This window comes from Spermophilus citellus, assembly GCF_964194105.1.
Source record: "Spermophilus citellus genome assembly, chromosome: 10".
NCBI lineage: Eukaryota > Metazoa > Chordata > Mammalia > Rodentia > Sciuridae > Spermophilus > Spermophilus citellus.
The window spans coordinates 86,096,545-86,159,307 of NC_138197.1; the positions used below are offsets into that span (position 1 = coordinate 86,096,545).

At 38.4% G+C, this 62,763-nt stretch overlaps 1 protein-coding gene and 1 pseudogene across 3 annotated transcripts; one reads left to right on the top strand and one right to left on the bottom strand.

Annotated features, from left to right (window-relative positions):
* Window positions 1-26,044: 26,044 nt before the first annotated feature.
* On the bottom strand, window positions 26,045-27,764 carry LOC308658282 (OCIA domain-containing protein 1-like; annotated as a pseudogene). Its single transcript has 3 exons — window positions 27,761-27,764; window positions 26,855-26,984; window positions 26,045-26,692 (listed from the first exon to the last, which is right to left on the bottom strand). The product of its transcript is annotated as an OCIA domain-containing protein 1-like (transcript).
* Window positions 27,765-29,222: 1,458 nt separating this feature from the next.
* HELB (DNA helicase B) lies at window positions 29,223-56,620 on the top strand. Of its 2 annotated transcripts, none has more exons than XM_081310130.1 (13): window positions 29,223-29,454; window positions 31,387-31,794; window positions 33,371-33,540; window positions 36,661-37,533; window positions 39,016-39,196; window positions 40,337-40,478; window positions 43,515-43,669; window positions 45,728-45,809; window positions 46,190-46,249; window positions 47,393-47,621; window positions 48,662-48,805; window positions 49,927-50,421; window positions 55,395-56,620. In XM_081310130.1, the coding sequence occupies exons 1-13, from the start codon at window positions 29,274-29,276 to the stop codon at window positions 55,497-55,499; spliced, it is 3,225 nt and encodes a 1,074-aa protein (XP_081166256.1). In that variant the 5' UTR covers window positions 29,223-29,273; the 3' UTR covers window positions 55,500-56,620. The 2 variants fall into 2 exon arrangements, with proteins under 2 accessions (XP_081166256.1, XP_081166257.1); XM_081310131.1 differs by having other exon boundaries at window positions 33,395-33,540.
* Window positions 56,621-62,763: the final 6,143 nt, after the last annotated feature.

Sequence of the window (62,763 nt, forward strand, 5' to 3'; positions counted from 1 at the left end):
TATTTTTGGTCAGCAACTAGTAATAATGCTTCTGTTCCATTGTCCTTTATTATTTTTATCTTCCTCCCTGGCGACTGCAGCTATCAGATGGATTTGTCTGGTGTCCCCTGAGGTAGCTGTAACAGCACAAATGAAAAAGCAATCTAAGTCAAAAAATCAGACAAGCTGAAATACAGAACAGAGAACAGATCATGGTGCACAACTAAGGGCATTTTATAATTAAATATTGGTTGATCTTGGTCAAAAACATCTTTTAAAAGTTAAACTTAAAATTCATCCTTACAAATCAGGACTTCAAGGAGTTGCCTACAGTTAAGTGAGAAGATCTTTGGGGAGATAAATTTTCCACCATGAAGTATGGACTCTCCAGACTTGTGCTCCACCATCCATTTTTAGCCTACATAAAATTTTTAACTTGCTGAATTTAGTAGACTCTGGGCTGTCATTATCGGCTGGAAATAAAACTTAAAACAGTGCAGAGAGTGTGACTGAATACAATGCTTTTCTGTAGCAGGTAGAGATGGAGCCTATGCAACACTGCTAATGGGATCCACAGTAATGCATTAATTACAAAGGGAAATAGCAAAGTATACACCAGGGTAAAATACCAGTACTAATGAGTTCTATCTGGAGGGACTGTTTTGTGGACATAACTAAGTTACACAGTGTGTAAATATGACAAAAACACTTCCAAGGCTAATCCAGCAAAAAAAAAAAAAAAAAAAAAAAGTAAATGCCAGGTTTTTAAGAGCATAACATACCCACAAATTTTGTTCTTTTATACCAAATTAAAGTATTAGTGCTATTTTGTGTTTCTTGGAAGGGAAATTCCATACCAGTTGTACCATCACTGCAGAGACTTCAGTAAGAGAGAAGGTTAGGAAATTTAATTTATATACAGTGTGAAATGGAACCATTCTAAACAGCATGTTCAGGTACAAATTATCTCTGGTTGTCATAATCTTCTGGGTTCCATTATTCACTAATGATAATTTCATGTCATTCTGAAATTGTACAGCCTAATTATCGTGCAATTGTCAAACCATTAAATGCTGAATCTTATGACATTTCTTTTTCTTTTGTGATGATAACTCAGGATTTTCAAAAAGAGCTGCACTGATAGCCAAGGGTAAATATTAATCTATGACCTTTTATTGTTTTTATTTTGTGTACCCTGGAGGAAAAATTTAAGATTCCAACATGCTTATGAATCCAAATATGCATGTTTATATTAACTCACTGGCAGCTCTGATGCTATTGCCTGAGACAGGAGGCAGAGCAATCCCTGACACTTTCATTATGCATTTATCTAGCAGTCTGAAGAGAGCGAAATAATTTATGTGATTACTTATACCTACTTGGCCATTAAGATGTATTTCCCTAATAAAAAAAGTTATCATTCTGTTTTAGAAGATGTGTTCTGACATGTTCCCATCTTTCTGTCTACCTCATATCCTGGCTTTATCATTCTTGATTCAATAGTTATTTGAATGAATCAGGTAGCACCATTGCCTCGTGGTTAAAATGTCTCATCAATTACAACAAAACAAGCTTTCCATTTCACTTTAGTTCCTGTTCCTAAGGCCACCCTCTAGACCTCATTGCCACCTGCAACTGCTGCACATCAGAAATAATGTTATGTTGTTTTTTATAAAGACATCCTGTTATTCAGTCTTTCTATTTTTTTCTGATCTATCAACTACCATCTCAATCTACTCCATGTTTTTCTTTGCCTTGGCTAGGACAAGGATTCACCTGTACCTGTAACTGTGCTGTCAGGGATGTAGAACCCCTATTAAGTATTGCAAATAGAAGAAATTTCCCTTCGGGAATAATGCCAGCTCATGAATTCAGAACTGATTTCTACTGTTGGCAGTTAGACACACAGCCTTGGTCACCACATCAGTCAGCCCTGAGGTGGAAAAACCCACTTATAACTTTTATCCCTGTTACCATGACCACCATGGATCACTTACCCTAGAATCACTCATTCTGGCACTGAATCATGAGTTGTTTTGAACAGTATTGTCTTGTGTGCCTTTGCATTTCCTAGTGCTCATGGAAGAATTCTGCAAACAATAAGAATTCTGCATTCCATAAGTATTACATTGCTGGTGAAATGGTTGAAGGAAAGACAAGGTAAATTCCAAGTAGGCTTTGGAAGACTGGAATGATGCAGAAACAAAGGAAATCTTGCTTGATCTTAAGTATTTCTCTCAAGGAGACTTAAGATTGTCTCATGTACTGGAGAAATAACTTCTTTCAAGGAGATCATGATGTTTGAGGTTGCTTAGCCAAGACATTTGCTCCTTGGACAGGGTCTAGAATCACCTTCAATTTGGCTGCTCAAACTCCGTTTTCTGTGCAGTTGTGGTCAAGCAAGATCTCTCTGCCTGAAAAGGATCCAGAGAATTTTTGTTAAATATCTGGGTATTATTTTATATTCATAATTAAGTTACCCTTTTTATATACCTTGATGCTCTTTTGGTTTACTCCTGTTCACATGTATTGTATATGGATTTAACTAATTTAACTCCAAGATCAACTGGATTTCCACCTAATTGCCAACCCTGTTCAATGACAAGAGATCTAAAGGGATTGAGTGACCAATCAACATTTATAGCTTGTCAGTAAAATAGACAGGAATTCAACTCTGGTCTTCTTTCCATTATACTTTTCTAGGTGTAAATACCTAATAATTATTCAGGTAAACTAGTTTTTAACATTTTTTTTTCAAGTGGCTTAAAACACGCACATACTTTGACCGATTATTGATACATCTATGAATTTATCCTATGGAAATAAGCATAAAAGGTTAAAAATCAATAGTTAAAAGAATGTTTATTACTGCAATTTTACAATAGTAAATAGTTGAAAAGAACCTAAAAATGTCTAACAATAGGAAATGTATTAAATATAACTAAATATAGTTATTAATATAATTTTCTGCAAGATTGTTCACCCTAGATTGCTAAGTGGTAAAAAGCAGGTTACTTGACATTGAGGAAAATATCATCCATTTTTTGCAAAAATAAAATGCATGGATGCATAATAAAGATGAGAATAAAATATATGTATCTCAAAGAAAGCATATGTTAGAATTAAAATGATGTCCCCTTTCTTTTTGGCTTACCTATATTTTTCCAAATTTTACACAATGAGAATGTATTACTTTAATTTAAAAATGACTGTTACTACAAGAATCTTATTTGATGGGATTTGGGTAGATAATAAAAACCACATACGAACAATATATCAGTATTTTCATTATGTAGCTTTCTTATGTAAGAAAGCTGCTTTTATCTCTCTACTGAACATATTATTAATTTCCTGTAGTGATATTCCACTGCTGTAGCTCTTTAAACTTATTAATTGCCTGTATTTCTATCAATAAAAATGCAGACAAGGCTTTTTTCTTGTTCTCTGGGAGAGATTATTGTAAGATATTGAGGATAACGACCCCTAAGCAAGTATTCAAGGAATAGCTTAATTTGTTAGGGTACTACAGCAATGTGATAATAATTATGATTTTGTTTCCAGTGTGGGAGAGTAAGCTGTGTGCTAAAGCCACAGACTGTACCTCTTCATAGTTCACCCTGTTCAAATGCCACTATGATTGGAATGGAGAACCGGAGAAAACATGGGAGGATCGTCCTGAAATGTCTTTCCCCTTGTCAATCAGCAACACTGTATTGGTCAATTTTTTTTTTCACTGCTGTGACTAAAAGACCTGATCAGAACAATTGTAAAGAAGGAAAAGTTTATTTAGCGACTTAAGTTTCAGAGGACTCAGTCCATAGACAGTAGGCTCCATTCCTCTGGGGTTGAGGTGAGGCAGAATATCATAGCAGAAGAGTGTGGTGGAGGAAAGCAGATCACATGATGATCAGTAAGCAGAGAGAAAGACTCCATTTGTCAGATACAAAGTATATACCATAAAGGCACATCCCCAATGCCCACCTTCTCTAGCCATATCCTACTGGCCTTTAGTTCCCACCCAGTTAATTCTATCAGGGGATTAATTCAGTGATTGGATAAAGGCTCTCAGCCTGATCATTTCTCCTCTGAACCTTCTTGCATTGTCTGACAGATGAGCTTTTGGGGGATACCTCACATCCAAACCATAACAAAAGCCATGCTTGTGTGTGAAGTACAGCTGCAGTTGGATCAGGGATGCTAACATTTAATTTAAATTCAATTAAATTTCTAATTTAATTTCTAAATTCAAGGAATATAAAGCCAGTGTAATTAAAAGTAATGAAATGCAAAATTCTCTGGTCAGGTATTTGTTCTCCTATTCTGATCATCACACCCTTCTCTTTCCTCCAGGGTTTATTTGCTTGTTTCTGACCTCCTTCCCAGACGTTTCTACTCTGTTCAGCGGATTGTTCATTTGTTTGCAAAGAAACCATCCATTTTCAGCCTGCTCAATGACATTTCACCCTTTTCATTATCTTAGCAAAACCTAGCTCTCACCCAAAAGACGTTGTTAGCTTCCTTTACAACTCTGCTGAAAGGTGCACATTCTTCCATAAGCTTGACACTTACAGATTTGACAGGAAGGGTCAGATCCCCCTAGCTCCATGCTATTGATTCTCTACCACTGGTCTCCTAGCCCAGGGCTGGCTTCACTAGTGCAATCTCACAGACTCCTGAAATTCTTGGAGTTTAATACTTTGCGGTTGCCATCTTGAAATTCTCAACAATTATTGTGGGCTGAATTACATATCCCCCCCAAATTCATATGTTGAAGTCCACACCTTTCACTAATTAAGAATACTGTGACTGTATTTGAACATAGTATCTTTAAAGAGATAATTAGGTTCAACAAGTTCTTCGTGGTGAGTTCTAATTCACTGACTGGTGTCCTTAAGAGATGAAAACAGACTGCACAGAGAAAAGACTGTGCAAAGACAGAGGGGCAGTATATGGTGCTTTGCTGCAAGGTAATACAATGATTGAATGTTCTCATTTGTGTTTTTTAAGGGAACTCTGGTGAAACAATGGAGCATGGACTAGGGATTCAGAGTCTCAGCTTGCATGGAGTCCATCTTACAACTTCCCTACCTTCCTAGGACGGGTTTCTGGCATCCTGTTCCCCACACTCTACACCTCTGGTCCCACTAACCTTCCCCTTCTGGTCCACTCCCAGGAGTGGAGTAAGCCCACGTGTTTTCCACCATTGCCCTCTGCCCTGGCCAGACAGGGGATTGGGTGTGAATGCAGACACAAATAGGGAGAAGTTGGGTGAGCAGCTCCTGTGGCATCTTTGGGTAACACACGGCAGTACCATCTCCCATCCAAGTTGATAGTGCCATGATGTGTTTGGTAGGTGACTTGGCAGGAGTGAGCCACTTGCCATCCTGATCCCAGTCCAATGTGCATCCTGGATAGAGGTTACCCATTCTTGCTTTTTGCTTTTTTGCAGTGAGTTGGTGTTAATAGTAAGCTTTTTCACTGCTGTGACTAAAAGGCCTGACGAGAACAATTACAGAAGGCAGAAAAGTTTATTTGGGGGTTCACAGTTGCAGAGGTCTCAGTCCATAGACAGCAGGCTCCATTCCTCAGGGCTCAGGATGAGGCAGAATATCATGGGGGAAATGTGTGGAGGGAAACAGATCACATGATTAGGAAGCAGAGAGAGACACTCCACTCACCAGATACAAAATATATACCCAGAAGGCATACCCTCAATGCCCACCTCCTCCAGCCACATCCTAATGGCCTTCAGTTACCACTCAGTTAATTCTGTCAGGGGATTAATTCACTGATTAGGTTAAGGCTATAACCCCCAATCATTTCTTCTCTGAACCTTCTTTCATTATCTCACACATGAGCTTTTGGGAGACACTTCACATCCAAACCATAACAGTTGGGATGATTGGGATGATAGGCTGTGGGAAGGAGAGACTGATTTCTCAGCTTCCAAATGGGGTGTAGTGCATCAGGGGAGGCAGAGCTCAGAAGTCTGCAGGCTATGCCCTGAGGCATGGGACAGAGCCCCTGCTGGGCATCTGTCAGCGTCTGAGCTACCTCTGTAAGGATCCCCATGTCCAAGCGAACCCAACATGAAATAGCAATAGAGACAAGTGAGAAGAGAGATTGTAGGAGAAAGACAACTTTTTTTTTTTTTTTTACTTTACTACATTGAATAGCACTATATTCCAGCTCCTACATTTTCTTGTAACTTTGGGTCCCTCAAGTTACATAAAGCCAGCCATGCTCAGCCCCATAAGAAAATGTCACCACTTTAGGGCTCATACAATCTGGTTATTTCATCCTTTCCACTTCTCCTCTGTACTTTCAATTTACTCCCTTCAGCTAGTATACTTATCTCCCTCCCAGTCACCATGGTGTGGTCATCCATTGTTAATGTGCCAGCCATCTTCAGAGCTAACTGTCCATTTCATTGACCTCAACATCCAGTCTAGACGAACAATTTCCTTTATGGCCACCCTCATCTTTCTCATCACCCTACAGTTCCGCCTCTCAACCTTTGCACTGGGACCCAGTGCATAGACTTAGGGGCAAATCAACCAAAGTAGGACACCAGGTAAGTTAGCTATTGCATTTGAGCCTCAGTTTCTCTGTAAAGTAAGGAGAATAGTGTTGACTTTATAGATTTGTTGTAAGGGTTAAAAAAAATAATATGGATGATATGCTTAGCAGGATGCCTGGCACTGAAGATGTTCTCATTAGGTGGTGAGTGCTTTCCTTTGAATCAGGCTGTCACTCTCTGACTTCCATCAGAATTGGCCCCAAACACTATGACCTCAGTCCTTCCATTTCTTCCTTTTCCCTCAGTCTCTCATGACACTCTGCCCCTGCCCACCTCCACTAAGCTTCACTTCTTTTTTTTTTAAGAGAGCAGCCTCCTCAGTTTCTTTTCTGCCTTATTTGAAACTGCAAAGTGCCAGCCCAATGATGTACTTTCGCTGTACCCAAGCACTATTAGACTCCTTGCCACCTGGCATCTAGAGTCCCCAACTTGGCCTCTCTGCTGCTCAGCAGCCCTTTATGGCTCAGGCCATGCCGGCCCCTTTCTGCACAGTGGCTGTTGGAAGGCCAGCCTCCAGCCTCCTTGCCTTTCTATCCTCCCACTCGACTGGCCCCTGAGCCTGCTTTCAGCATCACAGGGGAAAAAGCAGGCATCAGATGGCCCCTTCATCCCCTCCTTTGCTTATCAACAGATCAACATCCCATGCATCCGCACTCCCTCTCTGCCAACCCAAGGATTTTCTCCTGCACTCTGGATCCCTTTTCTCTCCTTTGCTCAGCCAATTATCCTTTATGCTTCACCATCCACCACTTACTTTCTATATCATCTGCTTCTCCACCATGTATATACCTGATTATAACTTTTTCAATATTTAGGAGTGCTGGTAGCAGGCCTTCCCTGGCCCCCGGGGCCCAGCCCCCAATTCCTTGTTCTGCATGTCAATGTGGCCAGCTCACAAGGCTTGCGGTTTCCAGTTTATCTGCCTCGAGCATATGTGTCTCTCGGAACAGCTTGACCTGTTCGAGCCTCCTGATAGGGGACGATGACGGTAAGCCAAGGACGCAGTTATTACTCTTCCCTCCTCACTTTTGAGTCATTTCCCCAGCTGTTACAAAAGATATTTAAGGAGAACAAATTTGGCAATAAAGCACACACATGCCTCCTCCTGGATGAAGAACCTTGGTGTCCTGTGTATTTTTTTTATTTTTTAACCTCGACGTCCCTCGGTTCCTGAGGCCGGACTCGGCATAGGAGGAAAATCCCTTCCTTAAACATAGATCTTCATCTAACTTCCTTGTCTTCCCAGCTGGGCTCTTCAGAAAGCAGATTTTACTGACTTGCCCTACTTCTTTCCTCTTTATTCCTCAGCTCCTTCCATAAAAGGTTTGTCATCCTCTCTACTCCAGTTTCAGACAATCAATGGCCTCCCAAGGGTCAATCCTAACCTAAGGGTCAATATTAAGGCACCGCCTCGCTTGGTTCTCTCAGCTGCTGACATTGTTGAATAGTTTCTTCTGAAAAAATCTCAAATCGCCACCCCCTTTCTCTTCCCCTTCCAGCATACAGCTCTCCCTTGGTTATAGTTCCACCACTTTGATCTTACTGCCTCCTTCACCTCTTCCTCTTCTGCTATTTACCTCAGAGGTTGCCATGTTCTGGGCTTCTACCTCTGCCCTGCTTCTCTTCTCTCATCCCCCCTCCCCTGCTTTGCTCTGCTCTCCTCCTCTCCCCCCTTCCTTTTTCTCCTGTCCTCTCTCTTATTCTCTCTCATGACCTCTCTTGATAAATTCATTTACTCCTGTGACTTTAACTACCCACTATATTTTCTGATGACTCCCAAAACCCTGGGTTCCTGGATCTTGGAATCCGAGTAGTATCAATCAGCCACAAAGTTTGCCAGTTGAATTGGGAAACTCAGTTCAGCTCCATAAGCCTCAGTTTCCTCATCTGTAAATGAGATCAGTAATATACCTGTTAGGCTTATGTTTGACCTACTTCCCAATTCTAACTTTGCTCCCTGACTTGAAATAAATCTTCTAGTCTATTTTACTCAAAATTTTGGAGGCCTTCAAATAGTCAAAGAAGTCCATTTTGAAACAGTCTCCCATACCTATGTAAGACTAGTTAACAGGAGCAATCTGAATGCAGTTATGTACAGTGTCTGTCAACTCCTTTAATATGCAGAAAGCATATCTGGGGAGCACTGTCCACCTAGGCATTCCTTACCCAATGAAACCACTGGCAATTCCAGAAAGCACTGTGCTGCTCTAGCCTCTCTATGTGAATGGCTTTTCTTCCTTGCCACCTTCCTCTGCCAGCCACCCCAATCATTTCTCCATCAGCCCACTAGTAGATTGACCACTTCCACTCGATCTCTCCTGCAGCACTGATCAAATTTTACTGATACCTACTTATCAACCATCCTGAACTTCATTTTTCTGTCATGTCTTTGTCCCAGAGCCCAGCACAATGCTGGTCATACAGCAGATATTAAGCATCCATACTTGGATTGACCAAATAAAAAACAATGGAGAAATGCTTCATCAGAATTCCACAAGGGGTCACTTTCTCTACATGTTAGGCAGAAATAGTTCAGGCGCTTGGTGAATCCGCTCTATGAAAAATTCAGCTTTGTGTTTAATTTTTAAAGTCATTTGTTGTTTATTTAATGGAAACTGAAATTCTGCCATGTCGTACAAGCCTCGAAGCACTGTATGAATGTCAGCTCTATCTGATTTTATGGATAATGTCAATATTCATGTTTGTGTAAAAAATGAAATTGAATATGGCATTTAATTTTGCATATTAAGAATTCAGATCACTGAACTCACATAAAAGGTTACTGCCTGTTTTTAAGTGATTATCCTTAGATAAGGTTCATATTTAATTAGTTCATTTAAAATATATTTCTAAATGATTTCAAAGACCTGTGCTAAGTGTTTATTTTCCACACTTACTTTCATTTAACATCAGTTGCAAAATTAATGATTATTCCTACTGATCATCTTGATCTGTTTACTACCCCAGAACTTTTACTAGGGGGAGGTGATATGAAAATCAAAGTAAGAGCAGCAGAGGAATGGGACCAGGTGGAGGGAGGAGGGAAGGAAAAGACTCAGTGATATTGATCAAATTCTATTGTTATATTGTGTGCATGTACAAATATGTAACAACAAATCCCACTATTATGTACAACTATAATGCACCAATAAAAATATGAAAAAAAATAAGAGTAGGTGATCAGTTAGAAGCTGATTTCAGTAGCAATTAATAGCCACGTAAATACAACACCAATATCCTTAGCACAGACATAATGCTTAAATATTTGGGCTGATTTCCTCAAATTCAATATTCTTGACCCATCTTCAGAACAGCCATGGCACCAAGATTCTGTTTTTAAGGAAAAATATTGTTCTTAGTAACATTAAACTTGTAATGGCACAGCGAATGGCTAAATACAGAGCTTAGATTCTCTGTCAAAGGTTTAGAAAACACAGAGACATCAATCAATGATTAAACAGCATGAGGCAAGAGCACAGGGGAGGAATTACTAAAAGGATGGTTGCCTGATAATATTGGGCTGTGAGTTTATTTCCCATAAACTTTGGGAAAGCCCTCCTATGAGACGTCTCCCTCTCATCACAGAAGTCTCCAATATCCAATGTCGATGGTTGCAGGTCATTTCTTTATTGTATGCCAGGAAAATTCTATCTACACCAAATAAACTTAGTCTCTGTGTGTGAGCCTATTGCACAAAAATTTTCCTATTAGGAATATTCTCACCATTTTGGGAAAATCTCCACATTTACCTAACTGCAGGAAGTCTTTGTTTCTTAACATTGATTTGTTGTTGTTGCTGCTGCTGTTATTACTCTTGGTTTTTGTGCCCATCTCTGCATCGATTCCAGAAAGAATTCTTGGAGCAAACATAGCCGGTATGAGCTCTGCTCTGAATCTCTAGAACAAGCTGCCCACAAAGGAATGACCTTGACCTCTTCCTCTTCCTCTGTACGTGAACAGCAGGGTGACTATAGGTTTTGGCTTCATCCCTTCCTCCATCCTTCTCTTCACCTCTCAGATTAAGTTAAACTTGTTTTTAGTCCTCTTTTAACTCTACATACATCTCCTTTTTACTATTTACATGGAGTTTCTGGTGATTTTTTGATTAATAACTGTCCGTCAAATTCAGCTGAGAGTTCTAGGAGAGCTGGATGTGAGTCTTTGCCCAGCAGAGTGTCTGGCATGAAATAAACACTCAATACATAAATGCATAAGTGAGTAAATAAGTGCATGCATGAATGTTACAAGGGATGAATAAATAATTTAACCTGTAATACCGCCAGGTTGTTATGAAACAGTAGAGAATAAATATATGTTACTGTTTCTCCTAGTAAGAGTTGAGATGACAGACGTAGGCAGAAGTATTTTGACTTTGAACCCTGTCTAGAGAAAAATTCTATCTCCATTCTTTTGAGGCAGCGCTCCCAACTATAGAATGCAGGATTCTTTAGGAAACTTCTGGAAGTGGAAGAAAGGTCCTGGATTATTTTGGATGGGTGGGTATGAGACAAAGAAAGCCAAAATGTTCTATATGATAAAGAAACAGAAATGTTAAGTGTTTTCCTTTGCAGCCTAAGAAATCTGTGATTTGGAATTCTCGGTGCACGGAAGAGGATAGATGGGAGAGGGGATTCAGTAGGGAGGAATCCCTACTCAGGAATATGACACCAAGTGAAAGATAAAATGCTACTCCTCCTCTCCTATGTACTACTGACATCATTTACTAATACAGAATACAGTCTAAGTGTTCAAGTACATTGCTTATTTGATCCCCATGAGAACCCTAGGAAACAAGTTTTCTAACTCCTAATTTTATAGATGAGGAAACTAAGACCCATAAGTCAAGGAATTCACCTGAAGAGACACAGCTGGTAAGTGGCTAGTGATATAGCAACCTCTACTAAGGAAGAATGAGGCATTTTAATGATGCTAAAGCCTGATATTTAAATTTTTTTTACTATTTTTTAAATTTTTATTTTGTTGTGGTGCCGACAATTAAACCCAGGGCTTCATGCCTACTAAGAAAATGTTCTACTACTGAGCTACATCCCTAAACCTTTTTATTTTTTGAGATAGGATCTTCTAAATTGCCCAAGAGGGCAGTCTCCCAAGTAGCTGAGATTATAGGCAGGCACCACTGTACCTGGCCTAAGTCTTAGCTATTTGAGGCTCAACCCAAATGATGTTCATCTGTGCTAGGTGCTGTGGCTACATGGTGAATAAGAGAAATTCCTCATCTTCTTGGAATCCACATTAAAATAAGGGTATTGAATAATTAAGGAAGCTATTTAAGTGAAATATTATGAATACTTTGATAGAAAACAATGGTATAGGAATATTTATGTGTTGTTACACACGGAGAGCTCAAAACAGTGCAGGGCTTGCAGTAGGCATTATAATTTTTATCATGATAAATATAATCATTAGGAAAAATGCCTACACAGAATGAGAAACTTTTCCAATGGGGGGAATAAGGAAGCCTTCTTAGGGGAATTTGCACCTGTACAAAGACCTGGAGGCAAGAGAGAGTCCATCAAATGGGATGAACTGCATGAAGTTCGGTGTGGTTGGAGCTTAGGATGATGTGAAAGACAGCAGCAACAGGAGAGTATATAAACTCGGGAGCTAGACTCATACTAGCTCAGAAACTTCTAATCATGTTTTATGCTATGGGCAATGAGAGCAATTGATGGGGTTAATTTTAGGATGACCCTAGATGCATTGTGAATGGCTATTTCTGGCTGTTCAGAGGAGAATGTCTCCATGGCCTCTTGTCCCCTTAACCACCCGTGCTACTGTCTTCTACATAACCCTCTGTCCATCACCTCCTTCACTCTCCAGAATGTTCTAACATTCTCCTGACTGCTTCACTCTAATTTGACCACACAGCCATGACCTTCCATTTGTAAGATGTTCTGAACTCAGTGCTGTTTCCTGCAGCTTCACAACAAAAGACTGAAAGAAATTAGAGTGGAGTAATTGCACAAAATACAAACCAGAATGAGGTAGCAGATTTCTCCCTTAACCCACAGCCCACTGTGTCCAGCGTCCTTGTCCCTGCCACCTGACATGTGGCTAGATGTACTTTCATTTACAATAGATCTCTTCACCTGGTGCCTGTCCTTCCTATTCCTTGAGACCCCAATCCTCTGTCCCCTGCTCCTTTCCCATGTCAGCTGTCATTCAAAGAAGTCCTAACAGGACAGTGCCCCTTTTCATTATCCACACTAGTTTTATTTACTTATGTTTTATTTTTTTGAATTCCCACCAAGCTCTGGGTCTTGACTTTGAATAACCAAGAGGCTCCCAAAATGAACTCTGCTATACTTTCCCAGTCGTACTTTTCCTTCCTGCTCTCCATATTTTATAAGAACACAGAAATCCTCAAAGCCTAAGTGACTTCAAAGTTCAATAGGTTGTCAGTGATAACTTTTAGAGCAGAGCATTTTTTTTTCTGAGACTTCTGACTTCCATATATGTTTTGTCCAAATCTCCTTCTTCCATCTTGAGAGGTCCTTGAGGATGTGGAAGTGTTAGGTGGCTCATCTCAGTGCCTGCAGCGTATTAAGATTATGCTTCACGAATGTTTGCTAAATGGATGTGCTTCATTCACATTCCTTCAATATTCTTTAGATGAGGTTAATTATAGGATGACACTGGCTGCATTGTGGAGAAGGGATCAGAGCACAAGCTACCCTGCCTTTCCCTTCAGTGCCAGTGACCACTTATGGCCAGTAGAGGACAGCAGAAGCACAAAAGCACCGCCCTGGAGGGGCTTGCTGAAGTTCTGCAGCCAAGTTGTAGTCAGACACATCATGGAATACAATGGGTGGTTGTCAGATTTAGCAAACAAAAACACAGGATACTATGGGACATATTTATATTAAAATTATTTGTTCTTTTCTGAAATTCAATTCACCTAGGTTTCCCACATTTTTCCTAAAACCCCAACAAGTGCTATTGTACATGAACCTGATACTCAAGAAGTGGCTATCAGAAGCACATTGGCAGGAATTTGCCTGGGACAGCATATGGTGAACTTTTAAAAAGCAAATGTGAGTGCTTATGGTACAAGGGATTGGCTAACTCAAGTCAACATCACAGGCTGCCCTGGAGGACAGACTCTATAGTGGACAATGGAACGATCAGTATAACATGGCCTTCCTCTGTCACCTCCTGTATGGGGTGGTCCTCTATGTATGCCATGCAAAAAAATGGTGACAGTGGAAATAAAATATGAAAAACCTCAGTATGTGATCCCAGATCAAGTAGTCATTATTTAACTGGAAACATTAATAATTATAACTTGTAATAACCCCCCTTCCTTGATCTTGGGGGTCTTTCAATTTGCATAACAATCCATGTTCCTTATTCCAGAATCTTAGTTTTCCACATAATTTTCTGCAACATTTTCTCTTCCCTAAGGTTCATTTTCTTTCTAGAAACCTCCCATACCTCCGCTTTGTTAAATAGACCTTTCTCTAATTAAATGAGGATATTCATTCTTAATTCAATTGATAAACACAAACATTGAATAATTTGAAACACACATTCATTTGGGTCCACATATACTGAGTATCTACTGTATAGAAGAAAGTTTTCACCATTTGGAAACTTTTATTCTAAGCCAGGCGTGGCAGCACACACCTGTAATCCCAGCTACCTGAGAGGTTGAGGAAGGATTGAAAGATCAAAGCCAGCCTCAGCAACTTTAGTGAGGCCCTAAGCAACTTAGTGAGAACCTGTCTCAAAAAAAAAAAAAAAGAGGGCTGGAGTTGTGGCTCAGTGGTAGAGCGCTCACCTAGCGTGGGTGAGGCACTGGGTTCGAACCTTAGCACCACATAAAAATAAATAAGTAAAAATAAAGTCATTTAAAAAATTAAAAAGAGTGGGGGATATGGTTTAGTGATTAAGCATCCTCCTGGATTCAATCCTGGTACAGAAATAAATAAATTCCTATTTAATAAAATAAATCACTAGAAACCAGAGTAGAGATCCTCTGCATCTAAGAATCCTAAGATATTAGAACCTAGGAATCAGGCACTTGGTCCAAACACCTCAAATATGGATGGGGCATGCCAGGCCCAGAATGTAAAGGCTTGCAGCAAGTTCCACATAGAACTTGTGATAGGACTGGGGTTTGAACACTTATGCATGCCTCCTTGCATTCAGTTTGGTACTACACAAAGCTGTCACAATGCTTTAGCATTCAAAGCCCTTCTGGGCCAGACCCCCGGTCAGTTTTCCAATCCCTTATTCCATTCACTCCCAATATACATCCTCCTTAATTAGATTATAGACACTTTTTTGGCAAGGGCTCTTATGTGCCTAAACTTAGGTTCTGCAGGACCAGATAGGATTCAGCGTCCTTTGGCTGGTAACTCTTTTCTCCCATAAAACCCTTTAGGTTTGTGACTTTATAACCGTTTCCTCTGGACTGTGTTTCCCTCTTCTGGTGGTTCTCTCTCTGCCACCTTCGCTCATGTCTTTTTCTATCCTGAAGAAGGAATGTTCCTTTGAATTTACTCTATCACTCTCCCTCTACAACCTCATCAACTACCATTGTTTCGTTGCCATAAAACCACCTCTCTGACTCCCAAATCTCTATCTTTAGTTCTGACACTTCCCTAGGATCTAGACATTCAAGTCTTATCTAGATATCTCTTTTCAGATGTTCCACAGATTCCTCAAATTATCCTAAACTTTTCTATCTTTAGCACAAGCTGTTTTCTCTTCCTGTATTCCAGGTCTTGCTAATGACATCATTGTTCATCCAAATTTTCTTGTCCCCTTCATTCCTCTAATTGCTCACCAAGCTCTTTCAAGTCTGTCCTTAAAATTCCTTGACCCCATTACCTCCTCTCACACCTCCTGCCTTGGTTAAGGCTAGGAGTCAAAGATTCCAATGCCTAAAGGAAGTGAATAAGAGAAAGAGAATATTAAGAAGGGTGAGTGAGGACTGTGTCCAAATAGAGTCAGCAGGCCTGATTTAAAGGAGGCACAAAACACTTAGTTTAAGCAAACTCTTGCCATGAGGGAATTCTGGTCCACTATTGCTAGATATTCCAAAATTAGGAGAAGCTTATATTTATAATGTGAAATCTTCTGATTTTTAAACATGCCAAGTTATTTAATTAAACGTTTTTTGTTTTTATTGTGGGTGGACACAATACCTTTATTTTATTTATTTATTTTTATGTGGTGTTGAGGATCAAATCTAGTGCCTCACATATGCTAGGTAAGCGCTCTACCACTGAGCCACAACACTAGCCCATATTTAATTAAAACAAACAAACAAACAGTTTGGATGGGAAAAAAGCACACCCAGCCCCTGCCATAATGCCTGTGGGTAAATTCTGTCTTTGCTGACCAGTTCGCAACTCATGTGTAAGCTCTCCTCCATTTTTGCATGGACTATTGCACAAGTTTCCAAAGAAGTCTTCCTCATCCACTCCATTGTCAGAGTGATTGTTTACAGATGCAGTGGTAATGATGTTGATAATCAAAATTTTAATTCTGAGAATTCACTATGTGCCATTTATTTAATCCTCCAAATAGTCCTATGCGGTACTATCATTATCACTGTTTCCAGATTAAGTACTTCTGAAAGTCTAACCTTAGAGTTATGCTTTTATTGACCTTTTCTATCATTTTTTTTTTCCTGTGGCCTTCCATATTCTAATCTGGTGGTTTTTAATCTTTTGTGGAGCCTTGATCTTCCGGCAAACACTACAGAAAGACTCCAGAAAATCCTTACTTGATTTTTGTCACCCTACTCTGAAGTGCTTTCAAAGCAGTTCTACGATCTCCTCTGGTACTTGGAACCAGCTGAGATTGGCAATGCCTTCTGGGTGGTGTGCCCCAAGCATGGACTGGGGTTCTATGTGGACTTTGGAGTTTCTCTGGCCAGTTCTGTGGATGGTGTGAGCCAGTTGCTCTGAGGGGGTTACATGACTCATCCTGTGCAGTCTTCCTGGGGCTCTGACATCAGGCCCAGTTCTAGAAGGGGTGCTGGCAAGCCAATCACTCCCACTGGATAATGCATATTTTTTAAAGGATTATATGAAATTATTGTCATGGCACTGACATGCTAATTTGGAATAGCTTAAATTATTTAACATACACGGGAGCCCAGTAAAAAGTATTTGTGCCTTAGGAAAGGTGTCATGTAACATAATAATGGATAATTCAAAGAGAGTTCAAAAGAACAGACACAATATAGGGATTAATTACATACTAATATCTTACTGTCATCTTTTCAGGTGAATTCTCCTACTTCAGAAATATCCCGAAAATGATCATCACCATCATTTGGCAATAATATTATTTCACAAAGCACTAATAGGTGAAGCTTTTTCAAAAACAGTGTAGAAGCTGTAAGGAAGCACTTTTTTTCTTGAAATGCGAAGTCATGGTCAAGTGTTAAGGGAACGGTGTCAATCAACAATAATCTGTCCCAAACAGAGCCAGCTAGGAAAGGACAGAACATTCATTTCTCCTACCTGTGCACTATTAATCTTAGACCCCGGTGTGTAGAGTTCTTACAAATTGATCCAACAGCTGTGAAAAATCAAGTAACCTCCTTAAAAATAAAACAAAATCCCTCCTTGCAATGTGAGTTATTTATCCTATTGATAATGTGATGTTGTGGTGTCTTTATAATTGTTTTGAATTTGCCCAAAGTTCCCAGAGAAGTGTGTATCTGTTTGACAAGTATCAAAATACAAGAGAGGTAGCAAATCAAGGCTGATTCCACTGTGCTGCAGTGTGAGCCTCCTGCCTCCAGGGCACACCTGGGAATTTGAGGAGGTTCTCCAAACATTCCGTGTTTTCTTTCATCCAAAATGGAATTCAGGGTTTTGTTCAGTACCTTAAAGAAGTCTGCCACCAAGTAAAATGTGTTATGGCACTGAGCCTTTCTTTTTGAAAGGAGATTTTTCATATTCTTTTAAAGTTGCTCTACAGCTGCTTCCTTTATCCTGTAACTTTCTGTATTCTCCTCCTTGTCCTTCTTCAGTCATTCATTTCTCTCTCTCTCTCTCTCTCTCTCTCTCTCTCTCTCTCTCTCTCTCTCTTTTCTTCCTCGTAATTCCAATTTAGTTGATCAGAACTTACTTTACTCCAGTATTTCATAAGCTAGATGAAGGTTCTTTTTTTCTCCTTGGTCAGAAGTAGATATTGTATTTAGAATTTTCTTGCAAATAGAGGGTTTTTTCCAGCCACTGAACTCACCTGTTAGTGTGAAAGCAGTTTGTCTTCTGTATGAGATGGACCTGAGGAATGCTCAAATACATTTCTGCCCCACCAAGTTCGTCTATTTCATGTATTACAGATCACAGATTGCATAAGCATGACTTTTTCACATGTTCTCTGATTCTCATTCTTTCTATTCAATAATTAATTCCATAGCCAATATAACACAATATCTCATCCCTGTCACTTTTCAGTATCTCTGCATTGATTTCAATTGACCACTCTCTCTGAAACAGCAAACCTCCTGCAGTCACTCTCTATCCCCTTAGTGTCTTTTATCTTTGCTCCTAGTACCCATCTGCACTTAATATTTATTTTGTACGCTGTTTGACAGGGATATGGTCTATTTTGTTTATTTATTTTCTTCTCCAGTATCCAGAACAGTAAACTATCCTAAAATATTTATTGACTGAATAAATGAATTATAATAACCTAGTTCTTCTTTACTAATAATTTCCTAACATTTTTGCTGCCTTATTTCCTTTTCTTTCTTTTTCTTTTTTATTAATCATATAAGATTATAAAATGCCTAATAAAGTCCAACCTGGCCACCTAGGGATTGATCCCCAGCGCCAACTCTTTGTGGTAGCAGAGTTGATGTGGTTTTTCTTTTAGCGCTTATCTCAATAATAGCAAGTTTGCTAACATAGGAGCCTCTATAAAATGTATTTAAGGAGGCAGTAATATTAAATTAACATACTCTCTTATAACTTGTAAACTCATATGTTAAAACAGAAATATAAGAGTATGGTCTTAGCTGGAGAAGTATTTTAGCTTGAACAAATATTCATATAAATAAACTAGATTGAATTGTAATAGAAGTAATTAAAGTCAATTACTTTGCTTATACAATTTAGGTACAAAGGCTTAAAATTAGAATTAATTAATATGGTCAAAATTTCCACCAAAGCACCTTCATGGCCAAGAAGAGGACATGAATGTCCCAAGGGTCTTGAGGTATTATAACACCTGTCCCCTCAAAGATGAAATTACTTTTATCTTATTTAACGAGTCATGTTGGGGCTGGAGCTCTAGCTAAGTGGCAAAGCACTTGCCTAGCATGCATGAGGCACTGGGTTCAATCCTCAGCACCACTTAAAAAATATTCTGTCCATCTACAACTACAAAAAAAATTTAAAAAAAAGAATCATGTTACTTTTTCATTCTATAAAATATATTCTTTCCTTAAATTCTAATATAAAATATTAGAATAAGTTATACTGCATGTATGTATGTCAATATATGCTGTCCTGTATATCTAAAAAGAATAAATATAAAATTTTAAAAATCGTTATTTGTTTTAGTATAAAAACCCATTGAGTGACATGAGTCAACTGGACACTCCAGAAAACATTTTATCTTGAGACTTTCGATCTCTTCTGGAATATCACCACTTACCTACCGGGAGTCTGGGTTCCCAGCGTGTGAATTTATGGGACTAAGTGCCAGCTCTTTGTGGGTAGTACCATTTGGGTACTGCACAACGTTATCACAATATTTTAGCAATCAAAGTCCTTCTGAATCCAGCCTCCATTGTAGTAGTCCAGGTCCTTGTTCCATTAGCTCCCAATATTCGCACCTTCTCAATTAAATTACAAAAAAATGTTTCCACATTTTTTTTTTAAAGAAAGAGTGAGAGAGAATGAGAGAGAGAGAGAATTTTAATATTTATTTTTTAGTATTTGGCGGACACAACATCTTTGTTGGTATGTGGTGCTGAGGATCGAACCCGGGCCGCACGCATGCCAGGCGAGCGCGCTACTGCTTGAGCCACATCCCCAGCCCCTCCACATTTTTTTAAAATTGGTAAAATTATAGAAACTTTTTTTGGCAAGAGCTCTTACTACTCCTTTATATGCCTCTCATTGTACCTACCAAACACAACCATCTAGTACATGATCCAGTATTGTATTAGGCCAGATAGGCCAGGTTCTAATGAAATAAGAAGCAACTCCAAGGGGCTAGAAGTGTAGCTCAGTAGTGGAGTGCAAGCCCAAATGTATGAGACCCTGGGATTGATTCCTGGCACCAAAACAAAACAATCAAATAAGCAAACAAATAAAAACCCACCACAGTCTAAGTAGATTAATATTGCAAAATCTCCAGTAGGTCTGTATATTCTCAGAGCAGTTGTCCACTACATGATGTCTTACTGTTGCACTTCGTAGTCTTCCCATTACAAGGCAAGGAATCATCAAGAGTGGAGAGTTGAGCCCCCACAATCAAATGCTTCCACCATGAAGTGTCGTGTGTTGCTCTCCTGCCATTGGTCAAAGCAAGGCAGGTAGCCATGATGACCTTCAAACAGATGGGGAGTGTAGAAAGAGGGGAACCAGGTATTAGTGGACAATAGCACTACATGCCATGTGTGAGATATCTGTTGACTGAATAAAATTTAACACATCTTTATTTTAATTTCTGTTGTGTATGCAATTGCCAATCTCTATGGTAATGCTATTATTGACTCATTTCTTGCCCTAACTCTACCATTATTCTTTGGATCCCACTTAAACAAACAAAACAGAAAAAAAAGTGCTAGCTTAAACTTTCATTGGAATGAATTAATTTGAAATACTTTCAACATAACCATGAAACCACTGTTATCATGACTACATCTTAATCGTACCCTTTACCCCATCACATTGACTAACAGACCACTAAACCTTATTCCCTCCCCACTCTCCCGGTAAAATGTTTAAGGTTTACTAATGATAACTTCACAGTGTATTACCTGCCTTGATACTTTATAGGCACACTAAAACTAATAATATATTTTGAACAAAACAGAAAACACATTATGTAACAGGAAAACATCTTGCAAAGAAGCAGCATAAAGCATGAGATACTTGAATATTTTGCTTCAAAATGATTCAGATTAATTGATTGATTTAATAAGTACGTCCTAGGTACTTAATAAGTACTATTCCTAGGATAGATTTCAAGGAAATGAGAGCTTAGTTTATGAGAGATAAGTTAGTTATGTTTTCAGAAGTGTTACACGTCTGCCTAACACCTATAGTGACTTCACTGTACTGCCCTGGCTGAAGCACTACAAGTACTGGTTCTAGCCCACTCTGTCTACTCATCTCATACCCAATGCTTATGCTCTAGATTTCAGTGACCACCACCCCCAGCTCGCCGCCCCACCAGTCCTGGAATTCCTCTGTTCTTTCCCCACCTGTTTCTGCCTCACAATGACTTTTTGGAAAATATGAGTCAGTTATCTCATAGAATGCTCCATCTTTTAGATCAGGTATAGGCAAACTGTGGCCTGTTTTTGTATAGCTTCAGAGCTAAGAATAGTTTTTATATTCCTAAGGGGCTGTTAAAAAAAAAAAAAAGGAAAAAGAAAGTGGATGATGAGAGAAGGAAAATGATGTAATGGATACCATGTGTGGCCTGCAAGACCCGAAATGTTTACTCTCTGGCCTTTGGCAAAAGAAGTTTTCTGACTTCTGTTTTATCCTTCTCACTGGTCTTCTGATCTTTCTCTTTCCTCCTGGTATTATTTAGTTGCCTCCGTTTCTTAGATTTGGGGAAAATTGAAAATTAGGTATATAGTTGTGATATACAATATGGCAGTTTCTTGCCACATGTGGAGACTGAACACTGGAGATGTGACGAGTTCAAATTGAGGTGTACTGTAAGGGCAAAGTACACATGAAATTCAAACTCAGGATGAAAAAGAAGAATGTAAAGTATTTCATTAACAGTTTTCACATTGATTACCATGTTAAGTTAATATTATGGGTGAATTAAATAAAATGTATCATTAAAATGTCACCTGTTTCTTTTTTCAATGTGGTGATCTCTAGAAACTTAAAAATCACATATGTGGATCATGTTATATTTCTATTGACAACAGTGGTCTATAGACTTTATTAAAATCAGGTTAAATACTTTGGGCAAGAATTCTTCACATTGAATTTATACATTGAATCTTAGTATAAGGCACAACATCTTCCATGTCTATTATTACAAACACTGTGTCATAACCTTATTAAGGGGCAACTGAGAAGAATATACAGTGTTTAGGTACATTTTGTCCTTTGCAATTTGTAATCTATTACAGTCACAAGATTATTCATTCCCCAATGACTTTTCATTTAATGGTGTTGGTATCCTTTGGTAACCCAGGCTTGAGTCAGTTATTATACTGCAGACTTAATCAATATGTTACAATTAAGCAATCATTATGGCTATTATTTGTTTGAAACTCAAATTTCTGTACAAATCATGACTACATGATTAATGCTACACAATTAAAATCTTTAGCTAGTGGGAGACTTTGAAGCTGGCTCCTGAATTTCTTGTCATAACTCCGTTAATTTTGAGTGTTTCCCTACTTTATAGAATAAGAAATTCAGGTTCAACTAATTCTTTCTCTGTCCCAGAGGTGAAATCAGCCATTTCATAGGAAGTCTCCATTTAAAACAAACAAACAAACAAAATGGAATTCAAAAATCAAGATGAGGGTAATTGGTGTGATCACCTATAGGTGTGATTACTGGGGTTACCCTGCTTTTAGTTTTTTTTTTTCAATAGACAAAGCTACAAAGTATATTTTAAGAAATCAGAAGCATATATTATTGACATTTCTAATTTCAGTGTAATATTATGTTTTTCTCAGATTCTTTTATATTTGAATGTCTTTTCATGCATATTTAAAGCCTTTGAAAAAAATGTGAGTACACTTACTTATTATCTTTAACCTACAATATATAACAATTTCAAAATTACAACAACAATATTACAACCAACATTAACCCTAGTGAGTAAAGTTTATTTTGCAGATCTTTTGTCTTCAGGGTTTAACCTACTAAAGGGGTATAGTCAGAGTATCTTAAATAATTATTCAAATTGTTCAAAAGTAACTTGAAATAATTACTTTCCTTTAGAGTTTATATTGTATATTTGATAGACAGATTCATTTGTTTCTGTGTTCAATTTTAGGTTTTGTCTTTGTTTCTTTTATTTTTGAATATATAAAACATTTACGGGCTGGGGATGTGACTCAAGCGGTAACGCGCTAGCCTGGCATACGTGGGATGCTGGGTTCGATCCTAAGCACCATGTAAAAATAAAATAAAGATGTTGTGTCCACCGAAAACTAGAAAACAAACAAACAAACAAAAAAACATTTACATGGTTCAGAAGCCAAGCTATGTAAGTTAAACTTAGAGCTCCTGTCACACTTCCATGTCTTCTGTATCCTGTTTATACCCCATTTATAGTAACTATTTTCATTAATTTCGAATTTACCTTTCCTATGCTGTTTCACTTTGTTTTGTTTTTCAAAAAATATACATGTATGCACATTATTAAAACTATATGCATGTTGTGTTAACTTTCTGTCGCTACAACAAACGCCTGGCATAAACAACTTATAAGGAGGAAAGGTTTATTTTGGTTCCTGGTTTCAGAGATTTTAGTAGTGATTGGTTTTGGTTCTGTAGTAAAGCAGAACACCACGGCAGCAAGCAGGTGGTAAAACAAAACTGCTTACCACGTTGTGGCCAGGAAGCAAAAAGAGAGAAACAGGAGGTCAGAGTCCAATATCCCCTTCAAAGGCATGCCCTCAATGAACGAATTTCCTTCCACTAGGCTCCACCCTTTCCTAATAGCACCTACATTGGCAACCAAAAGTTTAGTATGTGGAACTTTGGGAGATGTTGGGGGACATTTAAGACTCCAAACTGGTTATACATTATTTTATGTTTTTCGTTTCCTTATTTAAGATAATGTCCTGGAAACCACTCCCTGTCAGTTTATAGAGCTCTTCCCTACTGTTTAACTTCAAATAGCTGAGGACTACTTCATTGTGGAGGTGTACTATATTTCATTCAATTGGTTTCTTATTGATGAATATTTCTGCTATTTCCACTCATTTTTTACTAGAAAAGTAATATATCAAATAACACCCCCTTTCTTTCTGTATGTGTGTGTGTAGGTGTGTGTAGCTGTAGTTTTAGACTAGTTCCAGGAATCTCATTATTAGAAATATTCCAAGTGATTCTGATACATAGTTAGGCATAGTAAAAAGCATATCCAGGAACCAAAAATTAGGAAAAAAAATTTTTTTTTAAATGAAAAAAGAGCAGATAAAGAAGCAAGGTTCTCACCATCTTGAATCCTCACCTATACTACCTAGTAAAGTGCAATGGAATGATGTGAACAGACACTTAACACCTGGAATCTTGTGCCGAAGTCATCATGTTGGTAAGGAGGATATCTGATGTATACAGCATTTACACAAGTGAAACTCAAGCAGGTGTGTTTCAGTTTGGCTATGTTGCCTCTGAAGTAGCCACAGGGCAGTTGTTTGCATAGAACTAGAGATCAGAGCAGGATGCATTAACTTGAAGGTTATAGAGTAGGTAAAGGTTATTTGAGGGAAGAATTATGGAGTGAAAGCTCTTAGAATCCAACCCTGGTGAATACCAATACTTAAGAGGCCACAAAAGGAGCCCCTAGGGGACCATAAATGGACAGAGAGGAAAGAGGAAAACCTGAGAAGTCAAGTGACAAGATCTCAGGAAGTATTTCTTTTTCTTTTGCAATATTTCTTTACATTTTATTTACCATAAACATTAATAGAGCAAATACTAAAGAAAGGCTTTTAAATAATTTGATGATATAAAGCTGAGCACTTAAAATAATGCTTGTTCTCCCCACCCCAATTCAACATGCATATTTCATTTATCTTTATATAGGATGATTCTTGAGTATCAGTCTCTTGATAGTTTTGAGAATCTTTGCTCTGTAACTTAAAAACAATTTAACAAACTGTACACAATCATGGCATAATATCATCAATCATAGCATTCCCCATAGTGATTACATTTACACAATATCAACACCAAGATCTATGTTTTAGAAAACATAGTAATAAGTCAAACCACAAAAATCCAGGATTTAGTTTTAAATATATTTATGAAGACCACGAGAAACTGATGTGACTCCATTTTTGAGAAACCAGCTTCTACCTCAAGGCCTGTCCTAAGGAAATGGGTGTGACCCTTGTCCTGGGAAAAACCCACTCCTAAGCACATACCCACCCTGCTGAGTTGTTTGTCTGCAAATAACAGGAGAGATCTGTGGCAACAGTTGTCCCTGACTCAATTAGGCTAGGTGAAGACCCATAGCAACCCCTTAGCAACCACCAATCAGCATGAGACAGGGAAAATACCTGGGATGCCAGATGACCCCATAGTAGTTTATGGTGGTTGATAACATGTTGGGAAACCATGTAGTTTAGCATGTACACCCCTCGTGGCCTAAACCAATCAGTTCAAAGGAATCTCCCTCTTGTACTAACCAATCACCCCTACCCAACTTGTTCCCGCCAGTGAATGTGCTAATTAATGTTAAGAGTTATTGTTTGATTTTCCCGAGGTATAGAATGATTTGCTGTGAGATGTTGTGACATGTAGAGTATCCCCCTAAAACCTATAAAATCTCACTGAACAAAGGATTGGGACTCACTCCCTGGGACCACTGCGTCAGGAGTGGTTGTAAGTCCAGGCTCAAGCTTTCAATAAAGACTCTTGTGTGATTGCATTGGATTTGGCTCCTGGAGGTCTATTGGGGTCTCACGAATCTGACATTACAACCAATGCTGAGCTCAAAGGAATGCAGGTGTTCATGACCACCTAGATGATAAAGCTGGATATTGAAATTCCTTCATTGGGGCTGATGATGTAATTTTTCACTGATCCCAAGTGAAAGGAAAGTGACCACAACACTCGGAGCAACCAAAAGATCTTTATTGCAGCAGTGCAACAAAGAGAAAAGAAAGAAGGAAAAGAGAGAGAGAAAAGAGAAGAGATGAAGAGGGAGAGAGCAAGAGCAAGAGACAGAGAGCACGCGCAAGAAAGACAAAGAGAGCAAGAGAGAGAGAGAGCAAGAGAGAGAGAGAGCGAGAGAGAGGGAGAGAGAGAGAGAGAGAGAGGGAGAGAGAGCAAGAGAGAGAGAGAGAGAGAGAGAGAGAGCAAGAGAGAGAGAGAGAGAGAGAGAGCAAGAGAGAGAGAGAGAGAGCAAGAGAGAGGGGGGCCTGGCAGGAGGGAGTTTTTATAGCCCAAATCTAATGGGGCCTCTGGGTCTGCAAGCTGCCTTGTTGGCCCAAGGGGGGTTGAGTGCTCAGCCTTGAGCAGGACTTGACACAAACAGGTGATAAAGGACCAGATAGAGGGGGGGTTTGAGTGTGTGGGCTATCTTGCAGCCAACATCTGTTCAGCCTGCCCTGCAGACAACACAGTTCAGCCCGCTCTGCACCCAATACCAAGTATCTCCATATTTGTTTACTTTGACTTCTTTTTTTGGCACTCTTTCCTGCATAAGCCTGACTGAGGGGCAGTCTTTTGAATTAAAGTTACTTCATATGACTCTCTATTTTTATTCCCTAATTCCTCATATGTAATATTTTTTTTCTTTGGGGATTTTCTTCAAGGTTGAGATCAGGTCCTAGAGCAATACAATCAGTAATACCAGTGGGAGTGGATTCATTCATAGAAGCACTGCATGGAATTGACTCATAATGAGGCAGCATCTCTTTTTCTATGTTGTCTGCTGCTAGGGATGTCACAAAAGAGGACTGACCACTCATATTTGAGTCATATTTTGACTTTTGAGAATAATGCCCAGGTGGCAAAGATCGTTGTGTTTGCTCCGGTCGTAAATCTTCTCACAGAGGGGGAAATTTCAAGGTTCTTGAACTTCTCTTGGCAAGTTTCCATGAAAGACAGCTTTCCACCAGAGTATGTCATGATGCAAGCAAATATAAGTTTAGGGATGGAACCATATTTGGGATGACTTGAAAGGATTCCTTTACTAATCAATCCTTGAGTAATCAACATACTTGTTGCAGCCAAGGCACAGCATCTAGTTACATCCAAAATTCTCTATATATCCAATGTTTGGCATACACCTCGTTTATCTAAGAGGTCATTGCGTCAAGAGCAGTGGCCAACGCCTGTAATCCCAGACGCTCAGGAGGCTGAAGGATCACAAGTTCCAAGCCAGCTTCAGCAATTTAGTGAAGACCTCTGAACCAGAAGGTTTTCATCATTGCATTATGCAAGACTCTTCTTTTTTCCTCTGTTGGAATGTGATCTGGTCTTGGAACTTCTGCATTCAGCTCTCGAAAATCAGCCCTTCCCATTCATCTTTCCTCCTGTCCGCAGCGACAGACCTCAGGAAGAGCCCAAGTGAACAGAGGGCGGAGGCCGGGAGGGGAGCCTAGAGGAGGAAGCAAGGGAGAAAAGTGCATGGGACCGCAGAGTTGGGAGGGGGCAGACTGCTAGGCTACTGCCAAGAAGTCACCAGCTACCGCAACCCGAAGCACTCAGGAAGCAAGGGTTTCAAGAAGAAAAATTGTGGGAGGCCAACCTTACGGGGTGACTGAGTTACACTCCCCAGCTGGGTGCTGAGGCGCTCAGTCACAGAAATGGGTATATCTTGCTACAGCCCCATGGGTGAAACTATGCTCACCTGTTCCTTTGTAATATAACCCCTTGCCCTGTTTAGGATAGAATCTTCCATGGAAGTTCATTGTGTGTGTCCCCTCCTCTTACTGTGCCCTTGGGTTTGGCCTACCCAGGTGTCAGTCAACCTGCTGACAGTGGACATCATGAAGATAGACTCAGCCCCCTGAAACCTGACCCCTTGCCCCATTTGAATAGCTTCTCCTCAATAAAAGGGGTCACCGAGTGCCTTGCTCTCTCTCTTTCTGGGGACCCTTAAGGTCAGAGGAGCCATCACAGCAACCCCAAAGAAAAAGGTATTTGTGTCTCTTGTGTGGTTACTTCGTGCAGCCCAGTTAGCCCAGTTTAATTAGAGTGACCCCTGAGCCTTTTGGTCTCGAGAACAGAAACCTGGCAAAAAATTATCTGTGTCAAATCCTTCCAGGTCAGGTGAAACAAAGTCTAAAAGATATCTACTGGATTTAGCCCATTGTTGGAACAGATTCAATAGTAGCTATACCTCTGGTTAGGAAGGATTTCAACATCCTACAGGTGGTCCTCGGAAACATTAGGGTTTTGTCAGTTGCAACAAAGTTCTTCTTCTAAAACAAACAGAAGTATACATTTGCTAATTTGTGTGTATGTATTGCGGGGAGACTCTTTCAGTTTTTCCTCCCACATTTTTTTTTTCTTACATCTTTGGTGCTGGATATTGTTTAGCCCTTCAGTATACATAGTGGATTACTTACAGGACTCCCCTTCTGCTTACTAAAATCTGGGGATGCTCAAGTTCCTTACATAAGATGCCATGGTATTTTCAGATAGCCTAGCTACATCTTCCCATATACTTTGCATCACCTCTAGGGTATTTTTTGGGGGAGGGGTACTTGGGATTATACCCAGAGGTGTTAACTGCTGAACCACATCCTTGGTCTTTCTTTTTTTTTTTTTGGTATTATATTTAGAAACACGGTCTCGCTGAGTTGCTTACGTCCTCGCTAAATTGCTGAGATTGACTTTGAACTCGTGATCCTCCTGCCTCAGCCTCCCAAGCTGTTGGGATTACAGGCATTTGCCAACGGCCCACATCTCTAGAGTATTTATGCTAAATGTAAATGTTATGGATATAGGTGTTATGCTGTTATTATTTAGGTAATAATGACAAGAATAAGGGCTATATATATTCAGAAAAAATATTTTTGAAAAATGTATTTAATAGTTTTTCTTAAAGTGTTCTTTCAAATATGATCCTCATCAAGAGAACCAACGCTCCAGAATAATTTTTTAAAGTTCTTCTCCTCCCTCTTATAATTCTCTTTTCTCCATCCCCTTCTAATCTCTGGACTGCAAGTCCATAGTTTTGCCCACTGCAAACACTTTTGGGAGACCAGCACGTACTCACAGAGGAAAGGAGGAAGAGGACTTTGAATGTTATCAAACCCAGTAGTTTCAAAACCTGGCAGAGCATCCCAATAGACAACCTGGGACTTGCATTAAAAAGGATACTAGGTCTCAGCTTTAGTTCCCAATTCAGTGGGTCTGCAGTGGAGTCCAGAAATCGGTGTACTTTTTATAGTTGAAAAAACGGGGCCTCAAACAGGCACCACTAAAGTCTCCAGATCAAGTATTCTCTAGCAGCCAGAGGTTTGGAAGATCACCCACTATTTTGGTTTCCAGCTTGGACAGTTGCTGAGGGATGGTTTCTCCCACTTCTCTGGGCTCGGTCGACAGGGCCTTTCTCGCCCCGCCCTTTCCCTCTTACCCCTCCCTGGCCCCTCCCTTATCCCCTCCCTCTCCCCTCCCCGGGCCCCCCCCCGCGGGACTCTTGGGCGGGGCTTCGCCGCTGCCACGCCCCTCCGCCTAGGCCGACGCCGCGTGGGCGGTCCCGGAAGCTGTCGGTCTGACGGTCGCGGAGCTGATTGGTCTCTCGTGGTCATGCACTTCTCCCGGGTTTTCCCGAGTAGTTTAGGTTCAGGTCGAGAAAAGCGAGCGTGGCCAGGATGAGTGAGCCCTTGCGGGAACTGCGGGGACCTCTGCTCCCGCCCAAGGACCCGGTGGAGGAGGAGGAGGATGACTATCTAAAGGAAGATGTGGAGGAGGATGAAGACTCCGTGTTCGTGGACGCCGAGGAGCTCTGCAGTGGCGGCGTCAAGGCTGGCAGCCTCCCCGGGCGCATCGAAGGTTGGGAAGAACCCTGCCCCGGCGGGGGTGGGTTGAGAGAAATCAAGGAAGAGTTTCCTTCTGACTCTGTACCGAACTAGGTGCCCTGTCGCTCCCCACAGTCTTAGTTTGCGATGGCTTAACTGCTTTATTCCTACTTAGTGATAATATCTCTCATCAAAGCTGTGTGTTAGACTTGAACTTAACGTGTCATCTCATTTAATGTTAGTAGTTATGTGAGGCGGTTGTATAGTTAAGGAAATAGGGATGTAAAGCCTGAATTGCCACCAACATCAGGACTTTTAATTAGAATGTCCAGAATGAAACAAGTGGTTTTTCTTTAGCTACTTAGGGGAAAATATACAAGGAACATCCCAGCATATTCTGAATATGTTTAACTTGTGTTAATAACCTTGTGATTTTTGTTGACTTGTTTTTGCAGTTTTCTGTGCTGGATTATACCTGTTGTGTCTATGTAGTGGTATTTAAGATTATTTTGATGTGTAGAACCATTGTTGTCCAGTAGAAATTTCTGAGATGTTGGCCAGTCTAATAGCTCCTAGCTACATGTGGTGATTTAGAACTTGAAATGCTAGTGCCACTGAGGAGCTGAATTTTAAGTTTAATATAGCTATAAGTTTAAGTAGCTACATGTAGGTAAGCAGTTAAGATTTAGACAGAAAAAAATCAAGTGTATGTGGATGGTTTAGTAATTTATTCTGAAGTATTATCAACTGGTTACTATGTTCAAACTGAGATGTTTGGTGCTGGCATGTTGCTCAGAGGTAAAATGATGAGGTTACTATCTTAATAGAGCTCACCCTCTAGTGAATTAAATAGGGATTCTTTGATCACAGAAGAAATATATTACTTAATATTTAAAGCACATTAAATAGTGCTTTGAGAGTTTATATTCATAAGATTCAGGCAAGGCTTTCCTGAAGAAGTGACAATTAAGCTGAGATCTGTAGTAGATGTAATAATCAGTAGGGAGAACATTTAAGGCACATAGAATAACTTGTGCAAAGGCCCTGTGGTGCACCAAAGGATTTTTTAAATATGCTGCATAAAGACTGCTATTGGCAGATGTCAGAGTACGGAAGTTCCTGTCACTGGTATGGTCAATTAGTCACTCACCTACCTCAGTGGCAGGAGGGTAGAGACGCAGAATCAACAATAGATTCCAGGAGCTGGTGAGAAAACTGGCTGGTGACAAACCTCAGTCGACATATTTTTGTAATTCACATAACTGTTATAGGGTTCGAGTGGGTGTGCCCGTCAATAATACATAAGCAAGATAATATCCATAAGCCAATCATCTAAGCAAGTTGATATCCATAAGCCAATCATCTTCTGCCTAATGTAACCGCACTGTGAGGAAACTCTAAATATTGCTGTCGTGGTGGAAAGCAATCTGGAAGGGTCTTTGTCCCTAAGGGGAGGTGCTTACTGAGTCAGGGATTTCATGCCCTGAAGCCCCTGACTCTCGGGTTTTCTGGCTGATAGTTTGGCAATGCTAACCACAAGTGCTGAGGATGTGGTTTCACCCCATCCTGCAGGCGCTCCTGTCAGGCCTGAAGGAACATGGATTCTTCAAGCATTCCGAGCTGCTCATAGCTGCTAGCTGCAACTGAAAGTTATTCCAACATCAGAGTATCAAGGAGAAGACTGTTCTAGAAAGGAAACATCAGATACTTGTCATGCAAATACTGTGCTTATCTTTTGGAATACAAAGATGTATGAAGCTTGCAGTGTAGTAAAGGAAGGCAGATAAGCAGATAGGCAGGATGAATTGCTGTAGGTATGTTAGGAGCACTTAAGCACCCTCTACATCACCCTGTAGGTCATATGTCTGTATGGGTTGCTGTGGAGGGATTAAAAAGAGTGGTGGGTTTGTTAAAATATCAGGGAAGAGGCTTTTAAATCTCCTAAATTAACTTCTTTCCCCTTTAGTTTTAATTCCTGATGAAAATACTCAAGAGGAATGTAAGGTGTTTGGACGTTTTCCAATAACTGGTGCATGGTGGCGAGTGAAGGTCCAGGTGAAGCCTATGGGATCGAAGAGCTATCAAGTTCAAGGATTTCCGTCATACTTTTTACAGTCTGATATGTCACCACCAAATCAAAAAAATATCTGTTCCCTCTTTCTTAAAGAGTGTGATTTCTCCCCTGATGACATACAAAAATTTTTAGCATGGGTAAACAGTGTATCAAGCTATAAAGACCTCAACTTTGAAAATATTAGAGAAACATTAAAAACTTTCTACAAGGCAGAAGCAAGGAAAAATAAAAAGAAATCTGTACAGAATGAACAGGAGGAGTTACTTGATGGTGAGATAAGCATTGCTCTGGACAATAAAAGTAAGTATAATTTGATCATGAGTTTTAGTGTAATTGAGAGACTGAATGACTGGAGTGTTTGAAATAGTACTACTGTCACATCCTGGCTTAGTAAGGGTTGAGCGTCTCAAATCTGAAATGCTCCAAAAATCTGAAACTTTTTGAGCACCAACCTGACAGTGCCAGTGACACTTTCTGATAATTTATTATACTCAAACTTCGTTTCATGCACAAAATTACTAAAAGTATTATATAAGATTATCTTCAGTTTGTATGTGTAGGGTGAATAGGAAAATAGGTGGATTTCATGTTTTGACTTGAATTCCATCCCCAGGATGTCTCATGTACTTGCAAATATTCCAAATTCTGAAAATATACAAAATCCAAAACACTTCTCCCAAGTATTTCAGATAAGGCATCCTAGACTTGGATTCCTTTTTAAAATCAGTTTAATGGAAATGTATTTGGTTGCTTTTGGAGGGCAAAAGCATGGGCATCTCAAGTTGTGTAATATGAAGGGACTGCATGAAATTATCCTTAAAGTCCTTTCCAAGTTCCTTTCTGGCTCTAAAATTATAATTCTCTCTCTCTCTCTCCCTCCCTCCCTCCCTCCCTCTCTCTCTCTCTCTCTCTCTCTCTCTCTCTCTCTCTGACTTTTGAGTTCTCAGAGAGTATCTTGAGGTATCTTGAGTCCTTAAGAAAAAGTTGTTAATTATTCTTTTTTAAGAAGGCAGAAGAGAAAAGCAAGGCTATGAGTAAAGCATTTTGAGAAGATTCCAGTTCAAAATGATTTAAATTTGGTTTGTTACCTGGATATTCAGATATGTGGAATATTGCTTTTCTTAGTTTTACTGAATTTTGTGTTACATCAATAAATGACTTTAAGGACAAAGCAATCATAATTACAGTTGAAAAACTGATATATAATAAAGGTAATGTGTCAATTATTTTTATGCTTAGCTTTAAATTTATCTTTTTGTAACTGAGTCAGAATTTTTCTTTTTATATAATCATACGTTCTTTAACTGTTATGAGTGTATTATAATTATACATATTAGTGGGGTTCATTTGCTCCAGTTCTTTCCACAGTACTTGGCCTTTCCCTCCCTGCTTCCTGCCCTCTGTTCCTTTTCAATTTTTCTTCTGATCTTCCTTCTATTTATTTACATGCTTATTTTTTTCATTAGTGAATTAAAATCAAAGTGGGATTCGTGATGGTATCGTTATACATGCACATAGCATAATTTGGTTGATTTTATACTCTAGTTCTTCTGCTTTTCCTGCCTCCACTTTGGTTCCCTACTTGAGTCAAAATTTTATTCTGATTTTATTGCAAGTGAAGAGAAACAAAAGGCTTAAGAAGTAGTTATCTATGCATTTAAAGAACATAGATTTTGGTGTTGAATACATTGAAAACCTTCTTAATATAAAAATGATTGCTATAATATAAATTTTCATACTAGTTAAAGTACATTTATTAATTTCTCTTTGATTTAGATTTCTTGAACTTGTTGTGCTAAATGAGAAAGTCCTTCAAGTTAGTCATTCTTTGGGCTCATTTGAATGTTTTAATTTCTTCTTTTGTCATATCTTGTAGTTCCATTTATGTATGTAATGACAGGTTTGCAGTTTCCAAAAGTAATGGAATTCCTTCCAGTTCTTCTGCCTCGACACTTTAAGCGGCTCATAACTTCAGGTTCTAAGGAGGTATTGGAAAAGATTGAAGAGATTTTAAGTATACATCCATGGAAGCTGGGGTTTAATAAAGTAAGTAGGAAATTTGTTCAACATTTTGTGATCTTCTATATAAAGCAGAATTTTTCAAATTTGACAGTTTTTGCCTTTCGATGGAAAATATTTTGTATGGATCCCAGTGTTGACTTTTCTTTTGGAGTGTAACAAACTTCTTATGCCTGTTGCTCTTTTGCAACTATGAAATTGGTAAATTTATAAATAAAAACCAAAATAACAAAATGCATGACATTCAGATTCTTGGCATTCATTTAATCATATCATTTAATTTAATCTGACAAATCTTTCTTGTAACAAAATTGCCATTTGCATAGATCTCATTGAAAACAAAAATTCTTATGAATTTGGCAATTCCATTCTGCTATGCAATGTAATTTTTCACTATCCAATAGGAACAACATAAAATTTTCATTATTTTATGATTCATCATGATATCATTTGATTTTCTTTTTGGTGAGGTACCAGGGATTAAACTCAGGGACACTCAACCACTGAGCCACATCCCCAGCCCTATTTTGCATTTTATTTAGAGACAGGGTTTCACTGAGTTGTTTAGTACCTCACTGTAGCTGAGGCTGGCTTTGAGCTCACCATCCTCCTGCCTCAGCCTACCAAGCTGCTGGAATTACAGGCGAGTGCCACCGCTCCCTGCTCATTTGATTTTTAATTGGCATGATAATATCATTTAGAAATTAATTCACTTCTGTTCCTATTATTAGAGGCTGAGTGGAAAAGTGGTACTCTGAGGCTCCATGGTGTTGAAACCAAATGCTGTACTTAAATTTTGGTACTACTTGGTTATAAGTGGTTTTATAAATGAAAATACAATTGAAGAATTCTCTTAAGAATTCGTGGACTCTCAAAAATGTTTGCAGACTCCCAGCTTGAGAAATAATTGGAAAAATGAATTCGTCCTTTAAATCTTGTGACTATAGATTCAGTAGGCTTTGAAAGATAAGATTCTGAAACATCAAATAATCAATACATGTTTATTTAGTGGACAATGGAGACAAAGCTCTCGAGTTGTAAGAGCCAGATAATATTCTACCTTTATTTTGAACCCCCATCTTTGTAAATATAAGATATTAAGAGAGATCTAAAATTTATGACTGTCCACATTTCAAGAATTAATTATATACAGAGTTACTACTAAAAGTGTACATTGTGTTAGGTAGATACAATTTAGCAAACATGTACTGAGACCTTACCAGTGAAGAACAGAGACTCTCACCCTATCTGGTCATCTGGGCTCACTAATCTTCACGGTGAGGAATAGAACTTGAGTTTTCTTTGGAGTCAGTTGACAGAGCTTCAGACTAGGGCCAGCCTGCTTTCCTCCTTCTCTGTGTCCTTTCATCTCTGCCACTTCTTTAAAGAAATTGTTTTTAGAAAGGATTAGCTGTCGGTTACTTGATTTTTTTTTTTTTTTTTTTTTTTTACTTCCTGGACTAAGTGGAACTCTGTGTTAGAAGCTGTGAGAGCCCCAGATTCTTTCCCTAGAGTGGGCATTAAATGATTACTGTTTCTTATCCTGGCATGGGAACAGGGCTGCACCCTGTTGATGTTCAACTGAGAGATGCCACACTTGGGGACACCAGGTGATATTGAGGCAAAAATTATCTGGTGGTGACAGATTATTCAGTTAGGGAAGAGGCCTCTCCTTTTTCCTGGTCAGTCCCATCTCTGTTCTCAGAGAAGAATCATATGTGGGAAGTTAAGGCCTGGCTGCTGAGGTCTGGGACTCAAGTGGGATAAGGAGGTCTGAATTCCTGCCACTCCACAGTATTGTGTTCATTTCCTAGGTGGCCATTTAAACTACAATCTGGGTGGCCTAAACATAGAAACTTATTCTCTCACGGTTGTGAAGATCTCTAAGTCTGGGCTCTGATGGTGACAGGGTTGGTTTCTCCTGAGGCCTCTCTCCTTGATTTGTAGATGGTCTTTCCTCCTAGTGTCTTCACGTGATCTTACTTCTGTGCCCATCTGTGTCCCCATCTCTTCTTCTAAGCACACCAGTCATATAGGATGAGGGTCCACTCTAATGGCCTCATTTATGAGGTTATGATCTCATTTAACCTTAATTACTTCTTTGAAGGCCCAATCTCCAAATCCAGTCACACTATGAGATACTAGGGGTTAGGACTTCATTGTATGGCCTTTATGGGGACACAATTCAGCCAGCGAAAGATATAGAGAGCTCAGGAGGGATGTCTCCATGAAAACAATGGAGCTGATAGCTGACCTGATGATCTTGGTGGATCTTGAGAAGAGAGTTCTGTGCCTCTTCTACAATTTTTTGGCAGAATTATTGGTGGACACATAGGAAATTAAGCCAAAAAAAAAAAAAAGGTAGACATTCACTTCATGATATATACAAAGTCTTACCCAAAATAAACATATTACTTGATTATGAATCCTATTAATATAACCTAATAAACTGATTTAAATTAGATTGATTAAGAAAATGTATCCTATAGAGCCAGGCACAGTGGTGCACATCTGTCATCCCAGTAGCTCAGGAGGTGGAGGCAAGTTCAAGGCCAGTCTCAGCAACTCAGTAAGGCCCTAGGCATCCTAGCAAGATGCATGGAGGTGATCATAAGAGAGAGAGAGAGAGAGAGAGAGAGAGAGAGAGAGAGAGAGAGAGCGAGCATGAGAGCGAGCTCTTCCTTAGAGAAACTCTTTCCATAGCAGGGAGTTAATAATAAATATCTAAAATATTGTTTTTAAATTCAAGGAATAAGATAAATATTACTTAGAAATGTAGAGATAAATTCTGGGAGGAAAAACAGAGTTGATGGTGATTCCTTTAGAAGGCCTAGGAAAGAGTAAGCCAGGGGATTCCTATTTTTCATAATAAGCCTTGGAGTACTATTTGACTTTTAAAAATGATGTGTTTATTTCTTGGATAAAATATAATTTTAACTTAAAAATTATGTAGGTCTCCAACCACAGAACAGACAATTTAAAAATTAGTGATATGTTAAGTATGTAGTTTTTCCTCAAAATTTAGTTGAAATATATAATTCTGGGACTTAAAAAATTGTTAGCAAGTAATATAATTCTTACTGGAATTCTAATCTCATAATTATTTACAATTTCTGTAAAAGAAATTTGACCTTCATTTCCTCAAAGATAACCTACAGAGAGCTGAAGCTTTTGCGATGTGAAGCCAGTTGGGTGGCTTTTTGTCAGTGCCCGCCCCTTCTGCAGTTGATGACTGACTTGGAGAAGGATGCCTTGGTCATCTACTCTAAGCTGAAGCAGATCTGTAGAGAACTCGGCCACACATGCATTGAAGGGGACAACTTGACTTCAGAATTGTCAGGGCACATGAGTTTTTACAATGTTTGGCAATCTCTGAAGTTTTTGAAGGACATTGGTATGGTGACGTGTGAGAAGGGCTGGATCTTTCTTTATGACCTTTACCAGGCCGAGAAAGGCATTGCCTCGTCAATAAGTGACCTGATGAAGAGACCTCCATGGCATTTACAGGTCGATGTCAAGAAGGTCCTGGCATCTATTCATACCCCCAAACCCGAGGATTCAGGAAGTGATGATGAAGAAAGTAAACCCAATAAAACAGGGTTAGAAAATTCTAAGGACATTGTGGACCCAGGGGATAGTGACAGCCTTACTTGGGATAATGGTGACAATGAAACTAATGCAGAAGTTAATGAAGTCCAGCTGGATCAGGATCAGATGGCTGCCTTGGAAATGATTTGCTCCAATGCTGTGACAATCATCAGTGGGAAAGGTGGCTGTGGGAAGACCACAATTGTTAGCCGCCTTTTTAAGCATATAGAGAAGTTGGAAGAAAGAGAAGTAAAAAAAGCTTGTGAAGATTTTGAACAAGACCAGGATGTCCCAGAAGAATGGAGTACCTTCTTTGAGCAGATTCATAAGGGGGCAGACAAGGCCATAGAAGTTCTGCTCACAGCACCTACAGGGAAGGCAACTGGCTTACTGAGACAGAAAACTGGGCTTCCTGCTTATACTCTTTGCCAGGTAAAATCTGTGGCATTTTTTTCTATAGATAAAACCTTTGCCATAAAGATACAGTTATTTCTTACTTAAAACAGTTAGTAAGTACAGTGTTTCTCAGAGATGGATCTTGACCAAGTATCTTCTTACACATCAACTTTGATCGACTGATAGTATCTTACTATCTGTTTGGATATTGAGATAATATTTCTGAAGCCATGTTTAGGTTCAAAACGGAGAGCAAGTACACAGGAGGATCTCTGGAGTGATAATTATTGCATTTATTTATCATCCTTGAATTAGGGTTACCAGACATAGCAGATATTAATATGAATAATTTTTTAATATATGTATATACCAAATGTTGCATGGACATACTTATAACTAAAGGCGAATTGGTGTGGTGATGGTAATGGTGGTTTTTAAAATGAGGAGGTCATTTATTGTATATTATGTAGTTCATATTTAACTGGAAATCCTGTATTTAATTTGGCAATCCCAGCTTGGGCTAGTATGTAGGGATACGTGGCTACAGAGCTCTTGGAGTGATCAGAGTGCTTATGGAGGGGGTGTGTATTGAGATGGTTGTATGGAAGTACAGTGGAAAGTGTCAGGCATTTCTAAGATAACTAGTTGGATCTAACAGTCAAAAGAAAGGAAACAATTAGAGGTAATTTCAAATGTTTTGCTGTGAGACAAGGCCACTGAGAGAATGAGGGTTTTGTCCAACAGAATTGATGCATTTGAATGAGAAATATGAAGGCTTTCTTTAATAAACTTGCTCATTCTAGTTTTAATAGAAAAATTAAATAAGACATGATGAAATACCATATAAAAATATGCATATTGCATATATCCACAACTATGAAATGGAAATATTTTCTGGCATTAACCAAAATGTTTAATGTTCTCTAGTTGCAATTTGACAATTTTTTTCCTCATTTATATTATAAAAATACTAGTATCACTCCGGTAGTAAAGTAGCATCCTTAGGTGAATTGGTGTGGTGGCGGTAATGGTGGTTTTTAAAATGAGGAGGTCAGAAGTTTAGAACACTTGAAAGAAAAAAAGGAGTAATTTTACAATTAGGTTAAGAAGGCAGCTTTTTATTTCCAGAACAAGAGAAGGGTTTGAGAGATTGATTGGAATATCTCAGGAGGTCCAGAAGTTTAATTTGGGAATGAAAAAGAATAGGAAGCTTTCTCTGGTTCAGTGTCAACTAGAGAAGTATAATATTTTGGAATAAAACTATGTTTGAAGATTATTAAATTAAATACACTCCTTGCTGGGAAGCAATTTTTGAACTGTTTAATCCTTTTGTTTTTAGATTATTTGATTTATCTTTTTTTTGTGTATTCATCCCTCTAACTTTTCTGTTCTCTATTTCTCTATTTCTTTATCCCTTTCCTTGTCTTTCTTTACTCCTGCTTCATATGTAAGGGTTTTGTTTTAAAATCATTTAATTTTTATTAACCTGACTTTAGATATGCCATACTTTGCTTATAGGTCAATTATAGCTTCTATTTATGGGACAAAAAGCTGTCGGAGGAAAAGAAATTGCCATGGAAGTTTTCTTCAGTTAGAGTTCTGGTTGTGGATGAAGGGAGTTTGGTGTCTGTAGGCATCTTCAAGTCGGTTTTAAAATTACTGTGTGAGCACTCTAAACTTTCTAAGCTTATCATCCTTGGTAAGTTACAATATTGATGGAATTCTAATGTTTAGTTGGAAGCACTGCAGTCAGCATATTGTTCCCCTCGTTCCATTGTATCATTTCCTAGGGTGGGAAGCCATCCTCAGTGTCCTCGTCAAGGTGGCACTGAGTGTCCTCGTCAAGGTGGCACTGTTTCGATCAAGATACTAGCAGGTGATGATGAAAGAAATAGAGTTGTCACTACTAAACACCTAAATGATGGCTATTAGAATAGTAAAAGTGCCAGAGAGTCAAAAGAAATTAGACTGTGAATTATTTGAAAAGAGTAAAATATCTGAATTATAGACCACTTAAAAGAAATTTTATGATTTGAAGCTAATTAGAACATGCCAGCCTCTAAAGTCCTCTAATTCTGTTGAGGTTCAGTTACATTCTAATAAGTAGTGATCTGTGGACTATATGATTTAATGCAGGAAAAAAACCAAATCACAATCTGAGAATCAAATTGTATATAAATATTATTTTTTAGGTCTTTGAAGATGTTTTATAAGCAGCTGATTGTATTAATGGCTGAAGCATTCTTCTTATTTCTACTCAGTACATATATTTCTTATTTTTTGGGTTTGTGTTTTGTTTATTTCAAGCAAAGAGAATTTTTTAACAGTGAAATCTGTTGTCATTAGATTTGTGGAACTTGTCTGTTGACATCAAATGCTTATTTATTTTATATTTTATGCATTTAGGTAATTGAGACCATAGATTCTTCCAAGTTCAATAAGACATTGAGCAAGACTGAGTAAATGACAAATTACTAGTTTTTTAAGGTTTTTTTTTTTTTTTTAACATGTGGGTTAAAATGTATATTCCTCTACAGTTTGCCCATGGTTACAGATTTGAAAGAAGTTCAGTTCGTATTTTGTTACCTTATGGTGTTTTCATCTTTTTAAAAAATCTTTTACTGTTTAATTTGAATGTTGTTTTTTTATATTTTTAAAATATTTACTGTTCTTAAATAATTTTGAATATAGATTTTTGGGGCTTTTTTTCTCTAAATTATAGCAAGTCCATGTTTATAGTATATATATCTATGGGGAAAAATCAAAATAATTTCTGAAGTTTTAGATGCCAGTTACTAAAACCCACAGTGTCTTTCTTCCCCCCCCCCCCCCCTTTTAGGTGATGTTAGACAGTTACCTAGTATTGAACCTGGTAATCTGCTGAAAGATCTTTTTGAGACTCTTAAGTCAAGAAAGTGTGCAATTGAGCTGAAGACAAACCATAGAGCAGAATCTCAGTTAATTGTGGACAATGCTACACGGTATAATATAATGAAAGTTTTGTATTTCTTTCCTATGAGATTAGAAATAGAAAGTAAAATAGGAATAATAATAATAATTATTGTGTGTGTGTGTGTATATATATATATATATATATATACACATACATGTGTATATACACATAGATAAGGTTTATGATAGAATAGGTTTACTAAAAGGTATAATAAATTTATTAAATCATTTAATTCAAAAGCTTATATATATAAGCTTTTGAGTATATATACACATATGTGTATATGTGTATATGTACACACATATATGTGAACATATAAACTTTTGAGTTAAATGATTTAATACAACATATTTACTGTACCTTTTAGCAAACCTATTTAATCTTAGAATATATACCTCTTGCTCACAGAAAAACTAAGTTAATATTCTTAATGCTGATCCAACATTAATTATTATTGAAATTTAAGAATGGATATGTTTTGCTGATTTAAAATGCATGTGCATTTGGCTTTCTGTATCTGTGAGTTCCACATCTGTGGATTCCACCAACCATGAATTGAAAATATTTTTTAAAAAATCACATCTGTACTGAATATGAATAGACATTTTTATCATTATTCCCTGAACAGTACAATTACTTACATCTCATTTACAATGTAGTAGGTAATATAACTAATCAGGAGATTATTTAAAATATGTGAGAGGACATGTGTAGGTTATATGCATATACTCTGCCATTTTATATACGGGATTTGAGCATCCATGGATTTCGGTAACCATGGGGGTCCTAGAACAAATCCCTGGCAATTACATCTGAATTTAAGTTGCATTAAGCTTAGAGACTGGAACAAGGAGATCAGAGACTTGGAAATAATGAGTTCACTCATATTCAGAAGAGAATTGGGGAAAATTTTTCCTTTAATTTTTGTGGGGGGAAGTCTAACGTATAAAAATTAAATGTGGTATTTGCTCCCAAGTGAATCCTGCTGGCACCCACAGCATATTACTCCTCTTAAAGTAGGACAGAATCCTTTATTTCCCTTACACTTTGCATAGACCTTTGGAGTGAGCCTCTGTGCACTCAGCATTTGCTTTCTTCATGATCTATGTATCAGAAGAATCATGATTATTACTATTTCATGACATTTATTTTAATAATAAAATGTATAGATGTAAAGGGACCTTGAAATACCAAGAAACTGTTTCATTCATTGGACCACAAGTTAACTTTGTAATTGACAGGAGTAGGGTCGGTGATATGGATTTGTATGCAGACATTAAGAAAAATAATGACGTTAGATGTATAATATTCTTTTCCTATAACTCTTTTGCTTCTACCTGAGGAGCACTTTCTTTTTGTACTGGGGATTGAACCCAGGGGCACTCAACCACTGAGCCACAAATCCAGCCCTTTTTATATTATATTTAGAGACAGGTCTCACTAAGTTTCTTAGGGCCTCACTAGGTTGCTAAGGCTGGCTTTGAACTCACAATCTTCCTGCCTTAGCCTCCCAAGCCACGGGGAAGGGCACCTCATTTGTGCTAGATAATTCGTCATTTTAAAGTTCCCAAACTTGGAGGAATCTAAACCACATCACATTCCTTAAGAAGTTAATTTACCTGAAACTCAGGAATTCTTCTTTGTAACCCTTTCAGTATCAATTGGTCCAAGCTGTGTTCCTGTTATCATTTCATATATATATATGAAATGCTTCTAAGAATATATATATATATATATATATATATATATATATATATATATATATATGTTGTAGTTAGACACAATGCCTTTATTTTATTTATTTTTATGTGGTGCTGAGGATCGAACCTAGTGCCTCACACATGCTAGGCGAGCACTCTACTGCTGGGCTACAACCCCACCCCTCATCATTTCATCTTAATCACCATCCCCTAATATTTATTTACTGTGGAGGATTCCTGTGTTATGCCAGGAAAATGGTTCTAAGAATAGAAGTATGCTACATGTCCTGGGTCAGAATTAAAACAAAATCAACAATGATTCCTAGGAGCCCCCAGAATTACATATCATTCCCTTTCCTTCCCTTTCAACTCATTTGGCAAAGATTGAATATGACACAGAAGGGCACTCCCACCTCAGGTAGCCAGGGTGCCATGTGGTCTGTTCCCAGAGTTAATTAGTCTTCTTCTGAAGGACCAAGGAGAGGCTCTGTTATGACAAGGCCCATGTACCTTACTGTGTTTTTCTGATATGATTCGATAATCTTAAAAATACAAGAATGAGGGAAGAATGAGGAAGGAATGCACCAAACAAATGTGGATATGTGACCCAAATGGGAAAACTGAAACATATATACAAAACACAGATGAAAGGAGAAGAGTATGGTAGAAAGTAGGGAAAAGGCCTCAGCTAGTCCAAATTAAGTTAAATGGAAAGGGATGTGGAACCACTGTGACTCAGATTTGCCTCCCAGTTCCCCTGCTGGCTACTTCTGTGATGTGTGATTCGACTAAGCTTGCTATTGCTGCTTACCTATGAAATGAGGGTAATACCTACCTTGTATGGTTCTTGTGGATCTGGAGATAAGTAGTTCAGGTTTTCAGTGGTGCATAATATATCCTCTGATAGTTCTGTCTGAGTCTTTTAACTTATTAAGAGTGGCTGGCATGGTAGTACCTGCCTGTAATCCCAGTGGCTCAGGAGGCTGAGGCAGGAGGATCGTGACTTCAAAGCCAGCCTTAGCAAGTTAGGAAGACCCTAAGTAACTTAGCAAGACCCTGTCTCTAAATAAAAAATTAAATGGCAGGGGATGTTGCTGAATGGTTTAAGCACCCTTGAGTTCAATTGCTGGTATACCCTGGTATAAAAAAAAAAAAAAGCAGAGTGGGGAATGGCATGCTAAATATATCACCTTAACTTTATGGTCTTCCAATTCTATTAGAAAACTTATTTACTATTTATAATGCATATCTGGGTGGCATTTTCTCTCTGTTTATTATCTTTAGTAGATATATAAGTCTGATCATATATGAAGATGTTTTTAGATGATAACATTCTTGGTTTATGTATTTTATCTTTATTCAAGAATCTCAAAACGTGAATTTCCAAGATTTGATGCAGAATTAAATATCTCTGATAACCCTCCAATCCCCATCTCAGTTCAAGATAAGACATTTATCTTTGTCAGACTCCCAGAAGAGAATGCCAGTTCTCAGTTATCTCAAAGTGATCGTCATTCCTGTAAGTGTAAGCTTCTATGTCACAGAGTTATGTATTTCATTTTTATAATTTATTTAAGCAACTATTTATAATTTTATCTGATAATAAACATAAATATTGCCAGTCAGAATGGGGCACTGAAAATAAATAAATGAATTTACTAATTTTTACACCCTACAAGTGTGTAAAGAAGTAAGCTCTTGACATACAATAGGAGTGAGTAAACAGTTGTTGAGTGAATAAATAGCTAGAGATGATTTTATTTAAAATAGAGCAAAGCTGCCATAACCCAGTTATTTTGGGAGAAAGCAAGTTTTAGTTAATGAAGTTTTTCTTCTAGAACAAATTGAAAAGCACATACTTTTACTTTGAGTGTGTTTGTGAAGTAAGAGTTATGGTTGTTAAACTGTTGTCACGTTGAGTTCCTAACATTCTGCTTTACAAATTGGGTAAGCATTGCTTCTAATTGTGGATGCTAGGATGCAACATGACAGGGTTGAGAGGAGCATGGGATGGGGAACATTCTCCTAGAGACATAGGACCCATGGCATGTCACTTAGCCATGTGTAAAGTGGGAGTGAGAGTGACGTTGCCTATGGAGCTGGGAGCGGAGCCGTTAATGCTGATTTTCTATCTTAATTAAATACTTCTGCTGGAAAATTAGTCTCTTCTTTAAGAAGGTTGGGTAAATGTTTTCTTCAGAGAGGCATTATAGTGCCTTTTCGTTAATAATTGTGTTATTGAGTAAATTATACCTATTACTGCAAAGTACAAAAACCTGAGACCAGATTCATAGTGGGCTAGAATTTCAAAGACGCGAAAATGTACATCTTAGAATCAATGAAATATAGTGTACCTATTGATGTAGTGGATGTAGAGAGAGTGAAAAAAGCAGACAGCAAAACAGCACAATCCTGTATGTGCTAATGAAAATAAAATGTTGAGAGACTTTTGGAGATTTCTGCTCTGGCAGACTAAGGTTTGGCTCAGGCTAAACTTAAGTTTGGTCATTTTCTAAAAATAATCCTCCCTTTATCTGAGAAATTAAGGGTTCAGTGAGCAACTAACTTAGCCTTTCTAGAGCAGGTGATCACAATGCCTGGGCTTTTTAATTCCCCCATGATTCTTTTCCTATTAGTGAATTGCACAAAGCCTAGAATGTTCCTACATAAATTTTTGGTTACCTTCTGTCCCATGAGAAAAGTTTGCCTTTTTGTACCATTGCTGAGACTGAAGGAAGCCTGTTTGTCGGTGTTCCATGTGAAAGGAGAAATTTTAAGTGGATGTCATTGTGGTCAGTCATCTGAGTTCTAAAGAGGAAGGGCAGGCTGTCACCCCACTCTCCATTTGGATAATTATGTCCATGAGCTTTCGTTTCCACATTCATAATACATACATAGTGAGTGGTCAAACTATTTAATAGCTGGTAGTCAGCACAAGCTCCATTGGAATGGTTTCTGCTGTGCCAGGGCTAATGTTTTAGGGACTGAATCATAGAGAGGTCTAGTGGGAAGGAAGGAAAGGTTGGGGGATATTGTGGTGTTAGGGGAGTGTCCATTTCCAGCCAATGAGGAAACATCTCAATATCGTACACTGGTATGGGCCAGTTAGATATCGCTTTGAATATAATGTCTATCTCATATGAGTATATTAAGATAACATTTAAAGCATATAAATTCTCAAATTTTCTTTCTAACCACTAGTACCACAGGGACTTAAAACAGAAAGTTTTATATTACTAATTCTGTTACACATATTGTATTCTTGCTCATTTCTTAAGTTCGGCATTCACAAATTATCAGTGAATATATAGTGAGCTTATTATAATTAGGAGCCATCCTAGCCATTGGTTGATCTCTCTGTTGAGGGTGGAAAGTCTGGAACCCTTTTCTCAATTCTCTTTCCTGTTGCTGTGGCTAATGTGAGGAATGAGACAGGTATTCCCATGGTGAGCTTGTATTGCATTTGGGGAGATATTTTTCTAGGCCCCTTAGTGGGAATTCTGATTTAATTTCTCCATAGAAACAGTGTTATGATTTGGTAATTTTCTGTGTTAATTTTTTTCTTTTTCATTAACAGATTTATATTCTGCAGTTAGAAGTTTACTGGAAGAAAATGACTTTAAATGCGCAAAAACATCACAATTTATTGCATTTAGGAGGTAAAACATTTACAGTACTTTAATGTTTTTCATCTAGCTTTTGAATTTAATAACTTATTAATGTAAACCTTATTTGAATGGGGGAGACTCTTGTAATTCATCACTGTTAATTCTCATTTTTACTTCAGAATATTTCTTTGTTAGACTAGTCAGAGGTCACTTTCTAAATCTGGCTCTTTCTACCAAATATTATATTTAGATATTCCTAAAAAAGCTAAGTGGAACAAAAGTTTATGTGAGAATGTAAAATTGTAAAATACTTTTGCTGGAGAAAGTCCTGGAAACTTCTTATAGAATCCAGTATGTCAAAATTGTTTATAACACAGATGATCGTATAATAGACACTGGTAAGGTGACCCTTGCATTTTCCTGTGTTTCAGGCAGGACTGTAACCTCATCAATGACTGCTGTTGCAAGCACTACACGGGCCACCTCATCAAGTGAGCATCTCCAAGAACTGACAGTCCTCCCTTGAGTCCCTGTCTATTCTTTTGTTTGCTGTAGCCAAGTATACTTTTTTTTCCTCGTCCTCATTTGTGAACTATAATGATTTCTTCAGTTAAATATATATTCATAGGAATTAACATGTATGGTAGTGAGTGTATTAAGAAGAAAAATAAGGAATGAAATTTTCCTTATGGTTTCAAGTTTGGCAACCTTCAGCTCTTCCGAGATGAGCATGGGGAGTCAAGGAGAATTTCTAGTGCTTCCAAGAACCTGAGCAACCTGGTGCCTCTGGAGAGTGCTTTTATAAATGGCCAGCAGAGAAATAGGAGTGCAGATGGGCCCTCTGTTTTTACATAGGGAAAATTAATTCATTTATCTTGCATTTACCAACACCTACTCATTACTCAGTGTAGAGATCCTAGGGCCATTTAAGGCACAGGAGCTCCTGTCTGCTGAGGAAGGATGCACACACACACACACACAAAACTGTGTAAGGAAGCCTAACAATGGGTTAAAAACAAAGGGTTGGACCCTTTGGGTCCCTGTAACTATTATCTTGGAAGGTAATTTCACCTTTTCATGTATATAAATGAAGACTCTGTACATAGAATTTCCTTTACCAATCTTGAATAAGAATGAATGAGATAATAAACCTAAAACACTTACCACAGTAACTGGCATATAACCAATATTTATTCAATTTGCTGCTATTATTCTAATAGATGGTCATAATTATTTTTATAGAAATATGTATAAGTGATCTAAAACCTGAAATAGGGTTGTAATAGGTAGTAAAAGGAGAAGAGAGAATTATTTTCAAAGACAGAATCAATAAGTTTTTTAGTAAATTTTAAAAATAGGAGGGGAAAGAGCATATAAGCTAAAATTACTAACTTGAAAAAATTAGCTAGGAAATGGCATTGAGTTTGAGGTGATACAGTGGGCACATATAAATTATCACATGATAATTGTGAAAATCTGATTTTCTTATTGACCTTTGGAGAATGGAAGCAATATAAAGAAAGTGTGGAAATTATTTTGATAATTGAATCAGTTCTAAGTAGGAGCTACTGTTGAAACAAAATAAAATTGAAATTTTCTAAGCTCTGATTATATATTATCATTTTCCAACCCAGAGACCATCGGAAGAGACTCATATTTGGAGTTGGTGATAAAATTTGTTGTACCAGGAATGCATACCTCTCGGAGTTACTTTCTAGAGATACCTTCGGAAGTCAGCCTGATAATGATCTAGAAGCCAGTGGAGAAGGCTTTTGTGGGACTCCTCGTTGTTTTGCCAAGAATAAGCATGACTTTGAAAGTGATATTCGCCTGTGCAATGGAGAAGTATTTTTCATAACTGGAGTAAGTGTTAGAAAAATAATACCTTTTTACCAATTAGAACTATAGTTTTTTTTTTTTAATTTTAATATTTATTTATTTATTTTAGTTTTCAGCGGACACAACATCTTTGTTTGTATGTGGTGCTGAGGATCGAACCTGGGCCGCACGCATGCCAGGCGAGCGCGCTACTGCTTGAGCTACATCCCCAGCCCGAACTATAGTTTTTTTTAAAAATATCTTTGTTTTATTTATTTATATGTGGTGATGAGGATCAAACCCAGGGCCTTGCATGTGCTAAGCGAGCGCTCTACCACTGAGCCCCAGCCCCAGCCACAAGAACTATAGTTTTTATTGTCCTATAATTGAAATGTCTTGTCTAGTTTTAGTAGCAGAATAATGCTGGAATAATTGAGAATAGTTAAGTTGGAAAGGGTTTCATTTTATATTTTTCCAGAAGACTTTGTAAGGACCAAGACAAAACTGAGAGTGAGACACTTAGATTTTGCAAAGCATCATGTTCTTGGTTGGCAGCTTAAATATAGAAACTATAGAAAGCTCACCAAGGAGACTTGGGATATAGCTCAGTTGGTAGAGTGCTTGCCTCATATGCACAAAGCCCTGGGTTCAATCCCCAGCACTGCCAAAGGAAAAAAAAAAAAAGCTCGCCAAATTTGTTCTCATTGTAAAGACCTCTTCTAAACTTGTATTTTTAAAAAGCTGTGAGGAAAAAATACTTTGAGAACTTTCAAGACTGAAAATTTCTATTTGTGTTTGTTAAGGTATTTGAGTGAGGATATATTCAATTAGGTATACATTTTAAGTCTTTTGAAAAATAAAAATCCGGGGTGTTGGGGATTGAATCCAGGGCCTCCTACATGCTCACTAAGCATATGCTCTACCACTGAGCTCCATCCCCAGGCCCAAGCCTCTTGAAATTTGTAACTGTAATGAATGTACATTCTACTTTTAAGGTGCTTATATTTTCTCTTCAACCCAAAGAGGATATCTTTACTGTGTGCCTATTTGAAGACATACAAAGTAGTGCTTTATTTTGGTTGCAGGATAAAACTGATGTAACTTTTGGAATGAGAAGGTATTTGACTATTAGTAACATGGCTGGCTTGGAAGTAACAGTAGATTTTAAGAAACTAATGAAATATTGTAACATAAGACATGCATGGGCAAGAACTATTCATACTTTTCAGGTAAGAGTGGATTCTTACAAAACTATTTAAATCGAGAACCAAGTCATTGAGAGCCATTCTTTGTTTTCTTTTTAATTTTATTTGCTTTTATTTTTATTTTTATTATTTTAGCAAGATTGGGGATTAAAGCCAGAGCCTTGTACATGCTGAGTACTCTTGCTACCAATGAGCTACATGGGGTCTCCTTTCCCTCCTACACTCTTCATGTGGCTTGGTGTGGCCTTGTGCTGCTCTTGTCTTCATTCAGAATTTTATATTTTGTTCATTGTGGATGTTTTCTGCCTTATTTTTGATTTCAAAAAATCTTACTAGATTTGTTTTGTGTTCCATATTTATGTTGATTTTTAATGCACATTTGTAAATCATTAATTTTATTTTTTTCCACGTACTTGTAACCACCATTCTTTATAGTGTCTGGTTTTTAAACTTTTGTTATATTTTTAAGCAATTTGATGTTTGCTGTCAGAGGTGTGTGTGTGTGTGTGTGTGTGTGTGTGTGTATGTGTGCATGTGTATATTCAAATACATATGTACGTTTTTTATTCCATTATTAAAGGATATTTTAGGTATCCATTCTTTGTCATTATAGGTAACATTAGAATAATACTTTTTTTTTTTTTTTTTAGAATAATACTTTTATACCTAAAGTCCATGCAGTCATCTCTAAGTCTTTGATTAGGGAAACTTTGTCACTGCATGCCATTTTTTTTAACATTTTACATTTTTTTCAAAAATATTTTTTTAGTTATCAATGGACCTTTATTTTATTTATTGATACGTGGTGCTGAGACTTGAACCCAGTTCCTCGTACATGCTAGGAAAGCACTGTGCCACTGAGCCCCGGACCCAGCCTCTGCATGCCATCTTTGAAGTTTGTTATTGGGTTTCCACAAGACACTTGTGGACCTGTGAGATCCAAAAACAGCAGCATGTATAGCAAATGCAAGTTCTTAGGTCATGAATAACATGAGTCTGAGAGATGGGTTCATAGGAGTGCTCTGACCAACATAGGGTGTATGATGCGTGAGAGAGTTGTGTGGACTCATCTGTCTTCCTGATTTGTGAGCTTTCTGAACCCATTCTGCAGTGCTAAGTCTTCATTCCTTGTTATTGCCTCTCAGGGGTCCGAGGAGAACACAGTGGTCTATGTGGTGGGGAAGGCAGGCCGCCAACACTGGCAGCATGTCTACACTGCAGTGACCAGGGGCCGCTGCAGAGTGTATGTCATTGCAGAAGAGTCTCAGCTCCAGAATGCAATCAGGAAAAACAGCGTTCCCAGGAAAACTCGTTTAAAACATTTCTTGCAAAACAAGCTCTCCACTAGCCAGGCCTCTGTAGCAGACCTTCCATCCCAGTTGAAGAACTCTGGAGACAGTGGACGTCCCAGCACACCACCTTCAACATCACCCCTCCCTACAGTCTCATCCAGCACAATCACACCCGATGTCGCCAGGAGCAAGTCCTCTGTAGCTGAAGATGGGACATTTGCGTGGGATGGAGAATGGCAGCTGTCATCATTTGATGAAGTGGGTGGAGATGAGGATCTATCACAATTGCGAGGGTCCAAGAGAACCTGTGGTACAAATGACTCCGAAAGTCCAAAAAAAGTTCTCATGGTAGGAGTGGCTGTCAAATGTGCTCATATTTTATTTCATTTACTAATGACTCTGTATTTCTGTTAGCTTTGCATTATGCTGTCAGGTTTAAACACAGCTGCTTTCTCATCTTTGTCAAAATTCCCCTCTTCTGCTCCTAATTGGTCCTTCCTACTTATTCATGAGGCCTCCACTCTATGTAGCCTTAATTAATGGGAAGTGATATTCTGGAAAAAAATTAGTGTTACTCCACACCTTTTTTTCCCAATGTCTTCCTTGTCAATTTTTCTCTCTCTTCCCCACCCCTGCTTTGCAGGCCATAATCTGACTTTATCTCACCAACTCTGTTGAAATGGCTTATTCCGGTTCTCAGGGCCTTATCTCAGGTCTTGTTCTTCTTGACTTTCCCTTTGACACATTATAGTTTTAACTCCTGCTGTGTCTCCTTCCCCTGATTACAGGGGTACCTTATGCAACATCCCCCTTACCTCAATGTCCCCCACCCCCCCACCTCATTTCCTCACCCCTTATTTCCTGTACCTATGGTATATTCCCAAGGCTTATTTTTTTTTTTTTTTATCTTTGGGAACACACCACATTCTCACCACTAGAGCCAGCCCCTTTGCACTGGTATCTCATTCAGTGAAGCTTCAACTGTCTATTTCTTCCCAAGTACTGGGAACTCAAAGATAAGCAGGTGACAGTTCTCCCTCTTTCACTGATTGTGGAGACTGACAGTTAAGTAAGTGACTTGGTGATTCACTGATTGCTCTGACACCAGGGAGCAGTTAATGAACCTGTTCCCTAATCTGTTTCTTTGTTCCTAGAGATTGGATTTTCTGGAACCACAGCCTAGCCTCTTACTCTGTCTTCCATTTTCTCCATTTCAATCACCAGTCTCCTCGTGATACAGCTTAATATCTTGGAGTCACCTCAGACTCACCTTGCCTTCACTCTACCTCCAGGGAGTTAGCTTTATTGCAAAATATCTTTCTCAGGGATTTCTTCCATTCCTTCTAGTCTGTCCTATTTTAGGTCCTTATCTTATCTTGGGTGATTTGTGACCTTGCTACCCTCCTCTGCCTGTTCCCATTCTGCTAATCCACTCCCCACCCTGTGATCACATTATCAGGCTTCTGGGTGCCTAGCTCATTTCTTTGTTCAAAAGCCTTCAGTGACTTCTGGTGCCTGCAGTATAAACTCTCAAATGTTTGGCTTGACGTTTGAAACCTCTCTTGGTTTCATTCCAGCTTTCCCAGCATCATTTCATTTCCCACTGTTCTTTTTTTGGCTTTAGTCAAGCTAGTGTCTAAACTGATTAAAACAAATGAGACTTTTTCTTCTCTCTTCCTTTTGGCTCTTGCCTTCTAGAGATGGACACTTTACAACTTGCTGACTAGATATAAAGGGTATGAGGAAAAATAATCCACAATGGTCCCTGGATATCTGGTTGAAACAATTTGGGGAGTTGGCTGTGCCATTTCCTGAGATGAGAAAGACATGAATAGAACCTGTTTAGGGAAATGCGGGTCTCCTGTGGCAGGCTGTGTTTAAGGTGCCAGTTAGACACGTGGGATTATAAATTACTTCCAAGCATAGTTCCAGCAGGAGCTTAAGAATTGCTTAATGTGCAGCAGCAGACTTAGTAGGATGAGTGTGTCATCTTCCAAAGTTAAGGGGCCACACTAGGAGCTCAGAGAAGAAAGTGTTCATGTAACCTCCTGTCCCAGACTGAGTTCTGAAGGGGTAATAGTCATGTCCTCTGTTCCCCAGATAGGGGACATTTCACTCTTCTTGAAAGAGTCTGCCTGACAAAGGACTCAGCCCCTGAAGGGTCAGTTATAATATAGAACAGCATGGCTTGAGCACAGGGTGCAAATGAGAGGTGAGGCTGAGGTCACAGGAAGATTCAGGAAGGACAGGCAAAGGGTCTCCTACAGGGATTGTCCATTCTTCTGATTGTAGCAAGAACAGTAAAGCACTTTATGTGCTCCGTGAATTGAAGTTTAGGAAGATGACTTTGATTATGGTTTCGTGGATGGTGTTAGTGAGAGACTTTGGGACAAGTTCCTAGCATAAAGAGTATTTCAGTAGCCTGGACAAAATGATTAGCTTGAAGTCAACTAGCAATGGGAATGGGGAAGAGATGCTAAGGGACAGAGCTAATGGGACCTAATCTATATATCTGCCTTAGGGTGAGGTTGACTCTTAGACTTCCGGTCTGGGTATGCAGGTGAATCCAGGTACTATAAATCAGGGTCATGAGAATGGGCAGAGGGGCAGCTTTGGTCAGAAAACTAAAATGGACATAACCCACCCTATTTTGGCAATATTAGAATCCCCGCCGATTCATAGTTTCATTTTATACCCAAGATCAACTGTTTAATCTGGAATTTCTATCTCAGGAAACATCTTGTTCTGAAAGTAAACTTGCCATCACTTGCAAAGCCCCTCAGCCCCGCTTTTGTGGTACTAGAAATTGAACCAGGGGCCTCTCCCATGCGAGGCAAGCGCTTTGCCTCTGAGCTCCATCCCCAGCCCTTTTAAAAATTTCATGTTAAGACATGATCTTGTCAAGAATCCCTAGCTAGCCTTGTACTTGGGATCTCCTGCCTCAGCCTTCTAAGTAGTTGGGTTTACAGCTGTGCACCACCACACCTGGCAAAGATTTGTCATTTGTTAATACAATGACAAGGGCTGCCCACAAACTCTTTCTTCACATTCCTTCATAAGAATTACACCTGTATTTAAATCCTACCAGGATAGTCATGCTTTGCTTAACTACAAGGATGAGTTTTGAGAAATGGGTCACTAGATGATTTCCTTGTGCAATGTCACAGTGTACATAAACCAGCCTGCATGCTGTAGGTCAGTCACTTGATGTGGCCCTTTGATGCTGTCAAGAGGCACAAAAAGAGCTGGGCGTGATGAGAATGCTTGTAATCCCAGCAGCTCAGGAGACTGAGGCAGGAGGATCACAAGTTCAAAGCCAGCCTCAGCAATTTAGCAAGGTCCTAAGTAAATTAGCGAAACCCTGTCTCAAAGTAAAACATAAAAAATAGTACTAGGGATTTCACTCAGTGATCAAATGCCTCTGGGTTCAATTCCTAGAGGGAGAGAGGGAGGGAGGGAGGGAGGGAAGAAGGAAGGAAGGAAGGAGAGAGATAACAAAGCATGAGGTGGCTAAAACTATTGCTGGCGTGATATGGCATCCCATTGTATAGTAAACTTAGTTTTACTAAAAATTTTTACTTAACAACTTTTAGTAAGTAGAGTGCACTTTAAATAACAATAAAAACTAGTAAATACATAAACTGGAAACACAGTTATTATCAAGTATTATATAGTCTACATGGTTATATGTGCTATACTTTATAGGACTGGCAGTGTAGAAGGTTTGTTTACACCAGTATCCCACAAATACAGGGATAATATATTGCAAGAGGCAGTGGGAATTTTTCAACTCATTATAATCTTATGGGACCACCTTCTTATATATGAGTTTGCTGTTGGCTAAAATATCATTATGGGGTGCATAGCAGTACTAATGTCTGAGCCCCTCTTAGATGAAAGCTTTAATGCTTCTTAATGGATTTATAGTTTTGGGTTTTGAAAAAAGTCCTAAAAGAAATTTTAACTTGATATTTTGCCTGTCCCCATTCCCCAAAAATGAAATGTACCTTTAGGTAAAAGCATCTCAGTAAACATAAAATTTATCGGAAGCAGTGATTTCCAGAATTTTTTTTTAAAAAATCACATATTAACATAAAAAATAAAGTAAGGAGGCATAGTCATATAATTTTTAAAAATAATTTTTAAAAATTTGTTTTAATCAGTTATGTATGATATATTAGTCTTGAATAAAGAATAGTCCCTATGTTAGTCAAGGTTCTCCAGAAAAGCAGAATTATTAGGAGACACATACATGTATGTGTATTTATTTGTGTATATATACATCTATTAAGTATTGCATACTTAATAGACTAAAATGTAGTCTAAAGAAATTGTGTGTGTGTGTGTGTGTGTGTGTGTGTGTGTGTGTGTCTGCCTGCATATCTCTCAGAGTGGAATTTATCTCAAGGAATTGACTCATGTTATTAAGGATACAGGCAAGTCTGAAATTTGCAGGCTTAGATTTTGATTATGCTACACCTTGAGTCTGAAAGCTGATGTAATCCCTTTTCCTTGCGGGAGGACAGTCTTTTTTCTATTAAGACCTACAACTCATTGGACCAGGCCCACCCACATTATAGAGGATAATCTGCTTTACTGGAAGTTAGATGATTTCAGTGTTACTGTCATCCAAAATATAATCTTCATAGAAACAACTAGAATAATATCTGACAAAATATCTTGGTACTTTGGTTTTAGACAAGTTGACATAAAATTAACCATCACAGTGCTCTAAAATGAACTATTCAGTATCATAAAGGATGAATTGTGTTTACTTTGCTCGTTTTCCTCTGGTGGTGAAATGTCTTGACCATCCTGGCCCAGGAACTGGCTCTTGGGAATTAGCAGTTATATGAAGAATATGACCATAGCATTGCAGTATGCCTTCTTAACTGCATGCAGATCTGTCTTCTTGGACATACAACCTGGGCATTTGTACAGGGCTGTGCACTTGGGGACACACACATTTTTAATGCTCAGTCATAGTCATATTGAAATTCTTCATGTTTTAACAAGGGGCTTTCATTTTAATTTTTTACTGTACAGCCAAATTATATGGCAAGCCCTGTCCATACCTTTAGGAGGTAGACACGTAGTCATTTCTACATAAAGACCCAGAGCTGGGTGCTGGCAATAACACGGTGAGCACAAACATACATGACTCTCCCAGGAGCGACAGATGATGGTTCTGGTCGTTCAGGTCTCCCCAGGGTTGGGAGAAATGTATTATTTCTTCTTCAGAAGCAGTGAAGGGGAATAGAAGTACATAGGACAGACTGACTACATTTTTATAAAACTTGTTTTTATTGTTGTTCTAACAGGTGGAAGAATCATCTCCACAAGTATCTTCTAGACTTCAGAATTTGAGACTAAACCATTTAATCCCCAAGCAACTTTTCAAACCCACAGACAATCAAGAAACTTAACTTTCCCTGGGATTGCTCAGAATAATTGCCTTTCTTTGTTTCAAGACAAATATTACATTTTACCTTCAAAGTTTTAAGATAAAAGAGGATGCCTATAACTGGAATTTTGCTTGTGTTAGCAGATGTTTAAAATCCACTTGATCAAAGAAAACTAATGATTTCAGCATCTATCATCATGAGAACTGGTAATCATGGACATAAACAAGGGGAAAAGATGCTATATGTTAAAAAAAACCCTGTATTTTAAAACATGATTTGTTTTCTAGAATAATGCCTTATTAACTGCCACAATCATTGCTGGTTGCCTTTGCCAACAGTTGGAGCTGCGGCAAAGAACTGTGATTGCATCTTTTGGTGTCACTGACACACAGTCGAGGACGTCAGGTCTTCAGCAATGTGGTCCTTCACACGCTGTTGCTCACTCCATCACTGCTGCTTGGGCCCAGCACACCTGGGACTTTTCCTGGAAATGCCTTCTGAGTTAGGAACACGTTGTTCTAAATATATCTCATGTTAGGAAATTTCTTTTGGAGCAATTTGATTTAAAAACATTTTATTGTTAAATGATACTATGGTTTGAATGTGTTCCCCAAACTTCATGTGTTGGAAACTTGATCCCCAGTGCAACAGTATTGGGGGGTGGGGCCTAGGTCACCAGTAGGTTAGTGATTGTGGGAATGGGCTCCTGATGAAAGGTACGTCCAGCCCTGTCTTGCATGTTGGAATGGTTCTCTTGTCCTTCTGCCTTCTACCATGAGATGACAAAGCAAGAACACCCTTGTCAGATTCATTACCTTAATGCAGGCACACCTAGCTTTATCCACTCTGCTTTACTGACTTTCTCAAACACTGTGTTATTTACAAGTTGAAGTTCTGTGGCACCCCTGTGTGGAGCAAATATATTGGCATTATTTTTCCAACAGCTCAGATGATCCAATTTAATTGTGTATGTTGTTTGATATAAAGTTATTATATACTTACTAGACTAAAATGTAGTCTAAGGAAATTTTATATGAATGGAATAAAAAAAATCATGTGACTTTTTTTGCAATACTCTCTATTGCAGTGCACTGAAACCAAATCCACAATATCACTGAGACTACTGTGTTGAACTTCCCAGCCTCCAGAACTGTGAGAAATAAATCTATTTTTTTAAATAAATTACCCAGTCTGTGGTATTCATTTATAGCAACACAAAATAGTCTAAGACAAATGTAAAAAAAAAGTAAAGAGGAAAGATGTACTTGTTATCCCAATTTTCAAAATATCTTTGTTGCAATCCAAACATTTGAAATGTACTATGTAGTAACTTTTAGTTTTGTAACTTTAAGTATATTCACAGAATTGTGCAACTTTCATCACAATTTTAGAACATTTTCATATCCTCAAAAAATATGACATGCCCTTAGCCAAGAGCCACTAAACCACTCCATCCCTAGGTGACCATTCATCTAGTTGTCTTTGTGGGTTTGCCTGTTTGGGACAGTTCCTATGAATGGAATCATATTATAAGTGGTCCTTTGTTAGCAACTTCTTTGACTAGCTGTTATGGTTTAGACATCGTATCCCCCAAAAGCTCATGTGTGAGATAATGCAAGAAGGTTTGGAGGAAAAATGATTGGGTTATAGCATTAACATAATCAGTAATTAATCCCCACTGGGATTAACTGGTAGCTGGAGGCGGATGGGTGTGGCTGGAGGTAGCGGTTCATTGGGCGTGTGGCTCTGGGGTATGTATTTTGTATCTTGAGAGTGGAGACTCTCTCTGCTTCTTAATCAGCATAATGTGAGCTGCTTCCTTCTTCCACACAATCCACCATGACGTTTGGCCTTATCTTAAGTTCCGAGAAATGAAGCTGACCTTTTATGGATGAGGACCTCTGAAACCATGAGCCCTCAAATAAACCTTTTCTCCTCTACAGTTATTCTGGTCATATCTTTTAGTCACAGCAGCAAAATAGCTGATTAATACACTAGCATAATGTTTTCACATTTCATCCTATTACACCAGTGCCTCATCTCATTTATTGCCAAATAATATTCCATTTATAGCTATAGCAAATTAAATTTGCCAATTAATTGGTTGATAGAAATTTGGGTGGTTTCCACTGTACCTAATGCTGCACCTAATGTTCATGTACAAGTGTTTTTTATGGACGTATGTTTTCATTTCTTTGGGGTATATAACCCAGAGTGGAATGTTTGGGTCATCTGGTAATTATATTTAACCATTTGAGGAACCTTTAAATTTTATATTCTCCCTAGCAATATTAAAATTCCAATTTCTGCATATTCTATCCAACATTTGTTTCTTTCCCCCCCACCCCAATGTCGGAAATCAAACCCAAGGCCTTATGCATGCTAGGAGAGTGCTCTGCCACTGAACAATCGCCCCAGCCCTTAATTTCTTGATAATGGGCATCCTAGTGGGTATGAGTAGTATATCATTGAGGTTTTGATTTACATTTTCCTTATGGCTAAAGATGTCCAACAGTTTTATGTATTTGTAGTCATTTATATATCTCTTTGGAGAAATATCTATTCACATCTTTTGCCTGCTTTTCCGTTAGGTTTCTTTAAGTTATCAAGATGTAGGAGTTCCATATAAATTCTATGTATAAGTCCTTTATCATAAAAGTTACTTGTAAAGTTTTTCTCTTATTCCATGGAGTTTTACTTTATTCTTTTCTTTTCTCTGTCTCTTTTTAAAAGAAAAAAAAAATTTTTTGAGGCTGTATACATGTTAAGCAGGTGCTTACCACTGAGCTACAGCTTCTAACTCGTCTTTTACTTTCTTGATGGTGTCCTTTGAAATATACATCTTTAATTCTAATGACGTTCAGCATTTTGATCAGCTTTTTTGCTGCTGTGACCAAAAGATCTGAGAAGAACACTTTTAGAGGAGGAAAGGTTTATTTGGGCTCATGGTTTTAGAGGTCTTAGTCTATTGATGGCCAGTTCATTTTCTCTGGGTCCCAGGTGAAGTGGGACATCATGGCAGGAGGAGCTTGGCAGAGGAAAGCAGCTCAGGGCATAGCACCAGGAAGCAAAGAGAGACAGCTGCCCTCACCACAGACAAAATAGAAACTCCAAAGGTGCTTCCCCAGCAACCTACCTCCTCCAGCCATAGCCTGCCTGACTTGGTTACCACCCAGTCAATCCCTATCAAAGGATTAATGCACTGATTAGGTTAAGACTCATAACCTAATCATTGCACCTCCAAACTTTCTTGCGTTGTCTTATACATGAGCTTTTGGGGGACACCTAATGTCTAAACCCTAATACCCAGTGTATCTATTTTTTGTTGTTATTGCTTATACTTTTGGTGTACAGCCAAGAAGCTATTGCCTTTCCAAAGGCATGAGGATTTACTCCTATTTTTCTTCTAAGCATTTAATCATTTTAGCTCTAACATGCCAAGACCTGTGCAACAGTTAATTCAGAAACTGGGGAGGGGCAATGGGGGATTAAGAAAGACACACAAATATTTAGAGAGAGAAAAATAGGATCAGGTGGGAAACTGAACACTGATAGAGAACAGCATCCCAGAGCTGGCCCCACATGTTTATTATATAGGTTCTGTCATCAAAAGGTTATTTGAAAGTTTCTACAAAGCAGACTTAAACTTTACAGCGCTGACAAAACAGTACAGCGATCTTGCTATGCTTAGAATCCTCTATCCCTAGGAGTTAATGTCTGCATTTCAAGGTCAAAACTGATCAAACTCTGAGTGCTTATCCAAACTGACCAAGGACCAGAGTCGCCATAGCAAATGGGAAATGTTAACCTTTTACTTTTTGTGCAGGGGAATCCCAGCACAAGCGCATCACAACCACAAGGCCATCAGACACCTTGATTCATATCACTTCCCCTCACACTTACATCTGAGTTTTCATTAATTTTTTTGAGTAAATTTGTATATACAGTGTGAGGTAGAGATCCTGTTTCATTCTTTTGAGTGTGGATATCCAGTTGTTCCAGCTCCATATCTTGAAGGGATTATTCTTTATTGATTTGTCTTGGTACCCTTGTCAAAAATCAATTGAATATAAATGTGAAAGGTTATGAATTCTTCAGTTCTCCTGATTCATATCCTTGTCCATATGCCAGTATCACACTGACTTGGTTTTGAAATCTAGAAACATGTCTTCCAACTTTGCTGTTTTCTCAAAACAGTTTGGGTCATTCTAGGTTTCTTGCATTTTCATATGTATTTTAGGAACTACTAGTCACTTTCTGCAAATATGACAACTAGAACTTTGATGGGAGATTATGTTATGAAATCTACAGAATTGGGGGATATTTCTATTTCAACAATATTGAGTCTTTTTTTAATATTTATTTTTTAGGTGTAGATGGACACAACACAATGCCTTTTATTTTTATGTGGTGCTGAGGATTGAACCTGGGTCCCACCCATATTAGGCGAGCACTCTACCACCACTGAGCCACAATCCCAGCCCCAATATTAAGTCTTATAATTCATGAATATGGAATGTTCTTCCATTTATTTAAGCCTTTTAAAAATTGTTTTCAGTTATACTCTGAAAGTGTAACTTTTTTAAAAGTTACAATTCTTTTTTATTAAGTTTATTCCAAAGTATTTTGTTCTTTTTGATACTTATATAAGTGAAATTATTTTTTGAATTTATTTTTAGTTTATTCATTGCCACTGTACAGAAACACTATTTTTGCATATTGCTTGTGTATTTTCCAACTCCAATGTCAGCTGTTTTTCTTTGAAGCCCTTCCGTTTATCTAGATGGGGAGTTCTCTTTTGTTGCTAGTGTGTGCTTATCATAAAGGGATATTGAATTGTGTCAATAATTTTGTCTTTTGTCATGCTGATATGATATTACACCAGCCTTCTGGATATTAAACCAACCTTGTTTTCCAGAATAAATCCCACTTGGTCACAGTGTGCAATCCTTTTTATATGCTGCTACATTCACTTTGCTAGTCTTTTGTTGAGGAGTATATCTGTAATCATAAGAGTTACTAATCTGTAGTTTTCTTTGCCTGGTTTTGGTATCAGGGTAATAGTGATCACAACAGAATGGATTGAGAAGTATTCTTTTCTCTCCCATTTTGGATGAGTTTGTGAAGAATTGGTACTGATTTTTTCTTTAAATGTTTGATAGAATTCACCAGTGAAGTCATCTGGGCCTAGGGCTTTTCTTTGTAGGGAGTTCAAAAGTACTAATTAAATCTTTTTTATTTACTGTAGGTCTATATTTTGACTTTATATTCTATATTTGATTTCCATTTCAGAGAGTCAATTTTGATAGTTTGGGTCTCTAGGAATTTATCCATTTTATCTTATTTATGCTGCTGTCACCCAGTTCATTCTATTATTCCTTTACAGTCTTTTCCATTTTCTTAAGGTTGGTGGTAAAGTTCCCCTTTCCTTCCTGATATTAATAATTTGAGTCAGTTATCCTTTCCTTGGTCAGTGTAGCTAACAGTTGATCTTTTTAGTTTCAAGGATTTTCTCTACACTTTGCTCTTCTCTATTCCATTAATGTTAACTCTTGGACTTCATTACTCTTAGAAAGGGCTGTTTAGTGGGGGTGTATGCTTTCTTATGCTGAATGTTAGCCAAAGTTCAGGGACCTGTGGGAAGGAAGCTTACTATTTTTCTGGATGGCTCAGTGTGATACAAACCATTCAGTTAATCAGTTATGAAGCAATATGGAGAAGAAAGTTTCTTTGCAATACACCACTTCCTGGAATATAAAGGTTGGAGGATGGGGAAGAGGGCCGTTACTACCAAACTTATAGAAATAAAAGTAAAATTCCTTTAATTGGCTGTATTTCAGAGCACAGGGCTCAGGTAAAGTGTAACATTGTCATAAAAAATTTAAAATATTCTGTTTTCCTTAAAACACAGTAAAACTAATACTTTGTAACTGAATGTTCCAAAGGACACTTCTAGGAAACCATGATTTGAATTTAAAGCAAATATAGTTTAATCAGCATGGAAAGATTGTGGGGTCATTATCGCCATCTATCCTAGCTGGTGACCTATGCTGGGTTCACAAATTTGACTATTCCAATAACATAAGAAAATGACAAAGAAAACACATAAACCCCAGAAGTACCTTTTCAAAATCCAGGATGACTCTGACCTCCCCTGAGGAGGAGGAAAGAGAGAGAGCCACTGGAATTCTTCATTCTTATATAGGGGACTCACAAGGGGCCACCTATCCCTAAAAGGGCAAATGGGTAGGATTACAAAGGAACAGGTGAGTGTAACTCAACCCCACGAGGCAACACTACTCTTGGAGCCATGCCTCATTATCCAAGTGGAGGGCACAATAATTGTTCAGTATCTCTTGCTCAGGACTTAAGGACGTGTATTTCCAGAGTGCTCCCCAGGTCATATAGTCCAGCTTACTACTGTCCTGGATGCCCATCAGTCATCAGAATTACACATATTGCTAGTGCTAAAAGTCTTTTGACTGGAAGCCATGACCACTGTATAAATCTAGGGTTAGAAATCACTTCCTTATTCTAAACTGAAATTTGTGTCCTTGGAACCTCCATCCTGATTCTGACCTAATGATACAAAAACAGATCTTGCCTCTTCTGCCCAGTTCCCTCTACTAGACTTTGGGTGGTAGCATGAATCCTTTCAGTTCAGTTTGCAGAAGGCTGTTTCTAGAGGAATCCTCAAAACTTGTGGACTGACCATGGCCTAAAGGCCTGGTCACTAGATTCATAAAGTACCACCTGAAATCACTGAGTTTTATTTTTCTTTCTTTCTTTTTTTTTTTAGAGAGAGTGGGGGGGGGAGAATTTTAAAATTCTATTTTATTTTATTTTTTTTTTAGTTATAGGTGGACACAACATCTTTATTTGTATGTTGTGCTGAGGATCGAACCCGGGCCGCACGCATGCCAGGCGAGCGCGCTACTACTGCTTGAGCCACATCCCCAGCCCCTATTTTTCTTTCTTTCTTAGCAGCCATTTTATGTTGTTGAATCAGTTAGTTATAACTGAGATACCTGAATCTTTCATATGAGATACAGCTTCTCATTTGCATTTATTCACATCATCAGTGCTAACCACACATCATTGGCTCTATGCAGAAATTAGGCCACCCTATATCCAATGCAATAAAAACTTGAATAATTCTTTGGGTTCTGTAATGTGTTAGAAAATACCATCTTTTAGAATGTAACCCTAAGCATGCTGGATGTAACTGTATATAAATAAATGAACATGAATTTATGGAGCCTGTGTTGGGACTATAGATGTAGTT

Excerpts from the sequence above, each read along its gene's own strand:
- HELB (XM_081310130.1), top strand. The coding sequence starts at position 29,274 with ATGAGTGAGCCCTTGCGGGAACTGCGGGGACCTCTGCTCCCGCCCAAG. Across the intron at positions 37,534-39,015 it reads CTGCTTATACTCTTTGCCAG|GTCAATTATAGCTTCTATTT; the intron begins GTAAAATCTGTG and ends CTTTGCTTATAG. Across the intron at positions 48,806-49,926 it reads GAACTATTCATACTTTTCAG|GGGTCCGAGGAGAACACAGT; the intron begins GTAAGAGTGGAT and ends ATTGCCTCTCAG.